Genomic DNA, 72,089 nt, shown 5'->3' with positions numbered 1-72,089 from the left:
ACATTCCACTGGTGACAATCCACAGCCTGATCAACTCTGTGCAAAGGAGATGTGTCGCGCTGCATGAGGCAAATGGTGGTCACACCAGATACTGGCTGGTTTTCAGATCCACGCTGGTTTTCAGATCCAGATCCAAGGTAAATGTATTCCCAGTCGTGAAATCCATAGATTAGGGTCTAACGAATTCATTTCAATTGACTTAATTCCTTATATGAACTGTACCTTAGTAAAATCTTTGAAATTGTTGCATGTTGAGTTTATATTTTGTTCAGTGTAGTTCTCTCCTTATTCATTCCCCGTGTGACCTGAACATAAAGTAGTTATCACACTACTCAACAGCACGGACGACAGTTGGTAACAGTTGGTGATGAACAGAAGACAATGAATGTAGCTAACATTATCCTGATCCTCACACATTGGGTTCTTGTGGAGAGAGGGAAAGAGAGGTAGAGAGAGTTTCAATGTTTTCTATTTCTTTATCAGCATTTTTGTGTCAGCTCTTAGATGGCAACCATGAACAGCAGAGAGAGGATCAGAGAGAGTGATAGAGCGAGAGAAAGAGAGAGATAGATAGATAGGTAGAGCGAGAAAGCGACACAAGGGCGTCATGCACCCCAAAAACGTTTTTTTGGGGATGGCTCGGGGGTGGTCTGGAGCCATCGGGAAGTTGGAGAATTTTGCATTTTTCAAACACCTGAAACAGCTTTTCCCTGCAATCTAGAGCCGTAGTCATTGTCATGACTGTCCTGTGAGGATCACAATGGATCAGATCAGCTTGGCAATGGCAATAACCACAGGGAACTGGGGTGTGTGTGTGTGGGGGGGGGGGGGGGGGGGGGGTTGACACCTATACACCCGGTCGTAAACTAAGCAGGAGAGGACTCTCTCTCTCTACCCTCCAGTGTTGGCTAAAGGAACGTCCCTTTGTCTCTAGAGACTTTTGCCCGCCCGAAACTCTAACATTTAACAAGTGGATAATGGAACAATAATTCTAACATAAAGAATGTGGGGAATGGTCAGTGGGGAGATGTAGAAAACTAATGTCATATCGTTTTTCATTTTGTGACGTCAATAAAAACTGTATGTACAAAGGAAAAGAAACCCCCTTTATCGGTCAAGTTTCCACCCATGGAGACCCGACAACCAACGTTGTACATAGGATATGAAAAATGCTGAAAGTATATTTGTTAAGATATGAATGTGATTTTAGGAGTCATAAGAGATAACTTCTAATCATATCCTTTGCATATTAAGTAGCCACACCCCGAGTGAGGTCAGAAGAGCGTGTCAGACGGACGGAGCCATCCCTTTTGGCCAGAGTCCATAAAAAGCCTTTGTAGCAAAATGAACATTAGACCAGAAAAGGGTGGAGCGGTCGCTACATATCTGAAATAGTTTGAACTTTGAACCTCAACACGAGGTGAAGAAAATGAACTCACCTACCAGACCAGGAAATCTCCAGTCTGCAGCTGCATGTGTAAAGTGGTTTGGAACTTTGACTGTCTACCCGAGGTGGAGAGAGAACTCCCCTCTCAGACAATCACTGGCACAGCTAAGTAACTGTTACATGATTAATTTAATCAGGTAACACTTAAACCTATTTAGTGGATGAAATTAATAACAGTCATCAGATTAATGAAAGTAAAATCACAACATCATAATGCTAAATTCTATGTAAAAAAAGAATTAAACATTTTCTGCATATCTAAAAATATATATATTTTTTAAGAAACTACAGACCTGGCTGTTCAGGCAAGATTAGTTATGCAGAGAAGCATCTCTGTTAAAAATCTGGGTAAAAGATTGAAATGAATGCGAGTACATTTAGTCAATGCCTGCTTTTCTAAAGTCTATCAACCTTGCCAGCAGGTATGCCAGCTAAGATAATTAGGCAAGCTAGCTGCTCTGACTTGATTATTAGCCTGAAACGGCTACTTGGTAGCTAGTTCTGAGGTTGGGAGAGAAACTTATCTGGGCTTGCTCTAGCCAACTTAATAAAATTGCTTGGTGAGTAGTAATGCAGAGAACCCCAAAAGATACTGGACAAATCTGAGAGGGCATGTGTCCCTGTGCCCCCTATTGGCAGGAAGCCTCTGCACACACAGGGCATGGATCCAGGCAGTGCGGCAGTGTCTGCCTCTCTGTGTATAATTATATTTCTACATTTCTCTCATTGTCCTATACCCTTATACAGTATAATGCACAGAATTTATTATATGTATTTTTGGACCTGGCTATTCAGGCCAGATTAGTTATTAACAGGGCTTAATTGCTTATTACTCTCCCTTACTCAGCATTGCATTATACTAAACCAAATACATTAGAAATAGGTAATTGCCTTTAGGGAACATTCAAACAAATCGGCTGCCTTGTTTTTATATGAAAAAAGGAGGCTGAGCAGAACTGGCTGTTGCTCATAAAAGCTTCTGATAATACCGTTGTTGTCCAGATACCACTGTTGATACTGTGTGTGTCCTAAAAGGCATCCTATTCCATATGTGGTGAACTACACTGCTCAAAAAAATAAAGGGAACACTTAAACAACACAATGTAACTCCAAGTCAATCACACTTCTGTGAAATCAAACTGTCCACTTAGGAAGCAACACTGATTGACAATAAATTTCACATGTTGTTGTGCAAATGGAATAGACAAAAGGTGGAAATTATAGGCAATTAGCAAGACACCCCCAATAAAGGAGTGATTCTGCAGGTGGTGACCACAGACCACTTCTCAGTTCCTATGCTTCCTGGCTTATGTTTTGGTCACTTTTGAATGCTGGCGGTGCTCTCACTCTAGTGGTAGCATGAGACGGAGTCTACAACCCACACAAGTGGCTCAGGTAGTGCAGCTCATCCAGGATGGCACATCAATGCGAGCTGTGGCAAGAAGGTTTGCTGTGTCTGTCAGCGTAGTGTCCAGAGCATGGAGGCGCTAACAGGAGACAGGCCAGTACATCAGGAGACGTGGAGGAGGCCGTAGAAGGGCAACAACCCAGCAGCAGGACCGCTACCTCCGCCTTTGAGCAGGAGGAGCACTGCCAGAGCCCCGCAAAATGACCTCCAGCAGGCCACAAATGTGCATGTGTCAGCATATGGTCTCACAAGGGCTCTGAGGATCTCATCTCGGTACCTAATGGCAGTCAGGCTACCTCTGGCGAGCACATGGAGGGCTGTGCGGCCCCACAAAGAAATGCCACCCCACACCATGACTGACCCACCGCCAAACCGGTCATGCTGGAGGATGTTGCAGGCAGCAGAACGTTCTCCACGGCGTCTCCAGACTCTGTCACGTCTGTCACATGTGCTCATGTGCTCAGTGTGAACCTGCTTTCATCTGTGAAGAGCACAGGGCGCCAGTGGCGAATTTGCCAATCTTGGTGTTCTCTGGCAAATGCCAAACGTCCTGCACGGTGTTGGGCTGTAAGCACAACCCCCACCTGTGGACGTCGGGCCCTCATACCACCCTCATGGAGTCTGTTTCTGACCGTTTGAGCAGACACATGCACATTTGTGGCCTGCTGGAGGTCATTTTGCGGGGCTCTGGCAGTGCTCCTCCTGCTCAAAGGCGGAGGTAGCGGTCCTGCTGCTGGGTTGTTGCCCTCCTACGGCCTCCTCCACGTCTCCTGATGTACTGGCCTGTCTCCTGGTAGCGCCTCCATGCTCTGGACACTACGCTGACAGACACAGCAAACCTTCTTGCCACAGCTCGCATTGATGTGCCATCCTGGATGAGCTGCACTACCTGAGCCACTTGTGTGGGTTGTAGACTCCGTCTCATGCTACCACTAGAGTGAGAGCACCGCCAGCATTCAAAAGTGACCAAAACATAAGCCAGGAAGCATAGGAACTGAGAAGTGGTCTGTGGTCACCACCTGCAGAATCACTCCTTTATTGGGGGTGTCTTGCTAATTGCCTATAATTTCCACCTTTTGTCTATTCCATTTGCACAACAGCATGTGAAATTTATTGTCAATCAGTGTTGCTTCCTAAGTGGACAGTTTGATTTCACAGAAGTGTGATTGACTTGGAGTTACATTGTGTTGTTTAAGTGTTCCCTTTATTTTTTTGAGCAGTGTACTTTTGACCAGGGCCCAAAAAGATTAGGGTGCCATTTGGAATGCAAACACTGAAGAAGCTCTTTGAAATGGGGCAGGACAACAGATTCCATCCATGCTCATACATGACCACATACAGTACATGTCTTTCCACATGACAACTTTTATGAGAACTATGTCTGAGTAAGAGATTAATAGAAGAATACATGAACACAATGAATGTAATATTATCCTGCATCTCACACAAATGCACATGTCTGTTTTTCCACATGAGACTACCTTTATGAGAACTACATTTTAACGGAAAACTGTGATTTATACAGTCATTTTGGTAAAGCATTCTCACTCATGAGCAACAAATATAGCCTCTCACATTTCTCACTTCCCAAACTTTTTTAACCACCATGCACCTACTAGTAGTCAAAAGGTTTTTGGCGCTCCAAAGATACAGTATGTTACTGTGTTCTGTCAGTTTGGATTACAGTACCATTTGAAATACAGCAATTGTTTCCCCACCCACAACATTTTCCCACAATGGAGTGAAAGCATGAGTGCATGGATTATACACTGAAGGTAGAAAACATTAGGAACACTTCCTAATATTGAGTTGCACCCCCTTTTGAGTTGCAAAAGAGGGTGCAACTCAGTATTAGGAAAGTGTTACAAATGTTTTGTACACTTAACCTTAAACGGTTGAGTATTTTGCCATGTCCTGGTCTGTTTTGCCCTGTAGTTGCTGCCAGTTTGGAAGCAGTTGTTAAGGCCTCTAGAAGTGCAATTGATACAAACACCAAATAAGAATTAATGTGCAAACACTTTACCTAGCAGCCAACCTGCTTGCACCAATTGTAACGACCTGGGTGTCGGGGGGTGTGAAATCAGACGCAGGAACAGCAGAGCTTCAATACGGTGATTCTTTAATGCCCAACCGGCAAACAAAATGTCCAACACGGACTTACTGGGTGTCATAAACACCTGTCTACAAACACGGGAGACAAACCCAGTACACAATACTACAAACCCCTTCCGAAATCCAACTACAGACGAACAATCCCGCACAAAGAAGCATACGGGCTGGCTGACTAATAAAGCCACCCTAATTGCCAATTTACCTCAACACAGGTGATACAAATAAACACATAGGGAGGGGGAGGAAAAAGAGTCAGTGGCAGCTAGTAGGCCGGTGACGACGACCGCCGAGCGCCACCCGAACGGGAAGGAGAGCCTGCCTCGGTTGAAGTCGTGACACCAATCCCTTATAATTACAGTCAAATGCCGTGACATACAAACCACTCCCTTAATGAATGTGCTTAATCCATTCTTTAATTTATTCATTAATTCTGATTACGGTAGCATTTACTTTTTTACAGAACAGTGCAGTAAATGTTATGGTATTGTACTGTGTGTCATTACACAGTATTTGAGTTGATACCCTATTTATAGTACAGTAGGTGTACTGTAATATGCAATACAGCATTTTTTTTCTGCTACCGAGCGGCTCCTGTAAGCTATGGTTCCTGTAAGCTATGGTCAAATTCACAGAAACCCCTTTACAGTGTACAGTATGTCTCAGTAAGAGTGAAATATTTCATCCATGCTCTTAACCACCACATATGTCTATTTTTTTCACAACATACCTGAGAACTATCTGATTGTCATGTATATGTCTTTCCACATGCCACAAACTTTATGAGAAAAATGTCTGAGTAACAGTTGGTGATGAACAGAAGACAATGCATGTAGCTAGCATTATCCTGATCCTCACACATTGGGTTCTTGTGGAGAGAGGGAAAGAGAGGTAGAGAGAGACCTGGGGTAGTGGTTCATCACAACGGCATTTTGTGTGCTGTCCGTTTTCAAGCTGCAATGAAAAGACACTGAAACATGAGCCAACACTGTGGAGAGGAGACAAAGATGACACTGACCTAACGGAAGAGAGAACTAAAGGAAAATAAATAAGAGACAGACAGAGGGAGAGAAAGAGAGAGAGAGCGAGGGGGAACAGAGGAGAAAAGAAGAGAGGAGAGAGATGCGTCATTCCCCCCTCCCATTTCCATAGTCTCAAGGACATGTACTTCTGTGTTAATTTCTGATGAAGGAGGATGTCTTCTTTGCAGAGATAACGCTAACACACGTACCGTAGTGGTGTCTACAAAAGCTGAAAAAGCCTTGTCTCTTTATGGGGGTGACAGGCTGGGATGGGCACACCACACACACACACACACACACACACACAGCCACAGCCACAGCCACACAGCCACACACACAAAATCCGCTCCCCCTCCGGCTGTGTGCCTGGTCCTCACAGGTAGCGTGGTGGGGTAGGCCTGACTAGATGTCTTATGAAGGCCTGGTTGTGTGCGTGTGTGTGTCTGCTCCTGCCTATGCCACTAGCGGTAATACGGGCAGACAGCAGCATATTTGCTGTGGATCATCAACTCTGACACAGCTGTTGATCTCACTGGAGGTAGCGAGGAGCAGAATGTGTACCTGCGAGGCAGACCTAGCCACACATCTATCCACAGAGACGGAGACAGGGAGAAGGGCAGGAGGAGAAAAGCTATGCATAGCCCTGCCAAAGAGAGCGGGAAGGAGAAGAGAAGGAGAGGAGAGGGAGGAAGAGTTGTCTGTAGCAGAACGCGTACCTGAGAGACAAAGCTATTCACAGCCCCGAAACACAGAGGGTGAAAGGGAGGATGTTTTACATTACCTTAGGCCTCCTCAGTCCCCTTCACAAACTCTCAAAAAACCAACACACACATGTACATACACAGAGCCCCTTTGAGCAGGAAGGCCACTCTCAACCGCCTAAAGAAACATATATACTCTGAGTGTACAAAACATTAGGAACACCTGCTCTTTCCAAGACATAGCCTGACCAGGTGAATTCAGGTAAAAGCTGTGATCCCTAATTGATGCCACTTGTTAAATCCACTTCAATCAGTGTAGATGAAGGGGAGGAGACAGGTTAAAAAATATATTTTAAAGCCTTGAGAAAATTGAGACATGGATTGTGTATGTGTGCCATTCAGAGGGTGAACAGGCAAGACAAAATAATTAAGTGCCTTTGAATGGGGTATGGTAGTAGGTGCCAGGCGCACTGGTTTGAGTGAAGAACTGCAATGCTGCTGGGTTTTTCATGCTCAACAGTTTCCCGTGAGTATCAAAAATGTTCCACCACCCAATGGACATCCAGCCAACTTTACACAACTGTTGGAAGCATTGGATTCAAAATAGGCCAGCATCCCTGTGGACCCATCCCTGTGAGTCAGGTCCTTGAGGAGCTACTTAGGCCATAATTAAAGATGCAACAAAAGCTCTGTCAATTGTTGATTCACTCGTCTTCCCGTGCACTTCACCTTACATTAGGCCACAAAGCTCAGTCTAGCATACTCTCAGCACAGGGCTGGTGTATATTCACATACATTACATACACTCTTATGAAACTACTGACATACTAGGTCTACATTACATACACTGTTATATCAACAAATGTATGAATTAGGTTTAGATCAACCCCAATTGTTTATATGATATGGCTTCTCTATGGAAAGGGCAATATGACCTACCAGTATGGTACTATTTTGGTGCCACTTTTAGTTTGTTTTGACTAACCAAAACAGTAACGATGTGCTAAAAAAAGCTAGAATGAAACCACTTTTAGTCATTCAGCTTTATGAGCAGAAAGTGGTCATCCATCTTAACGGTCTGTGAAGGACATAGAGAGACTGAGATAGGGAGCGATTGAATATGTCCGTAAACACACCAGCCAGCTCATCTGCGCATTCTCTGAGGACGCAGCTAGGGATGCCGTCTGGGCCAGCAGCCTTGCGAGGGTTAACACGTTTAAATGTCTTACTCACGTCAGCCACGGAGAAATAGAGGGGTGGCCTGCAGTCCTTGGTAGCGGGCTGTGTCGGTGGCACTGCATTTATTCTCAAAGTGGGCAAAGAAGGTGTTTAGTTTGTCTGGAAGCAAGACGTCAGTGTCCGTGATGTGGCTGGTTTTCCTTATGTAGTCCATAGTTGCCTTTAGACCCTGCCACATACGCCTCGTGTCTAAGCTGTTGAATTGTGACTCCACTATACCGACATTTCGCTTGTTTGATTGACTTGTGGAGGGACTAACTACACTGTTAATATTCAGCCATATTCCAAGTCATCTTTCCATGGTTGAATGCGGTGGTTCGCGCTTTCAGTTTTGTGCGAATGCCTCCATCTATCCACGGTTTCTGGTTAGGGTAGGTTTTAATAGTCACAGTGGGTACAACATCTCCAATGCACTTCCTCATAAACTCACTCAACCAAGTCAGCGTATAAATCTATGTTATTCTCTGAGGCTTCCCAGAACATTTCCCAGTCTGCGTGATCAAAACAATCTTGAAGCGTGGATTCCGATTGGTCAGACCAGTGTTGAATGGTCTTGTTGGGTACATTCTGTTTGAGTTTCTGCCTGTAGGACGACCGGAGCAAAATGGAGTCTCGGTCCAATTTGCCGAAGGGAGGGCGGGGGAGGGCCTTGTATGCATCGCAATTAGAGTAGCAGTGGTCCAGTAGCCTTGTTCTCAAATTAGCTTTGTTAAAATCCCCAGCTACAATAAATCCAGCCTCAGGATATTTATTTTCCAGTTTACATAGAGTCCAGCGAAGTTCCTTGAGGGCCATTCTCTTCGAGAATTCTCTTAGGAGATAATGTGGTCAGTATTTGATTGTAAGGAATTCTAGGTCAGGTGAACACAAGGACTTGTTATGATTACACCATGAGTCATTAATCATGAAGCATACACCTCTGCCCTTCTTCTTCTCAGAAAGATGTTTATTTCTGTCGGCACAACGCATGAAGAAACCCAGTGGCTTCAGTGGCCAACAACATATCCCGAGAGAGCCATGTTTCCATGAAACGGAGAATGTTATAATCTCTGATGTCTATCTGGAGGGCAACCCTTGCCCTAATTTCGTCCGCCTTGTTCTCTAGAGACTGGACATTGGCGAGTAATATACTCGTAAGCAGTGGCTGGTATGCACGCCTCCAAAGTCTGACCAGGAGGCCGCTCCATCTACCACTTCTGCGGCGACGTTGTTTTGGGTCGGACTCTGGGATTAGATCCAATATCCTGGGTGGTGGTCCGAACAAAGGATCCGCTTCGGGAAAGTCGTATTCCTGGTCGTAATGTTGGTAAGTTGATGTCGCTCTATTATCCAATAGTTCTTCCCGGCTGTATGTAATTAACACTTAAGATTTTCTGGGCTAACAATGTAGGAAATAATACATTAAAAACAATACTGCATAGTTTCCTAAGGACTCGAAGCGAGGCGACCATCTTTGTCAGCGCCATTTTGGTAATTTCCCCACATGACTTGAGTGAATGTGAGCGATACAGTACCTACCCTTGACTGTGGGGTATAATGCCATATTTGCATATTTCCCCACATGCCTTTCGAGTGAATGTGAGCGATACAGTACCAACCCTTGACTGTGTTTGTTGGTGACAGAGACATGATTGTTGCATTCAGTAAGTTGTTTCCAGAAGTCTTCACAAAAAGACTGCCTAAGTTGATATGTTTCTATTAAATGTAAACTGTTTATGACCACACGTATATTATACATTTCATAAGGAATTTAGTTATGGACTTGTTATACTCAGAAACTCTTAGATCATGTCAGACCTGGAAGACACAATACACTGGTTTGCCAAGCCATTAGTAATTATTGTCAGAATCCAGAGGGAGTCTGCACTCAGAATAACTGCTGTGGTGTAAGATTAAACAAACAAGACTACCTAAAGCATATTAATTGGAACAACCTTCTCAGTAAAGGGTGCAAGAAAGCCAAACCCTTACAGATTGGATTAGTTTAGAAAAATGAATATATCTTTGTACAGTATAAGATCAATTAGTCAATGTGCATGAGGATACATAGATATTACAACTCTACCTACAACAAAGCATGCTGGGGAATATAATAATAAGGCCCCTCCCGATGCCCTTTTTAATGGTAACTCAACACAGTTACATAATAATGCCACACGATTGAAAATATTTTTTTTTCAATCAAATGTCCTATTCAGTTGTGCTAAAATGTAGGTAAGGTGACATACATTCCTAACACTGATCTGAATAAAAGCCATGGAAAGTCACATCAATTTCTAATGACTAAATGCACTCCAAACATGACAATAGGAAAGTAAGCACTAGTGTTGAAAATCATAACACTTTGGAGATACAGGTGTTCTCCTGGTTGGAAACTGACTGGAAAAAGCTGATTCTCATATTTAATCTTGCAGCCTAAAAGCCCGTGTTTAAGATGAGACCACTTATTGACAGATCTAGATGCCTAATGTTTAAGTTTTAAACACTGATGTTTAAGTTATAAACGTGTCACATGTTTTATGGTTTTACAGTGTAGAAACCTCCTTGCTCCCACCCCCTCCCTCTAAGAATAGTAAGGATTCTATATTTACAGTTGGTAAGGAATCATGAGAGCATTATCTAACGTCTCAAATGGCACTTTATTCCCATGTAGTCCACTACTTTTGACTAGGGCGTGATTTGACTCTAAGGAATATTTTCCTTTCTTCTGCAGAAGAATGTCATAATAGGAAGGTACAGAAGTCCTAGAAATGTCACATTACCTTAAACTCATAGGTACACAGTACTGAGCCCCTGGTTGAAAGGGCAAAAGCTATAGAAACCTGAATGTGCTATAGACCTAGACTGTATCCCCCCAAAAATTCCTATTTAGTGCACTTTGACCAGAGGCCTATGGGGATTACAAACACTAGAGTTTTTGTCTTTTAGCCAAATATCCTAAAGATAAACACCCAAAGAGCATACAAGACAGGGTATGTCAGCATCTCAGACTGGGTGATTCACAAAACTCCTCTGAATGCCTATCTGGTTGAGAAACATCTCTATTTCAGAAATAATTGAAAGTGACTGTTCTTAAAACCTTCCAGACTCGTAGCGATAGTCAGTCAGTTGTTTGGTAGGAGAGGATAACCCCTAACCCTAATCCAAATCCTTACCCTAACCTTAACCATAACCCTAACCTTAACCCCAAAACCTAACCTTAACCCTAAACCTAGCTCCTAAACCTAAAACCAACCATAGCTCCTAATCCTAATTCTAACCCTAACACTAATTATAACTTTACCCTAAACACCCTAGAAATAGCACAGTGTTCTAGTACATCATTAAATATGTTGGAAAAACAGGTGCCAAAGTATATTTTTATCAAGCTGACAAGGAGAGTATTGTTTTGTGTCTTTTTGTCTGGATGTTCTTTATCTTTAAATCACATGTTCCATTCTTTTATGAAACACAGCTAGACCACTTGTGGTGGTAGGCTTTCATTCAGTCTCGGCACACGCACGTAGACACAGTGGTGGAAAAAGTACCCAATTGATTGTCCTACCTGAGAAAAATTTAAGATACCATCATAGAAAGGGCTGGGTTTTGATGAATAAATAAGGTGTAGGATTTTAGAGGCTTGACCCAATACTGGCCAATCAGAACATGCTCCATCGCTAAATATGTGATTGCTTCAAGATGTGTATGGTATTTTATATTGTATTGTCATCAACCCCAATTACACAGGAGGGCATGGATGTTCATTCTATCATTTGCAGATTGCTATTGTTAATTATTCAAAAGTAGACTATAAAATAGCCCTAGGTTATAATATGACTAGTTATGATACACATGTAGGCCTATCCAGTTTTTTACAGTATAAAGTTGCCTAATATTTGGCTTCAACATGGATAAATTATCATATAATGCATTCACATTTCGAAATGGCCATGCCAGAGCCATGGACATGCTCACAAAACATTAAATAAGATTAGCCTACCTTCACCGTTGATAGGGCCTGTAGCAAATTTGCCACATGAAGAATTGTTAAGGTAAACAAAGCAAATATCAATAGCCTCAGCACTACAGACAGGGATCTTTACATCCAAAGGAGGAAAATGGAAGATGTAAAATGATACATACATAAAAAAAAAAAAAGCTGTACTTATTTAACAACTTGATGTTTATTTTTTAAATGTCATTATTACCCCCTTTTTCAGGCTATCAAATTGGTAGTTACAGTCTCGTCTCATCGCTGCAACTCCCATACGGACTCAGGAGGGGTGAAGGTCGAGAGCCGTGCTTCCTCCGAAACACAACCCAGGAAAGCTGCTTCTTGACACAATGCCCACATAACCCGAAAGCCAGCCGCACCAGTGTGTTGGAGGAAGCACCGTACACCTGCCGAGCAACATGATTGATTGTGCATTGCATCCAGCCCGCCACAGGAGTCGCTAGTGTGTGATAGGACAAGAACATCCCTGCCGGCCAAACCCTCCCCTAACACGGACAAACCTGGGCCAATTGTGCGCCATCCCATGGGTCTCTCGGTCGCGGCCGGCTGCGACAGAGCTTAGCCTCGAACCAGGATCTCTAATGGCACAGCTAGCACTGCGATGCAGTGCTTTAGACCAGTGGTTCCCAAACTTTTTATAGTCCCCTACCCCTTCAAACATTCAACCTCCAGCTGCGTACCCCGTCTAGCACCAGGGCCAGCGTGCTCTCAAATGTTTTTTTTTGCCTTCATTGTAAGCTTGTCACACACATACTATACAATACATTTATTAAACATAAGGAGTGTGAGTTTTTGTCACAACCTGGCTTGTGGGAAGTGACAAAGAGCCTTTATAGGACCAGGGCACAAATAACAATATAATAGTAATCAATCATGTTGCTCTTTATTTAGCCATCTTACATATAAAACCTTATTTGTTCATCAAAAATTGTGAATAACTAATGAGAAGAGTATGGTTGAAAGGATGTACATAACTCTGCAATGTTGGGTTGTATTGGAGAATCTCAGTCTTAAATCATTTTCCACACACAGTCTGTGCCTGTATTTAGTTTTCATGCTAGTGAGGGCCGAGAATCCAATCTACATAGGTACGATTTTGCAAAGGGCATTAGTGTCTTAGCGTGATTTGCCAAGGCAAGAAACTCTGAGCGCGCCCTATCCAGAAATCTGGCAGTGGCTTGTGAATAAATTAAATCTTCACAGAACCGCTTGCTGCAATTTTGATGAGGCTCTCTTGTTCAGATATCGGTAAGTGGCCTGGAGGCAGGGCATGAAAGGGATAACGAATCCAGTTGCTGGTGTCGTCCGTTTCGGGAAAGTACCTCACTCAGGTGCTTCACTATATCACATTTGACATTGTCTGTAAGCTTGAGTTCATTTGCACACAAAATGATGGAAAGATCTGTGTGTTGTCCTTGTTAATACAGACAGAAAATAGCTCTAACTTCTTAATCATAGCCTCAATTTTGTCCCGCACATTGAATATAGAGTCATCAGGTGAGAAAAAACATGACCCAGATAGTCCAGTCTTGTGAGAAACTCGTCATCATGCAAGCAGTCAGACAAGTGAAAATGATGGTCAGTAAAGAAAACTTTAAACTCGTCTCTCAATTCAAAAAAATGTGTCAATACTTTGCCCCTTGATAACCAGCGCACTTCTGTATGTTGTAAAAGCGTTACATGGCCGCTGCCCATATCATTGCATAATGCAGAAAATACACGAGAGTTCAAGGGCCTTGCTTTATCAAAGTTAACCATTTTCACTGTAGTGTCCAAAACGTATTTTGAGCTGTCAGGCATTCCCTTGGCAGCAAGAGCCTCTCGGTGGATGCTGTAGCGTACCCAAGTGGCGTCGGGAGAAACTGCTTGCACGAGCGTTACCACTCTATCAGTTCAGATACCAACACATCTTGACCACCAAAGTCCATTTGATGTCACAAAGCTGTCCAGTACTTTAAAAATATCCTCTCATGTTGTCCTGGTTTCCAGTGGTTTGCAGAAGAGGATGTCTTCCTTAAATGACCCCCCATCAACCAAACGGACATAGTATACCAGGAGCTGTGCCAGGCTCGCCACGTCTCTTGACTCATCTAGCTGTAACGCATAGAATTCACTGGCTTGTATGCGGAGCAGTAATTGTTTCAAAACATCTCCTGCCATGTCACTGATGCATCGTGAAACAGTGTTTTTTGATGAAGGCATTGTCTGTATAGTGTTTTTGTCCTTTCCCCCAGCATTGTCCCGCGGTAGCAGGAAGAATGAAGTCCTCCACAATAGTATGGAGCTTGCCTGTCCTAGCCACTCGGTAGCTCACCATATAAGACGCTTCTAGCCCCTTCTTATTTAATGCTATCTGTTGCTTTTATACATGTATTACTACTCGAAAGTCATCTTTATTCTCACTCAAAAAACTCCTGTGGCTTATTTTTCAAATTGTCATATTTCATTTCTAAATGTCTGTGCAAGAGTGAAGGTTTCCCGTGAGAGAATAACGGTTAATGTGATTGGATGTTAATTATTTGATTAGGATACCTGTATTTCACATTTTGTTGTTATTTCACTGAACCCTTGATGGTTTAATTGTATTTTTTGGGAGTGAAATGAGGCTACTCAGGTGAGAAAAAAACCTCACCCAAATGTATAGCCCCGTTGGAAAATATAAATGGACTGTTTGAAAAATACCTGCCTTAGACCACTGTGCCACTCCTGGAGGCCCCACAACTTGATGTTTCTAAACAGGCTTTCCAGACAATGACATCTTTCATTCAATGGACATCGCACATAATGAGTCCAAACTTTTCACAGAAGCAGACCAAAGTTCTAATGCAAAGAGAAAGTGGGGAAGTCCAATCAACCTTATACTGCTCCTAAATATGTGTTATACACATTATGGAACCATCTTACAGATCACATTCCCACTTTTCCAGAAATAGCAGCCGGCTCCTAAATTGCATTGCACATTGTCAGCATAAAGCCAGAGTAGTGAAACATACTAATAAGTTTGGTTTTTAATCACATTAAACGAAAAACAAGATATCAGATTTTTTTAACAACAACAATATTTCTAAACAGGTTGGGGTCAGAAGCATTATATCATAACATCGCCAGGATAAAAAAGACAACGCTGCTGAACCAGACTTTATTGTAGCCTTGCTGCTCCCAAACTTTATATTTTAACAAAGCTAGCTTTGGTGATTTAAGATTTATATTAACTTTTTATGGCTGCAGGGGCAGTATTGAGTAGCTCTGATTAAAGGTGCCCATTTCAAACGGCCTCGTACTCAATTCTTGCTCGTACAATATGCATATTATTATTACTATTGGATAGAAAACACTCTCTAGTTTCTAAAACCGTTTGAATTATATCTGTGAGTCAAACAGAACTCATTTGGCACAAACTTCCTGACCAGGAAGTGGAAAGTCTGAAATCGAGGCTCTGTTCTTCTTCCTGCCTATACATGGGCATGATACGTAAGAGTCTACGTGCACTTCATAGACCTTCCCCTGGATGTCAAGAGGCTGTGAGAGAAGAAATTTAGTGTTTATCTTGGTCTGAATTGGAATACAAGCTCTTTGTATGACGTGTCCCTCATTTCCGGTACTCTTGGGAGCGCGAGGTGGACAGTGGGATTGCCTTCTGTTTAGCTGCCGTTATGGACGACTACTATCTCCGGCTCTGATTTTATTTGATACATGTGACCATATCATCGTAAAGTATGTTTTTTCAATATAGTTTAATCAGATTATTGAAATTTTTTCGGGAGTTTTGCCGTGTTCCGTTCTCTGACTTTGTTGGCGATGGAGAGATCCGTGCCACTTGGCTAGTGCGCATGCTAAATGAAGAGGGAAAGTTGCCGTTCTAAATCCAAACAACGACTGTTCTGGACAAAGGACACCTTGTCCAACATTCTGATGGAAGATCAGCAAAAGTAAGAAACATTTTATGATGCTATTTCATATATCTGTCGTAGATGTGAACTAGTCGTCGGCGACCAAGTGTTTCTGGCTATTGTGCTAAGCTAATATAACGCTACATTTTGTTTTCGCTGTAAAACACTTAATAAATCGGAAATATTGGCTGGAATCACAAGATGCCTGTCTTTCATTTGCTGTACACTATGTATTTTTCAGAAATGTTTTATGATGAGTAATTAGGTATTTGACGTTGGTGTCTGTAAGTTTTATGGCTGCTTTCGGTGCAATTTCTGATTGTAGCTGCAATGTAAACTATGATTTATACCTGAAATATGCACATTTTTCTAACAAAACATATGCTATACAATAAATATGTTATCAGACTGTCATCTGATGAAGTTGTTTCTTGGTTAGTGGCTATTTATATCTTTATTTGGTCGAATTTGTGATAGCTACTGATGGAGTAAAAAACTGGTGGAGTAAAAAAAGTGGTGTCTTTTGCTAACGTGGTTAGCTAATAGATTTACATATTGTGTCTTCCCTGTAAAACATTAAAAAAATCGGACATGTTGGCTGGATTCACAAGATGTGTACCTTTCATATGCTGTATTGGACTTGTTAATGTGTGAAAGTTAAATATTTAAAAAATATATATTTTGAATTTCGCGCCCTGCACTTGAGCTGGCTGTTGTCATAAGTGTACCGACGCCGGGCTGCAGCCATAAGAAGTTAAAGCAGTCTCACGAGCTAAACCCTTTATTGATAGGCTTAGTTACTTGGCGAATGCATTGGGATTGAAATTGACACCACCTGCAGTGAATAAATGAAGTGTTATTTAAATCACTGTAATCACATGGTGTTGTGGTTACTCGACTGTGTAAAGTTAATATCTGTTAACTCTGTCAGAGTGAAAAATACATGGGAGGGGCTTCATTACTATTATTACCCATCATGAGTTGTTGCATGTTGATTTTTAGAATAGTTTGTTTTCATATCTCTTTCTACAGTACATGCACATTGATTAATTGATGTTATAAACTGGGTAGTTCGATCCCTGAATGCTGATTGGCTGACAGCCGTGGTATATCAGACCGTATACCACGGGTATGACAAAACATTTATTTTTACTGCTCTAATTATATTGGTAATAGACAAGAACAGCTCAAGGACAGAGTTACATCAATTCCAAAAATAATTTAAAAAGGCACACACAGCCTAGATATCAATACCAATACATACACACAAACTATCTTGGTCAAATAGGGGAGAGGCGTTGTGCCGTGAGGTGTTGCTTTATCTGTTTTTTGAAACCAGGTTTGCTGTTTGCTGTTCATTCACGCAATAATGGCTCTATATAATACTGTACGATTGTTGAATTTGTTCTGGATTTGGGGACTGTGAAAAGACCCCTGGTGCCATGTCTGGTTGGGTAAGTGTGTGTGTGTCAGAGCTGTGTGTAAGTTGACTATGCAAACAATTTGTGACTTTCAACACATTAATGTTTCATATAAAAAGAAAAGTGATGCAGTCAGTCTTTCCTCAACTCTTAGCCAAGAGAGACAGGCATGCATAGTATTTATATCAGCACTCTGGTTACAATGAAGGGCAAGACATGCCCCTCTGTTCTGGGACAGCAGCAGCTTAAATATAACTTACTAGGTCTTTCCTTGCAGCACTTGCCAACACAACTGGACACTAATCAAGATAAGACAAAACTAGACGCTGCAGGATTTGCTTTTTGGAGTGTGGTGTCAAAAAAGCAGAGCATCTCTTTATTACGTACAGACCTCTCCCCATCTTTACAACAATTTAATCTATATGTTTGACCATGACAGTTTACAATCTAAGGTAACGCCAAGTAATTTAGTCTCCTCAACTTGTTCAACAGCCACACCACTCATTACCAGATTTAGCTGAGGTCTAGAAATTAGTGAATGATTTGTACCAAATACAATGCTCTTAGTGTAAGAGATGTTCAGGACCAGTTTATTACTGGCCACCCATTCCAAAACAGAATGCAATCTTTGATTAGGGTTTCAGTGACGTCATTAGCTGTGGTTGCTGATGCATATATATGGTTGAATCATCTGCATACATGGACACACATGCTTTGTTTAATGCCAGTGGCAGGTCATTGGTAAAAATAGAAAAGATTAGAGGGCCTAGAGAGCTGCCCTGCGGTACAACACCCTTTACATGTTTGACATTAGAGAAGCTTCTATTAAAGAAAACCCTTTGAGTTCTACTAGATAGATATCTCTGAATCCATGATATGGCAGAGGTTGAAAAGCCATAACATAATTTTTTATGGTTATGGTTAACAGGTTATGGTCAATAATATCAAAGGCTGCACTGAAATCTAACAGTACAGCTCCTACAGTCTGTGCAGTACATGTTGAGTGCCCTTCTCTATAAGCATGCTGAAAGTCTGTTGTTAGTTTGTTTACAGAGAAATAGCATTGTATTTGGTCTAACACAATTCTTTCCAACATTTTGATAAGAGCTAGCAGCAAGCTAATTGGTCTGCTGTTAAACCAGTAAAGGCTGCTTTACCACTCTTGGTTAGAGGAAACTCATTTGGCTTCCCTCCAGGCCTTAGGACAAATACTTTCCTCTAGGCTAAGATTAAAGATATGACAGATAGCAGTGGCTACAGAGTCAGCTACCATCGTCAGTAGCTTTCCATCTAAGTTGTCAATGCCAGGAGGTTTGTCATTATTGACCGATAACAATACTTGTTCCATCTCACCCACAATAACTTTACAAAATTCAAACCTTGCAATGCTTTTCTTTCATTATTTGTATTTTTATGCATAAATACGATGGCTCACTATTCGTTGTTGACATTTCCTGCCTAAGTTTGCCCACATTGCCAATAAAGTAATCATTCAAATAATTGGCAACATCAAATAGTTTTTTGTCTTCTACAAACCAATACCAAACTAATCAGGTGATTCTTTGATGAAGCAAAGTTTCAAAAGGCATTAATCATGTGCTTCTGATAAAGTGATACAGGCATCGACACGCTGCTTCGAATGTAAACTGCTTAGCGATTTCAGCTTACACCACAGAGCTCCGGTATCAAACATAACATCACTACTCTTTACTAAGACATAACTAAGGCCAGTGCTTGAAGTGGGCTTTCTACTGCTAGAATATTGGCTCAAATATATGAGTACAGTACTGTACAGGCACCTAAATAGCAACAGCAATAAATTATAATTTATTATTATTATTATTATTTTTTTTTTATCCCATTTTCTCCCCAATTTTCGTGGTATCCAATCGCTAGTAATTACTATCTTGTCTCATCGCTACAACTCCCGTACGGGCTCGGGAGAGACGAAGGTCGAAAGCCATGCGTCCTCCGAAGCACAACCCAACCAAGCCGCACTGCTTCTTAACACAGCGCGCCTCCAACCCGGAAGCCAGCCGCACCAATGTGTCGGAGGAAACACCGTGTACCTGTCCCCCTTGGTTAGCGCGCACTGCGCCCGGCCCGCCACAGGAGTCGCTGGAGCGCGATGAGACAAGGATATCCCTACCGGCCAAACCCTCCCTAACCCGGACGACGCTATGCCAATTGTGCGTCGCCCCACGGACCTCCCGGTCGCGGCCGGCTGCGACAGAGCCTGGGCGCGAACCCTGAGACTCTGGTGGCGCAGTTAGCACTGCGATGCAGTGCCCTAGACCACTACGCCACCCGGGAGGCCCAATTTATAACTTTTCCATCGTGTTTTACTAGTAGAGGCCAAGTATTTAAAAGCTGAATCCTCCTACAATGAAGAGTGTCAGTTCATAGCATAAAGCACACCCACTCTCTTAGAAACTATGCCCTAATTTATAACACAGCCATGTGTCTACTTAGAAACAACAAATGTTGTGTTTCTTTTAACACAATTACTTTGATGGGGAAATTAAACTATTAATGTGTACCTCTAGCATACAGTTAAACTGGTACAACACTTCCACTCACGGGTGACCAAAAAATAACAACCCTAAAGCCACACCTCCGCTAAGCAACCCCTCCAATATAATTTCCCAGTGTGCCTTTCCTTTTCGCGTGTATTGTAGAGTTACTACCCATGACTTTAATTGTTAGTGACAGAGATATAGTTGTTGAATCTTTTTACACTTAGTTAGGTTGCTATTAACAAGTGAGTTCTTATGTGCATGTTATTTTTAAAGTTTTAATTGATATGTATCTCAAAAGGTTTCATTTTAGTATTAAACAGTGGCCTGGAACTTACAATTTACAGTCCACATCAGGCCTGCAAATAGGTTGCAAAATTCCCAGAAATTCTGCTTGAAATATTTCAGATTTCCTGCTTATTCCTAGTGATGGGGAAGTGTAGTGTCCTGAAGTGTTGAGTATTTCCAGCCAATTTAGTCAAAAATAGGTTCATTACTCAAGGCTTTGATCAACACAGTGTACACTAGTGCCACCTGGTGGTCAAAATAATTTAGAACAGCATAATAGATGACCTGGAATACGCCATATCATGTGTGCAGTGTAGCGTTTTACCGTAACCAATACAAAACCAATCAGGTGGTTGTTCGACGAAATAAAGCTTTGGACGTCAAGGATCACATACTTCTGATAAAGCGACACAAGCATCTGCACACTGCACCAAAGTAAACTGCTTAGCGTAACATCACTACTTATTCGCTCCCATTTACACAAGGTTTGCAAATGAGATTTCCAGAAATACTCTGGAATTGTTGAATAGTTACTGACAATTTGTACCCTACCTGCAATTGAATTTATACTGGCTTGCAAAGTTTTATTCCTATTGGAATGCATCCAGTGTTAGTTGAGATTTTTATTCCCCTGCATCCAGCATTCAAGTTTATTACCAGGGTTATGAAGATGGTTTAAACTGGAACAACCATTTCAGTAACGGTTGCAAATTAACGAACTAACGGATTGGATTAGTTTAGATACATGTATGTTATTTATCTTTGTATAATATAACATTAATCAATCATGTACATGCAAAAACACCAACTGATAGTGTTAAAAAATGATATCTGTTTTTAATTTACCTGCAGTAGAGCATGCTGGGAAATATGATAACGCTTATAATACAAATTTGCCTGACTAGCCTAGCTTCTTCAAATGTTCCTGAGATACATGCTATTTTTATAAATCAGGGCTAAAATGTTGCCGTGTCCGCTCCGCATTAACCTCAATTGGACACCTCAGTTTCTTGTTTCATATTCCTCCTGCTGGCTGAGGCTCACTCCAGGCTGTCAGCTGTCACTTCACATTTCAGGATGTGAAGGCCAGGGTGTGGGGCCGCAGCATAGATGCATAAAGACTTTAGATCCGCAATGTGATTGGTCAATAATCTAACACGTCTAGGGTGTGTTGTATGGTTTTCAGCTTTTAACACATTAATTGTAGGAATTAACACAACATGTGTTGAAAATGTACACAAATCATGTTGTGCCAACACGGTGATGTGTTAAAAGTAACACAACATGTCATCATGCAGCACTGGGTGCCAGAAAGCTCACCACACAAAGTTCAGAATAGTTGCTAGTCGTTCTCACGACAAGCTCTCTGCAACAGCAATATTTCTCTGTCTCCCATTCCTCTCGCGCTTCAGGCAACTCCTCAAATTGGGCAGGAACTTCTTTCTTTCTTTGGGTTTTGGTTTAATTTTGTTCAGAGGGCTTTTTTCTGTCTTTAAACCACATTTTTGTGTTTAATGTAAATAATGAAGTCGGAGCAACAATGCTGACGTTCATGCATCCGTAATTTAGAGAAATGTCATGTTGCATGAGCATTGATTGTTTCTTTGCAACTGCTTCTTGCATCAATTACAATGAATGTTCTCCCACATGTGCTTCACAAGGACTTTCAGTGTTCGTTTGTGTGTGTGTGTGTGTATGTGTGTATATGTGTGTCATTGTTTCTGTGTTTCCTTCAACATAACTGCTTTTCCTGACAATCATCATTATCAGTATTTTATGTCTAGACCATTTATGTAAGCTTCTATGGTTTCACTTTTCTATCTCCGATTCTGCTGCATAGCGGGGCAGGATATTGCAGCAGCAGGGACAAGGACAGGGTCATGGAGATTAGGGACTATGGGGAGTGATGGGGGGTGAGGGGGGTTGGAGGGTAAATAGCAGTGCAGAGAGACATGTTTTCCCTGGTCTCCCTGACACAAATTCCTGAGGTTTTCTAAACTTCGCTGAGCTGCACTGTCTCTTCGATTCCCGTCAGTGCATCAGGGCCAACTAGCATCTGATCCCCAACGGAATACAGCATCAACCGGCCCGAGGGGAAGCCTTTTATCCCAAAAAGAACGCCACTCCATAGCTATGTGTCACAGGGAAGCAAGTGAACCTTCTGCAATGAGGTTAGAAAGCGGACGGGAAGTTTGAACCTGTCGGTGTGAAAGTCGACTGTTTCATCCTACGTGACACCCTATTACCTATATAGTGCCATATTTGTGGCCAGAGCTCTATTGGCCCTGGTCAAAAGTAATGAGCTACATAAGAATGGAGTGCCAACTGGAACGCATCTGAGTCTGGCGAGGTGGTGGTGGGGAAATGTGGAAAGGTCACGTTTGTAAAAATGTGTCATCTAAAGTAGAAAGACACAGCTAGCTAGCTCCAAGACAGAGCACATTGAACTACTGTAGTTGCAAAACACTATAACAGCTTATCGCGAAATAGACAGGGTTGGATAGGTTACTTTCTAAATGTAATTCGTTACAGTTAAAAGTTACCTGTCCAAAATTGTAATTAGTAACATAACTTTGGGATTACCCAAACTCAGTAGCGTAATCTGATTACATTCCGTTACTTTTAGATTACATTTCCCTTAAGAGGCATTAGAAAAAGACAAAAATGTATGTTACCAATTTAACAACATCTATTGCAGGACAAATCAATGTAAAAGGTTACATAGCTGGCCAAATATGGATATTACATTTTACTTTATGGGTTGGTTATGTAGGATTCTTCTAACCCATTGCGTTCTACTATATAAGATAATATGATTAAATTATATCTTTACATTAAAAACCAAAGTCTATCAGAATTCCAGTCATTACAATGAATGTTTACCCCTTGATCTTCAAGAATAGGACTTGGAAATATGGAAGTATAGACGAGCCAAATTGTTTTACCTGAGCATGACCCCAAAACTAAGGACTTATTAGCTCTGTTGTTTATGATGTTGTCCACTGGTTTCAAAAACAATGATTGATAGGCAGCTTGTAACGGCTTTCGTCAGTGGAAGAAGGAGAGGACCAAAGCGCAGCGTGGTAAGTGTCCATAATGTTTAATTAAAGACAATAAACTGAACACTTCCAAATACAAAACAACAAACGTGAAAACCGAAACAGTCCTATCTGGTGCAGACACACAAAGACTGAAGACAACCACCCACAAAACCCAACACAAAACAGGCTACCTAAATATGGTTCCCAATCAGAGACAACACAAAACACCTGCCTCTGATTGAGAACCATATCAGGCCAAACACAGAAATAGGAAAAACATAGAAATACAAAACTAGACTGCCAACCCCAACTCACGCCCTGACCATACTAAATAAAGACAAAACAAAGGAAATAAAGGTCAGAACGTGACACAGCTTAAACATCTTAAATTCAACCATTATTGGCTTCAAATACAAATTTAAATTTGTGAACAGCCAACCGCAATCCGTAAGGTGCAAATAGCTAAACGAGAGAGCAGTAGTGTAATTCACATCAATACGCTATGTAGATATCAATAATAAGTGATATCCGTATCGCCGTAGACTACACCGCTGTTGTCATCCTTACCTCCAAGCATTTATTCAAATTGGATAACCTTTGGATGCCGACAGCAGTCACGCCGTTGGAAGAAATAGCTTGGACTGTAGCCAACAAAAGCCTATTCCTGTGCTTTTCCCGCGATCCATCAAACACATTTGGTGTGTCATCATAGTGATCTCTAACTTATGGTCAGACTCGTTCAGGTGGAACAAACTTAAACATTGTGTTATTCACCCACCCATCCTCCCTGACTGATATCCCTCCTATTGTTTCTGTCTTAAGTAGCCTACTGTCTTTATCTTGTATTATACTACACAATACTTTTTCATGTGCCTGTCACAAATGTCCAATAAGTAATTTGTATCTGTTTTCCAATAACCTGTGATAGTGGGTTGGAATGTCATAAATCTTGCTGTCTTAATTATATAAAACATTGATTACATCCCAAATGGCACTCTATTCCCTATATAGTGTACTACTTCTGACCAAGGTTCCAACTTTTCCATATATAGTGCACCACTTTTGACCAGAGCCCTACAGGCCCTCATCCAAAGTAATACATACTATAGGGAATAGGGTGCTAATTGGGAAGCAGACATAGTTCACTCTAATTGACCGAGTGCCTAATTCCTGCTCTCTTACAATTATACAAAACATCCTGTATTTTGTCATTATGGCTCTGGTCAAAAGTAGTGTATATAGTACACTGTAAAAAAAAAAAAGATAGTTGTTTTTATGGGAGTTTGACCCTAATTCATTTATGACCTAGACATAAGACATAGACATAATTGTTGATTTCATTCATTTTCACTCCTGTGGCCTTCACCAAGTGACTTCCTAGGCGAATGTTATCATTCAAAGTATACTTTTTATGACAAAACATATTTTTGTTTTGTCATAAAAGTTTTACCCAAATAAAATGGCCTGAAACTCATGGTTTACAGGCAACATCAGGCCTGCAATTAGGGTTGCATAATATTTTACTTTCCCAGATACCATGTTTGAAGGATTCAAAGTTTTCTTATTCCCTCCCATTTCCAGGAATTTCCCAAAAATGATTTTGTAACCCATCTGCAAATCAGATTATGCTGGTTTTCAATGTGATGTGTAATTCCTATTTGAATTGAGCCAGTTAGAATATCCAGCAGTTTTTCACCCGCATCCTGCAAAATTTTTCACCCGCAAAAATGACTGTCAGGATTAGGCATATTGTTTAAGTAGACTACCTAAACCATTAAAACTGGAACAATTATTTTAGTAACGTGTGCAATAGATCTAACTAGCTGATTGGATTTGTTTTATAGAAACATGTATGTTATTTATCTTTGTGTGGCATAATAATAATCAATCAATGTACATGCGAAAACAGATACTCAAAACAATCCTACAAAAAAATCTGTAGAGAATGCAGGGAAATATTTTGTATTTTTACTGTATGAAAGACTCTTACTGTAATATTTTCAAACCTATGTTTAACAGTAACTTACAGGTAACTGGCTGCCAGTAAATTAAGAACTAAAAAGTCAAATTCAGCATAAGTCATTCAGGGGTGTCCACATTTTGTGAAGGTGGGGGAGGTGGAGATTTGTTTGAATTCAGGGTAAGTGATATTACAATTCTCCTACTTTCCACAAGGGGTCTGTGTTTTGCATGTAGCTCCTATTTTGTATGTGCTTGGGTTACTTTTAACAATGGAAAATAATGAACTTGTGTGCTGTGCCTTTCTGATTGTACAGTGCCTTGCAAAAGTATTCATCCCACGAAGCACCATTAAATTGATTATTAGAAAATGGAAAGAATATGGCACGACAACAAACCTTACAGGAGAGGGCCGCCCACCAAAACTCATCGACTAGGCAAGGAGGGCATTAATCAGAGGCAACAAAGAGACTAAAGGCAACACTGAAGGAGCTACAAAGCTCCACAGCGAATATTGGAGTATCTGTCCATAGGACCACTTTAAGCCGTACACTCCACAGAGCTGGGCTTTATGGAAGAGTGGCCAGAAAAAGCATTGCTTAAAGAAAAAAATTATGGTGTTCGCTAAAAGGCATGTTGGAGGCTCCCCAAACATATGGAAGAAGGTACTCTGGTTAGATGAGACTAAAATTTAGCTTTTTGGCCATAAAGGAAAACACTATGTCTGGCGCAAACCCAACACCTTTCATCGCCCCGAGAACACCATCCCCACAGTGAAGCATGATGGTGGCAGCATCATGCTGTGGGACGTTTTTCATTGGCAGGGACTGGGAAACTGCTCAGAATTGAAGGAATGATGGATGGTGCCAAATACAGGGAAATTCTTGAGGGAAACCTGTTTCAGTCTTTCAGAGATTTGAGACTGGGACGGAGGTTCACCTTCCAGCAGGACAATGACCCTAAGCATACTGCTAAAGCAACACTCTAGTGGTTTAAGGGAAAACATTTAAATGTCTTGGAATGGCGTAGTCAAAGCCCAGACCTCCATCCAATTGAGAATCTGCGGTATAACTTAAAGATTGCTGTACACCAGCGGAACCCATCAAACTTGAAGGAGCAGGAGCAGATTTGCCTTGAGGAATGGGCAAAAATCCCAGTGGCTAGATGTGCCAAGCTTATAGAGACATACCCCAAGAGTTTTGCAGCTGTAATTGCAGCAAAAGGTGGTTCTACATAGTCTTGACTTTGGGGGGGGGTGAATAGATATGCACGTTCAAGTTCTGTTTTTTGTCTTATTTCTTGTTTATTTCACAATAAAAAAATATTGTGGATCTTCAAAGGGGTAGGCATGTTGTCTAAATCAAATGAAACAAACCCCCCAAACATCCATTTTAATTCCAGGTTGTAAGGCAACAAAATAGGAAAAATGCCAAGGGGGTGCATACTTCCGCAAGCCAATGTATATGGCTAGGGTGCCATTTGTGACACAACCAGGTAGTATTTATATCTGGGACATTGGAAATGACCATGCTGTACACAACTCTACTCCAATTTCATAGATAGACACATAAATCTGCTGTGCTAGGAGTCACCACTTCCTCTCATAATTTCCCTTTGTTTTTATCTACAGTATAAGTGGAGGAAGACATGAAAAGCTTTATCTGAGCACCTCAAAGACATGAGGAATCACTTTGTAGTCTACTTTTTGTAGTCTGTGCCACTTTTAATCTTGGGAAGAAAAAAAAGTGTCTCCTCTCCTTTCTTTCGTCTCTCATCTCAGTCAGACGACATGGAGGATTTGCTCTCTCTCTACCTCTTACATTTTTTCTGATATCTTTCTCTCTTTCAGTTCTACCGCTTCATGACCAGTTTATTAATGTAACTACCAGGTGACGGGAACAAGTTGTTGCTTCCTCCCTTTTGGCCAATCGACAACTCTTAACCGTTTGAAGGGGTGGATGTTATCCTGGAAGCTTTACAACACACCATGTCTCTATTGCATTATGCATATCACACCAGACCTATGTCCAGATTAGCAGAACAACCAGAACACAACTGAATCCAATTTCTATGCTGTATCTATGACAATTGTGGTGGACCCCCTCTGGGGGCTTTCCTCCTCCACCCCTAGAAGACTGAAAAGACAAAAGAGTCCTTCTCTTCGATAAGACCATACGTTCAATTTGTTCTGTCAATTACGATCTCCCGGCCTGCCAGTGTGATGGAAAGCGCTGCTCAATGAGGTGGAATGTCACCCTGTCAAACCCCGCCCCTCTCCCCCGATCGCACCCCGCCCTGACAAAGCGGGAACGAGAGGGACCGAGAAGGGCCGAGACCCCCTGTCTTTTCTGGGGGCTCAGTCAAGCTTTGTCTGACAGATTGGCTGAAGCACTAACCAGTCAGGTCTTCAGAGAAGAAAAGAGGTCGGGGACACAGGGGAAAGAAGAATGGGCTGGCAAATGAGAAAGAGACATATTGAAAGGGACAAGAGAGGAGAAGAAGGAGGGAAGGAGAAAAAACATATTGAACTTGATGGAGAGAGTAACCTTTTGTCCATATGTGCTCTGGAGGACGACAACAGCCGTCATCTGTGTTTTATGTACCATACAACAGACTGAATTACTCTGTCAGGAAGATGAGAGACTGGAAAGGCTTGGAGAGGAAAAAAGAGCTTACTGTTCTCAGAGAAAATATGTCAAGAGAGAAGGAAAGAAATATGACTTGCAGTGCAAGAAGGGGAATATGGGTTATGTTTGGAGTACTGTAGTTATATCACTTTTACAATATCAAAATAGCTTGGAACAGTTGATAAAAAATAGCCACTGGTCACATAATGATAGTCTACTAATGAAATATTAATGACAAAGCATTTTATTTGGTATAGGACATTTCACAAACCCAGAGTGCTTGCAAAATGTAATGAAACAAAACCGACACCATGTCACACTGCCTTCCTCTAATATATTTTAATTTACTATCTAAGCATGGTTGAATAATTCCTGCAATGTTCTCTCTCCTAGTTTATTTAGTGGAAAGAATTAAAGAAGAAAAATCATGCACAAAGATTTGATCCCAAATGGCATCCTATTCCCTGTATAGTGCTTTACTTTTGATACACTGTGTAGGGAATAGGATGCCATTTGGGACCTTGTCAAAAACACTCAACTTTACCATATTAATTTCATGATTGCCTTAAATGAAACATTGATTTTTCCTCCTGCTCCTCCTCCTTTACGGATGATCATTTTTCTATTCTAAACAGGGATCAGATTTTCCGTGACCATGTTTAATGCCGGCTATGTGCTTGTGTGTATTGGCATGCATCTAATTTTCCACAGTCTTTACGCAAATGTGGTAAACAAATTGCTTTGTCTCTGGTTGGGCATTGCAGTGATATATAATGTCGTTTTAAGTTTGAACTTTAATGTTATAAATCCCTGTACAGATCCATCCGTCCGTGTACGACATGCTCTCATTAAAATGCATAAGGGTGGAATAGAAGAAAAAAAAATGTCCCCTTCCTTTCCTCTATCTCCCTCTTTCTCTGTTTTCCACTTCACCACTCAATGAAATGAGGAAATGAGTACACACCCTTCTCTCGCGCACTCCCCCCGCCACACACACAAAGCACTTTATTCACTTGCAAATCCAGAAAGATGAAATTAGTGGCATTTATGGCACAAGAACCCGCCCCTCACCCTGCTCCTCTCCCTCTCTCTCTCTCTCACTCCTCTCTCTCTCCTCCCCTCCTCCCTTTCTCTGCTCTTTGCAGAATTCCTGTCCCCTGCTTCAGGTTGCAGATTGTTGGATTACGATGGATCAAGAGGGCTGACCCCTGATTGTGCACAGCAGAAAATGGTCCTTTAGTCTGATTGGCTCCTGGGGGGATGACACTGTGGAGATGGAACGAGAGAGAGAGTGGAAAGTAAAAGGGAGAGAGGAAGAAGAGTGCGTAGAGAGCAAGACAGAGAGAGAGCGAGAGAGAGAGAGAGGGGGAGACTTTTTTTTTTAACTTTTCAAAGAATGACAGCCAGTATAGTTGAGAGGGAGCATGGACCCAAGGTGACTCTATAGGGAACTGACGCACTGCAGGCAGTTACTTCCACAACTTTTACAAGGGGAATTTAGTGAGCTTTGAGAGAAAAGAAGAAGAGACAGATAAGAGAAGAAGAGCAAAAACTGTCTGAAAAGGACAGAGAAAAAAGAAATAAGGAAAAATAGAAGGTAAGGTGTGGAATTTTAATTGATTCTGACTCCATGCTAGAATGCTTTTCGACATGATCATCAATGAGAGATTTAAATCAAACGCTTGACTGGGTGTTACAGTCCTTGTCTTGGACGTTTTTCTTTTGACTGAATATTTTGAATATTCAGAAACGGAAAGAGAAACCTGTGAAAAATGTGACTGGCAGAGATGATGCCAGTGTGGGAAAACTACCTAACTGAAGCTGTAACCTGTTTTTCAGTATAGAGAATTGGTCTGTAAGAATACTTGTCTTGTACAGCACGATATTTGGCTGTCAAGAGACAACCAGAGTATTACGAGTGAGTATTGGTCTGTGAGAATGCTTGTGGCAAAGTACAAACTTGTATAACTTCAATATGAATCGGAGTTCAAACTGTATAGGCTCATTCTGTACACGTCTAGCCTTGTCGGCAGTTCAAACACACTGTATTATTAGGTCTGCTTTTAGGGACTTTAGTTTAGCATTCAAACCTCACTCCTCACTCACAGTGAAGGCTTACATTTTTCAACATGACAAGGAGGTCTTTTTTTTAAACTCTTCTCCAAAACCATTAAGCTGTCTCCTGTCTTGTAAATTGAAGCTGGGTAATACGCCAGTGGATTGACAGCTGTGCTCAGACACAGCTAGAGGCACAAAGGATATTGTGATTATTATCTGTGTAAAAGTGGGGACTATTAATGCTCATTCATGGACCTGAGTGACGCACATCATGCTGATGTGTTGCTGTGTTTTCTCTATAATAACTAACAACTGCTTCCCAGGGATCCTGGTTGATCCCAGGCTATGTCCTAAATGGCACCCTTTTCCCTACGGTTAGAAGTAGTGCACTATGCAAGGAACTGGATGCCTTTGAGACGCAACCCAGCTAGGGTTCTGGTTAATTTGTGGTGAAATGACACTGATTGCAAACTTTCCCGATGACACTCATGCTCCATGACATCATTTCCATGCACCAGTGATCGGGATGAATGCCAGTTTGTATGATTTAATTTCTCCATAAATGACAAGGTTTCCACCCCACTCTGAATGAATGGACATGCATGGAAAGAGAGAGAGAGATGGAGAGAGCGAGAGAAAGAATGAGACAGGGAGCCCCAGAGACGGAAAGAGAGAGTGCAATAACAAATGAAATAATGTTTATATTGTTGTAGAAAAGCATAGGACAAAGCAGAAAGGAGTGACACGTTCAACGAATGCCCTTCGTATGGCACTGAGGGTGCTAGTCCACTGATGCAGCAGACTGACAAAGCCACACAACTGGGTTCAGAGTACGGAGATCCTATAATTGAAGAGGCTCACGTGTTGCCCCCAGAACACATAGAGATTGGAAGTAGAGGGATTATGTTAATTCATTTGGTTGACTATCTGTTTTCATCAACCAACCATGTTTATGCCTTGTGTTTTTTTCAGTCTAACATGGGTGGGAATCTGGTCTCCCATACCAGGATTTTACCTTTCAATCCTGCTGCCCTAAAGAACCCACATACATTCATCCTTCTCTGGGGACAAAGATATGAAGAGCCCCGATAGTGTCTACTTCCTCAACTTTCTTCACCATGCTAAATCAATTGTGGTTAACAAATTAGCCATGACGTATCTTCCTGTGGTTCCCCACAAGGGGTTTTACGATGCTAGGAGCCCAAAACTGGCCTTCTTTCACGGTGACTCCCTCTTTAACTGGTGAACGGAGGATACGGACATGCCCACTGTGAAATCAAGCCTTATTAATGAATTGGAGGACCTGGATCTACATGGTATATAGGACAGGACTGTCGCGCCACACACAAAGTTGGGAGAAAGTATAAACATTTTCTCTTCAATAGGTATTATGTTACGTATAGGTTGTACCATGAAATTAATGCCTTTTGCCTACCTTTGATATAATAGACTGTTATATTAAATGAAGTGCACTTTAATATACACTGAGTATACACCACCCCCTTCTTGGCACAAACTGGGGTTTTGCATGTCAGCAATCACATTTTCAAGATATATAACTATCAAAATACAGAAATATTTTGCATTTTGATGCTGCGTTTTGCATTTCTGTGTTTTGAAAGATACATATCTTCAAAATGTGATTGCTGACATGCAAAACATTTTGGGACTATATCAACAATGGACTAAAGAAAGAAATACCAAAATATCGTTTTTGGGTGGAATTGTCCTTTAAATAAAATACAAATAAAAACATTTACGACAACTTAAACCAGGTAGAAAGCGTGTAAAAATTATAATGAAATTATTTGTAAATTATGTAATCTCAGATGTCATTTAATCACAGTATTTTCAATATAGAGCTATTAGCAGCAGAATTTTGGTTGATTTTGTGGTCTCAAACCAGTGAGTTTATTAACATTCTTCATCAAGAATATGGGAAAATGGTATTATTGATTTATGAAAGTGGTGGGAATGTTGTTCCCTTGTCATATGATTGCTACATTTACCATGAAAAAGCATTCAAAATAGTTTTGCAAATATTGGGTCCCGACTGAGACAACCTGGTTCAATTTGGATCCCTATGCAAATCCATATAAGAACCACTGCTATAGACCACATGGAAAATTCAAAAAATCTGATTTCTAATATGAATAAAGACCTGCTGTGCCAAAATTCTGCATTTTGACGTGTACCTCTGTGCACCCTCTATGACTTCTAGGAAGATTTTAACCCACTTAAACCCAATATTTCTCCAAGTTTTCACCATCGTTGTAAGGCCCTAATTATTGTGTTGCTTTGAGTAATGTCTGCAGATTATTTATTTCATTGATTGATTGATTTACATTTGTCCCTCATTTTAAGGTCAACCCTGTTATGTGAACTGAACTATTGTTTTAATAAGGTGGAACTATTCATTTTAAAATATATATTTAAAAAAAATTGAACATCTTATAGTCAAACCCTAGTATAAAAGGTGGTGAGCTTTTTGGTCATTTTCTGGTGTTTTGTAGTGGAAAACTGAGCTGGTCGAGGATAACACATAAATTTCATAATTTTTTGTGAAGCTAACATTCAATTGCCCCTCCCTGTTGCACTCAACAAGCTTCCATTCCCCCTGTCACAAGGGGATACATGGCTGATTTAAGATGCATTTGTCAACCCTGTTACGGTCAACACTTCAAACTTAATAGGCACTTACTATAGTAATGTTTTTATTTTACCTCATAAGATTCGAAAACATGTTGAACAAGTTGAACATGTGCTCTTTATGACAATGTTAAAATGAGATGAAATAAACCGTTTTTTTTCACCAAGTTACACTACTCAAAAGGCAAGCAATTGGTAGAATGACCCCATCTCTTCAGGTAAAATGCAGGTGCAGGTAAAATGTTTTAAAAAAGCAGGTGCAGGTAAAATGTTTAATGAAAACAACAAACATGAAACAAGACAGCGTAACAGAAGTGAGGTAACATGAACACATTCATACAAAATGGAGCCAACAGAGATGGTCGCCTCGCTTCGAGTTCTGAGGAAACTATGCAGTATTTCGTTTTTTTATGTATAATTTCTTACACTGTTACCCCAGGAAAACTTAAGTCTTATTACATACAGCCGGTAAGAACTATTGGATATAAGAGCAACATCTACTTACCAACATTACGACCAGGAATACGACTTTCCCGAAGCGAATCCTCTGTTTGGACCACCACCCAGGACAATGGATCTAATCCCAGTAGCCGACCCAAAATAACAGCGCCGCAGAAGGGGCAGACGGAGCGGCCACCTGGTCAGGCTCCGTAGACGTGCACATCGTATACTACTCGCCAATGTCCAGTCCCTTCACAACAAGGTAGACGATATTCAAGCAAGAGTTTCCTTCCAGAGAGACATCAGAGATTGCAACATTCTCTGTTTCACAGAAACATGGCTCTCTCGGGATATGTTGTCAGAATTGGTTCAGCCACCGGGCTTCTCCAAGCATCGCGCCAAAGAAAATAAACACCTCTCTGGGAAGAGGAAGGGCGGGGTGTAGTATGCTTTATGATTAACGACTCATGGTGTAATCATAACAACATACAGGATCTCAAGTCCTTCTGCTCACCCAACCTTGAATTCCTTACAATCAAAGGCCGGCCATTTTACCTACCAAGAGAATTCTCGGCAGTTATATTCACAGTTGTGTACATTCCCTCTCAAGCAAACACCAAGACGGCCCTCAAGGAACTTCACTGGACTCTATGTAAACTGGAAAATATATATCCGGAGGCTGCATTTATTGTAGCTGGGGATTTTAACAAAGAAATTTGAGAACAAGGCTACCTAAATTATATCAACATATTTATTGCACGACGCGCAGGGGTAACACTCTCGACCACTGCTACTCTAACTTCCGCAAAGCATACAAAGCCCTCCCCCGCCCTCCCTCCCTTCGGGAAATCCGACCACGACGCCATCTTGCTCGTACCGTCTTATAGGCAGAAACTCAAACAGGATGTACCAGTGACGAGAACTATTCAACGCTGGTCTGACCAATCGTAAGCCATGCTTCAAGACTGTTTTGATCACGCGGACTGGAATATGTTCTGGTCAGCCTCAGAGAGCAACATCGGCCAATACGCTGACTCGGTAAGTGAGTTTATAAAGAAGTGCATTGGAGATGTTGCACCCACTGTGACTATTAAAACCTACCCAAACCAGAAACTGTGGATGGGTGACGGCATTCGCGTAAAACTGAAAGCGCGATCCACCCCATTTTACCATGGAAAGAGGTCTGGAAATATGGCTGAATAAAAACAGTGTAGTTATTCCCTCCGCAAGGCAATCAAACAAGCGAAAGGCCGGTACAGGGACAAGGTGGATTCGCAATTCATCGGCTCAGACACGAGATGTATGTGGCAGGGTCTACAGGAAATCACGGACTACAAAAATAAAAACAGCCACATCACGGACACCGACGTCACGCTTCCAGACAAACTAAACACCTTCTTTGCCCACTTTGAGGATAATACAGTTCCATGGCCGACGTGAGTAAAACATTTTAACTTGTCAACCCTCGCAAGGCTGCTGGCCCAGACGGCATCCCTAGCCGCGTTCTCAGAGCATGCGCAGACCAGCTGGATGGTGTGTTTACGGACATATTAAATCGCTCCCTATCCCAGTCTGTTGTCCCCACATGCTTCAAGATGGCTACCATTGTTCCTGTACCCAGAAGGCAAAGAAAAAAACTGAAATAAATTACTACCGCCCCATAGCACTCACTTCTGTCATCATGAAGTGCTTTGAGAGACTAGTCAAGGATCATATCACCTCCACCTTACTTGCCACCCTAGACCCAATTCAGTTTGCATACCGCCCCAACAGGTCCACATATGACGCAATCACCATCACACTGCACACTGCCCAACCCCATCTGGACAAAAATAATATCTGTAAGAATGCTGTTCATTGACTACTGCTCAGCATTGAACACCATAGTACCCTCCAAGCTCATCATAAAGCTGGAGGCCCTGGGTCTCAACCCCGTCCTGTGTAATTGGGTCCTGGACTTTCTGACTGGCCTCCCCCAGGTGGTGAAGGTAGGAAACAATATCTTCACTTCGCTGACCCTGAACACTGGGGCCCCACAAGGGTGTGTGCTCAGCCCTCTCCTGTACTCCCTGTTCACCCACAACTTTATGGCCATGCATGCCTTCAAATCAATCATCAAGTTTGCAGATGACCCAACAGTAGTGGGCTTGTACACTAACAACGACGAGACAGCCTACAGGGAGGAGGTAAGGGCACTCGGAGTGTGGTGTCTGACTCAACATCAACGAAACAAAGGAGATGATATTGGGCTTTAGGAAACAGCAGAGGGAGCACCCCCCTATCCACATAGAAGGGACAGTAGTGGAGAAGGTGGAACGTTTTAAGTTCCTCGGCGTACACATCACAGACAAACTGAAATGGTCCATCCACACAGACAGTGTGGTGAAGAAGGCGCAACAGTGCCTCTTCAACCTCAGGAGGCTGAAGAAACGTGGCTTGTCGCCCAAAACCCTGACAACATTTTACAGATGCACAGTCGAGAGCATGCTGTTGGGATGTATCACAGCCTGGTACGGCAACTGCACCGCCCTCAACCGCAAGGCGATCTGCACAACGCATCACCGGGGGCAAACTACCTGACCTCCATGACACCTACAGCACCCGATGTCACAGGAAGAAAAAGATCATCAAGGACAACAACCACCTGAGCCACTGCCTGTTCACACCGCTAGAATTCCAGAAGGTGAGGTCAGTACAGGTGCATCAAAGTTGGGTCTGAGAAATTGAAAAACAGCTTCTATCTCAAGGCCATCAGATTTCTAAACATGAATCACTAACTCAGAGAGGCTGCTGCCTACATTGAGACCCAATCACTGGACTCTTTAATAAATTGATCACTAGTCACTTTAAACAATGCCACTTTAAATAATGCCACTTTAATAATGTTTACAAAATCTTACATTACTCATATCACATGTATATACATTATTTTATACCATCTATTGCACCTTGCCTATGCAGCTCAGCCATCGCTCATCCATGTACTTATATGTACATATTCTCATTCACCCCTTTAGATTTGTGTGTATCCGGTAGTTGTTGGGGAATTGTTAGATTACTTGTCAGATATTACTGCACTGTCGGAACTAGAAGCACAAGTATTTCACTACACTCACATTAACATCTGCTAACCATGTGTATGTGACCAATAAAATGTGATGTGATTTGATGCAGTACCAACTGAGGAATGAACAAAAGGAAGGGACTTATTACGGGGAGGTAATGAGGTCCAGGTGTGAATCCTAACAATGAGTCCCAGGTGCGCGTAAGGATGAGTGCAAGGACCGGTGATTAGTATTCTGGCGATGTCTTATGCCGGAGGGTAGGAGCAGGAGTAGACATGATGGTACACCCCCCACCCCTCTGACGCGCGGCTCCTCGTAATGATGAGTGCCAGGACTGGTGGTTAGTATTCCGGCGACGTCGCACGTCGTAGGGGAGGAGCAGAATTAGACGTGACAACCACACTGTCGCGCCACACATGAAGTTACACTGTATCTGTGTGACAGTTCTGTTGTTGACCACACTGTTGTTACCACACACGAAGTTCGGAGAAAGTGTGAATTTATCTCTTCAAAATGTGCGTTGTTGATGTGTTGAAAAGTTGTTGATGGTTCAAAAGCAGAGTGTATACGTCTGTTTTGGACAAGTACACCCCTGCTCTCGAGAGGGATGTGCTCTATCGATAGGACGTAGGCCACAATCATACAAGATCGACTTGTGAAATTGTATAAATCCTTTTCGTATGATCTGCAGCAGAGCACTTAAGACAGGCTGCATTCACAGAGTCTGAGGGACTGAAGTCAGAGGGTTTTTGATTGTTAGTTGGGATTCCACCTGTGAAAGCCTTGTTTTAACTGGGGTGAATGTCTGTAGTTGGCCGAAGGGAAAAAAGAAAAGTGGTGGTCAGCTACGAACATCTTTTAAAGGTATTTTGTCACCAAATAGTAGTTCATGGTCATGCTGATGTAACAGTTTAGCTTCCGTCCCTCTCCTCACCCCAACCTGGGCTCGAACCAGGGACACTCTGCACACATCAACAACAGTCACCCACGAAGCATTGTTACCCATCGCGCCACAAAAGACGCAGCCCGAACAAGTACTTCAGGTCTCAGAGCGAGTGACATCACCAATTGAAACGCTATTAGCGCGCACCACCGCTAACTAGCTAGCCATTTCACATCGGTTACACTGACAAGCTAAGCCTGCATCCCAAATGGCACACTATTCCTTACAAAGTGTAATACTTTTGACCAGGGTAGCGCACTATATAGGGAATAAGGTGTAATGCTGACAGACTGACTGAGATTTTGATGACTCGACAATACGGTCCTTCAATTGCCAACACCAGCTGCTACTGCTGTTGATTGTGACAGCCCCTCCCCTCCTTGATTTACACACTTAAAAACGTACACACACACAGACCGTGCAACAGGATTCTACATCTCTCAGTTCTCCTTGAAAGTTAGTGGCTTTTACCATTTCCGTATAATATGTAATTGTGGTGGGGGAAAAACCCTCTCTCTTCTTTTGTTTGGTAAAGCTTTCTCATCTGATGCCTCCTCGACCCTCCCCCCTCCATCCATCCGTTCCTCCCTTCATTCCTCTGCTCAGGACAGGGAGCAACTTGTGTGGCAGGTCGTAAAGGCAGGAGCAGCAAGAACAGCTGCTTTTTCTTTTTTCTTTAATAAGTGAAAAGCCATCAGATTAGTCTGAGGGAGATGTGTGGAGTGTTTAGCCAGCACAATTATGTAGCATGTCACCTCATTAGACACAACAAAATAGAGGCCGAATGTAACGGGTGCAAGTCCTGACCTTTGACGGAGAAGGGGGCTGGGGAGGTGAAGGGGTGTGTGGAAGGTTTAGCGAGGTGCTAATTTGACTTCATAATGAACAACAGGGCCACTTGAATGGAAATAATGGAGACAGAATACAGACAGAATAGAGCAGAGACCAAGAGGGGCCCATGGAGGTCAGGGCTCACACAGCCTGTCAGGCTCTCGTGGGGCTTTGAGTCCCAGGTTGGGTGTGTCCCAAATGGCACCCCATTCCATATAAATTACATTACTTTGACCAGGGCCCATAGTGAATAGTGTGACATTTGGGACAGATCCCCTGAGTTGGAGGGCCAGGGGGGCTAGGAGCCAGATACCCCCTCCTGTCAGGGCCTTTATAGCAAAAGCACCCTGCCCATTACCCTTCCCTAGCCACCAGTCTTTTTGTGACTCTTCAATAATGATTAACTGTGTTTTGAGATTCAGAGAGTGTCCACTATGGCACAATGAGCTCTCTCTCTTACACAATATAATAGAGCTCAACAAAGTCTCTCTTTCTCTATTCTCTCTTTGTCGCCCCCTACTTTCCATTTCTCTCTCCACGCCCCTGCTGGCATTCTTTTCTTCCACTTTTCTCTTTTCTCTTTCCCCCCTTTTCACTATAGATCTATCAGTTTTTCCCCCTGCAGCTTGTTAATTAAAGAGCGGGAATAGATTGTGGTGGAGGCAAACAGATGTGACCAGCTCACTGATAAAAGGAAAGAAAATCAAGCGAGTGTCATAAAGGCACAGTTTGAGTAGAAAAAATACATTGATTAAATGTAAAACATTACTTGAAATCAATACAAAACTTTTTTTTTTTTTTTTTACTACAGCACCATAAAGTAACAATTGGCCTTGTTTTTTCGGATTATTGTGGGCTGTCCGAGTGCAAAAAAATGTAAGTTATAAAAATAAGTTATCAAGTCTATTCCAAATGGTGGAAACAAAACATCTTGCAGAACTCTACACACCCTCAGTGGAAAGCAGCACTAGTTGTTTGTTGTCCTGTTAGGCAGCAGCGTGTAGCTTGTAGTTACAGGAGGTTGGTGGCACCTTAACAGATGAGGAACAGTGCAAATCTCAACTCTTCTACAACAGCCAGGGAAAGAGAGGTAGAGAGGAAAGAAAGGAAGAGAGGACAGGGAAGAGGGGAGAGGAAGAAGGGGAGATTGGGAGAGAGGGGAGAGGGAGAGAGAGATGCCGGGAGAAACAGCACCGCCTCCTCTACACTCTCAGAAAAAAGGGTTCCAAAAGAGTTACATTTACATTTACATTTAAGTCATTTAGCAGACGCTCTTATCCAGAGCGACTTACAAATTGGTGCATTCACCTTATGATATCCAGTGGAACAACCACTTTACAATAGTGCATCTAACTCTTTTAAGGGGGAGGGGGGGGTTAGAAGGATTACTTTATCCTATCCTAGGTATTCCTTAAAGAGGTGGGGTTTCAGGTGTCTCCGGAAGGTGGTGATTGACTCCGCTGACCTGGCGTCGTGAGGGAGTTTGTTCCACCATTGGGGTGCCAGAGCAGCGAACAGTTTTGACTGGGCTGAGCGGGAACTGTACTTCCTCAGAGGTAGGGAGGCGAGCAGGCCAGAGGTGGATGAACGCAGTGCCCTTGTTTGGGTGTAGGGCCTGATCAGAGCCTGAAGGTACGGAGGTGCCGTTCCCCTCACAGCTCCGTAGGCAAGCACCATGGTCTTGTAGCGGATGCGAGCTTCAACTGGAAGCCAGTGGAGAGAGCGGAGGAGCGGGGTGACGTGAGAGAACTTGGGAAGGTTGAACACCAGACGGGCTGCGGCGTTCTGGATGAGTTGTAGGGGTTTAATAGCACAGGCAGGGAGCCCAGCCAACAGCGAGTTGCAGTAATCCAGACGGGAGATGACAAGTGCCTGGATTAGGACCTGCGCCGCTTCCTGTGTGAGGCAGGGTCGTACTCTGCGAATGTTGTAGAGCATGAACCTACAGGAACGGGTCACCGCCTTGATGTGAGTTGAGAACGACAGGGTGTTGTCCAGGATCACGCCAAGGTTCTTAGCACTCTGGGAGGAGGACACAATGGAGTTGTCAACCGTGATGGCGAGATCATGGAACGGGCAGTCCTTCCCCGGGAGGAAGAGCAGCTCCGTCTTGCCGAGGTTCAGCTTGAGGTGGTGATCCGTCATCCACACTGATATGTCTGCCAGACATGCAGAGATGCGATTCGCCACCTGGTTATCAGAGGGGGGAAAGGAGAAGATTAATTGTGTGTCGTCTGCATAGCAATGATAGGAGAGACCATGTGAGGATATGACAGAGCCAAGTGACTTGGTGTATAGCGAGAATAGGAGAGGGCCTAGAACAGAGCCCTGGGGGACACCAGTGGTGAGAGCACGTGGTGCGGAGACAGATTCTCGCCACGCCACCTGGTAGGAGCGACCTGTCAGGTAGGACGCAATCCAAGCGTGGGCCGCGCCGGAGATGCCCAGCTCGGAGAGGGTGGAGAGGAGGATCTGATGGTTCACAGTATCAAAGGCAGCCGATAGGTCTAGAAGGATGAGAGCAGAGGAGAGAGAGTTAGCTTTAGCAGTGCGGAGCGCCTCCGTGACACAGAGAAGAGCAGTCTCAGTTGAATGACTAGTCTTGAAACCTGACTGATTTGGATCAAGAAGGTCATTCTGAGAGAGATAGCAGGAGAGCTGGCCAAGGACGGCACGTTCAAGAGTTTTGGAGAGAAAAGAAAGAAGGGATACTGGTCTGTAGTTGTTGACATCGGAGGGATCGAGTGTAGGTTTTTTCAGAAGGGGTGCAACTCTCGCTCTCTTGAAGACGGAAGGGATGTAGCCAGCGGTCAAGGATGAGTTGATGAGCGAGGTGAGGTAAGGGAGAAGGTCTCCGGAAATGGTCTGGAGAAGAGAGGAGGGGATAGGGTCAAGCGGGCAGGTTGTTGGGCGGCCGGCCGTCACAAGACGCGAGATTTCATCTGGAGAGAGAGGGGAGAAAGAGGTCAAAGCACAGGGTAGGGCAGTGTGAGCAGAACCAGCGGTGTCGTTTGACTTAGCAAACGAGGATCGGATGTCGTCGACCTTTTTTTCAAAATGGTTGACGAAGTCATCTGCAGAGAGGGAGGAGGGGGGAGGAGGGGGAGGAGGATTCAGGAGGGAGGAGAAGGTGGCAAAGAGCTTCCTAGGGTTAGAGGCAGATGCTTGGAATTTAGAGTGGTAGAAAGTGGCTTTAGCAGCAGAGACAGAAGAGGAGAATGTAGAGAGGAGGGAGTGAAAGGATGCCAGGTCCGCAGGGAGGCGAGTTTTCCTCCATTTCCGCTCGGCTGCCCGGAGCCCTGTTCTGTGAGCTCGCAGTGAGTCGTCGAGCCACGGAGCAGGAGGGGAGGACCGAGCCGGCCTGGAGGATAGGGGACATAGAGAGTCAAAGGATGCAGAAAGGGAGGAGAGGAGGGTTGAGGAGGCAGAATCAGGAGATAGGTTGGAGAAGGTTTGAGCAGAGGGAAGAGATGATAGGATGGAAGAGGAGAGAGTAGCGGGGGAGAGAGAGCGAAGGTTGGGACGGCGCGATACTATCCGAGTAGGGGCAGTGTGGGAAGTGTTGGATGAGAGCGAGAGGGAAAAGGATACAAGGTAGTGGTCGGAGACTTGGAGGGGAGTTGCAGTGAGATTAGTGGAAGAACAGCATCTAGTAAAGATGAGGTCAAGCGTATTGCCTGCCTTGTGAGTAGGGGGGGAAGGTGAGAGGGTGAGGTCAAAAGAGGAGAGGAGTGGAAAGAAGGAGGCAGAGAGGAATGAGTCAAAGGTAGACGTGGGGAGGTTAAAGTCACCCAGAACTGTGAGAGGTGAGCCATCCTCAGGAAAGGAACTTATCAGGGCGTCAAGCTCATCGATGAACTCTCCAAGGGAACCTGGAGGGCGATAAATGATAAGGATGTTAAGCTTGAAAGGGCTGGTAACTGTGACAGCATGGAATTCAAAGGAGGCGATAGACAGATGGGTCAGGGGAGAAAGAGAGAATGTCCACTTGGGAGAGATGAGGATCCCAGTGCCACCACCCCGCTGACCAGAAGCTCTCGGGGTGTGCGAGAACACGTGGGCAGACGAGGAGAGAGCAGTAGGAGTAGCAGTGTTATCAGTGGTAATCCATGTTTCCGTCAGTGCCAAGAAGTCGAGGGACTGGAGGGACGCATAGGCTGAGATGAACTCTGCCTTGTTGGCCGCAGATCGGCAGTTCCAGAGGCTGCCGGAGACCTGGAACTCCACGTGGGTCGTGCGCGCTGGGACCACCAGGTTAGAGTAGCGGCGGCCACGCGGTGTGAAGCGTTTGTATGGTCTGTGCAGAGAGGAGAGAAGAGGGATAGACAGACACATAGTTGACAGGCTACAGAAGAGGCTACGCTAATGCAAAGGAGATTAGAATGACAAGTGGACTACACGTCTCGAATGTTCAGAAAGTTAAGCTTACGTTGCAAAAAAAAAAAAATAACATCTTATTGACTAAAATGATATAGTACTGCTGGCTGGTGAAGTAGGCTGGCTAGCAGTGGCTGCGTTGTTGACTTTGTTTGAAAGTGTAGCTGGCTAGGTAACCTCTAACTGGCTAGGTAACCTCGACAATTTCTCTAAATTTCTCTAAACTACACAATTATCTTGGATACAAGGACAGCAAAGACAACTATGTAGCTAGCTAACACTACGCTAATCAAGTCGTTCCGTTGTAATGTAAGTTTCTACAGTGCTGCTATTCGGTAGAAGTTGGCTAGCTAGCAGTGTTAGCTAGCAGTGTTGACTAGGTAGGAGAACGGCAGCGCGGCGGACGAAAATAGCTGGCTAGCTAACCGATAATTACTCAAAACTACACAATTATCTTAGATACAAAGATAGCAAAGACAACTATGTAGCTAGCTAACACTACACTAATCAAGTCGTTCCGTTGTAATGTAATCGTTTCTACAGTGCTGCTATTCGGTGGCTAGCTGGCTAGCTAGCAGTGTTGACTACGTTACGTTACGTTAGGACGAAAATAGCTGGCTAGCGAACCTCAATAACTACACAATTATCTTTGATACAAAGACGGCTATGTAGCTAGCTAAGTAGCTAGCTAAGATCAAACAAATCAAAGATAGCAAAGACAACTGTGTAGCTAGCTAACACTACACTAATCAAGTCGTTCCGTTGTAATGCAATCGTTTCTACAGTGCTGCTATTCGGTGGCTAGCTGGCTAGCTAGCAGTGTTGACTACGTTACGTTACGTTAGGACGAAAATAGCTGGCTAGCGAACCTCAATAACTACACAATTATCTTTGATACAAAGACGGCTATGTAGCTAGCTAAGATCAAACAAATCAAACCGTTGTACTGTAATGAAAATGAAAATGAAATGGTAATACTACCTGTGGAGCGAAGCGGAATGCGGAATGCGACTACTCGCTCCAACCCGGAAGTTGCAATCGTTATTTGGCTGTCCCCATAGGATAGCTGTTTTTGGTTTCAGATAGAAACGTGTTGGGTTCCATGTAGAACCCTCTGTGGAAAGGGTTATCTGATAGGGACAGCTGAAGAACCATTTTAGGTTCTAGATAGCACCTTTTTTTCTGAGAGAGGGAAAGAGGGGAGAGGGGAGAGAAAGAGAGTGAGGGAAGCAGATACACACTGAGAGACTGTTAGCAAAGAGAGAAATGAGAGAAGTTACCGCTGTTCCTATAGAAACGGAAAAGAGAAGGTGAACCACCAACACAGAAAGAAAGCAAAGAGAAAGATGGGGGGAGGGGGTTGAGGAAAAGAGTTTTGAAGATGGTTTCTGTTGCCTAAGCACAACAGTAAATAGGAGAGTGGGAAAGGGAGAAAGAGCACAGGGGCTTAGGGCTCAAGAAGCTATCATGCGTGGCTCCTCTCAGACTAACCCTCAGCCCCAAGAGGAGTAACCTCTCCCCCATCTCTCTCCCATCATTACCCCGTATCTCCCCTCTTCTCTCCCCTCTCCTCCTCTACATGTATTTAGAATGCAGTGTGAGGCCCCACTCATTGAGTTAACGCAGCTATCTATTTCTACCACACACAAACACATGGACACTCACGCATGCATGTACACACAAACACACACACACACAAAAACAGACACACAGACGGTTCATTATCATCCAACAAAGGACAGAAGAGAGAAGCAGATTCATCTGTGGTTCTACACAATAGACTGGGATCAGTGTCTTCTCTCCATCCTTCCATCCTTTAATCCATCCATACTTTCCTCAATAGTTTCAGTGAAGGAAAGAAAGAAATAAGGAAACAGAGAAGGAGCTTATAGGCCAAGGGCGATAGTGTCAGTGTCCAATAATGACATCTACATTTGGAGGATTTGAAACTCATCTTTCTCTCTTTTCTTTTCTTTTTTCACTTTCCACAAAGCAGGAAAAGGAGAAAGTAGCCATTTGAAGACCTTCCCAAGACACAAGAAACAAAGGCCTGTCATCTGCGGGTCATCGTATCATCGTTGAGTATCCATCATGGGAGATCGACATCACCACCATCCTGGGGGTGGTAGGCCTGTCTACACCCTCCTACTCAGCATAGGTCTGGCCTTGCTGGCCCTGTTGTCTGAGGCCCAGGGCCGTATGGATAGAGCCAAGACAGAAGAGGAGAGTGGAGCAGGGCTGCTGAGGAGGGTGAAGAGAGGCTGGGTATGGAACCAGTTCTTTGTGCTGGAGGAGTACACTGGACTGGAGCCGCTGTACATAGGAAAGGCAAGTCCACACACAAACACAAACACACACACACACACACACACACAAAGAGAATATGTGTGAACTGCATGTCACTTTCGATTAAAGCATTTGCTAAATGTGCACCGTCATTATTATTGAACTGTTCGATGACAGCTCTCAACTTTTCAATCAATATCGTCGCTGTCGGCTGAACGTGACTTCTGACGACCACAGGGTCTATCATCATTGATCAAATGTTCAAGCCACTTTAACACCTGAGTGTTCAAAGTATCCTCTTTTGCCAATGATGTTTGTCTGCATCCCAAATGTCATCCTATTACCTATAAAGTGCACTACTTTTGGCTAAGGCCCATAGGGCTGTGGTCAAAAGTGGCGCACTATGTAGGGAATAGGGTGCCATTTTGGATATAACCTCTGCAGTACGTTCCCCACTGTGTTTGTATGGAGAGTTAGTGTGGATGAGTATCTGGGGCAGTTTTCCTTCACTCATTCCTTATCGTCTGCCCCTGACAAAGCAGAGGAGACCTTCTCAGTGTGAAAGGTGTATAGCCAGGGGTTAAGTGTAGATGGTGGAACTGTCCATTTTCTTTCTTCTTTTTTTCAAAGGAAAAAAACACCACCATGTAAAGTGAAGTAGTGAAATGTCACTGATTCAGTGAAGTCAGAATGATATTCAGTCTGTCCCAAATTGCACCCTATTCCACATAGTGCACTACTTTTGACCAGGGCCAATAGGGGTAAAGCAGGGTGCTTATTGAGAATCTACACTAACCGGGTGTGTGTGTGTCATCTCTTGACCTGGGTTCAAATACTATTTATGATATTTCAATTATGGGTTTGAAAATATACTTGTATTATAAAATGCTGAAATTCAAAGTGTATCTTTAAATACAAATAAATACTACCATGCATTTGAACCCAGGTCTGTTTGGTATTTGAAATAATATAGCCTATTTCAAAATAAGTATTTGAATATTTATAGGACATTTCCTTTTTATAGGACATTATTTGATAATACACAGTAAATAAGTATTTAAATAACAAATAATCAAAGACACATGTATTTGAACCCAGCTCTGGTCACCTTACCAAACACACATACAGGATGATTGTAAGCATCGTCATGACAACAAAGGTAGCTACAAGAGTTTACCCTTATGGAAAAACTAAGCGTGAGGTCAGTTGTTCACATGTGAAACTATATGTTGACATGTATTACATTTGGAGTTCACATGTTAACACCACCTTTCACATGTGAGGAGAATAACATGTGAATTGCAGAATTTTAATCTGATCCTAGAAGAAAGTCTTTGTCCTCAGGCCTGGAGGGAAGCCAAAGTAATTCCGCTACCCAAGAGTGGTAAAGCGACCTTTACTGGTTCTAACAGCAGACCTATAAGCTTGCTGCCAGCTCTTAGCAAACTGTTGGGAAAAATTCTGTTTGACCAAATACAATGCTATTTCTCTTTAAACAAATTAACAACAGACTTTCAGCATGCTTATAGAGATGGGCACTCAACATGTACTGCACTGACACAAATGACTGATGATTGGTTGGAAGAAATTGATAATAAGAAGATTGTGGGAGCTGTACTGTTAGATTTCAGTGCAGCCTTTGATATTATTGACCATAACCTGTTGTTGAAAAAACATATGTGTTATGGCTTTTCAACCTCTGCCTTATCATGGATTCAGAGATATCTATCTAATAGAACTCAAAGGGTTCTTTATTGGAAGCTTCTCTAATGTCAAACATATAAAGTTTGGTGTACCGCAGGGCAGCTCTCTAGGCCCTCTACTCTTTTCTATTTTTACCAATGACCTGCCACTGGCATTAAACAAAGCATGTGTGTCCATGTATGCTGATGATTCAAGCATATATAAGCAACAGCAAGTCACTGAAACCTTTAACAAAGAGTTGCATTCTGTTTTGGAATTGGTGGCCAGTAATAAACTGGTCCTGAACATCTCTAAAACTAAGAGCATTGTATTTGGTACAAATCATTCCTTAAAATCTAGACCTCAGCTGAATCTGGTAATGAATGGTGTGGCTGTTGAACAATCAAATTGAGGAGACTAAATTACTTGGCATTACCTTAGATTGTAAACTGTCATGGTCAAAACATATATATTCAATGGTTGTAAAGATGGGGAGAGGTCTGGCCGTAATAAAGAGATGCTCTGCTTTTTTGACACCACACTCCAAAAAGCAAGTTCTGTAGGCTCTAGTTTTGTCTAATCTTGATAATTGTCCAGTCGTGTGGTCCAGTGCTGCAAGGAAAGACCTAGTTAAACTGCAGCTGGCCCTGAACAGAGCGGCACATTCTGCTCTTCATTGTAATCAGAGTGCTGATATAAATACTATGCATTCCATTCTCTCTTTGCTAAGAGTTGAGGAGAGACTGACTGCATCACTTCTTCTTTTATAAGAAACATTAATGTGTTGAAAATCCCAAATTGTTTGCATAGTCAACTTACACACAGCTCTGACACACACACCTATCCCACCAGACATGCCACTTTTCACAGTCCCCAAATCCAGAACAAATTAAAGAAAGCATACAGTTTTATATAGAGCCCTTATATAGAGCCCTTATTGCTCAAATAAACAGCAAATTCTGATCCTAATAAAATAGCAAATACCAAAATTACATTTTCACAAGTGAAAATCTAACTCATGTATGGACTTGTATTTTTACAATTAATAAATATTCACATGTGCATTTCGAATTTGCAGTTTTACATGTGAAACACGTTCAAATGTTGGTGTATAGTTTCATGGTATAACATGTTGAATTTTTGTATCCCCATATTATAACATTAAGTTCACATAAGATCACATGATGACATGAGATGACGGGAGACGTGATCACATGCCAAATGTATGTGTTTTTTTCCCCATAAGGGTAGTGTAAAACATAATATTAAGTTTGTGATATTTCAGCAGCCAGAGGTAAAAGGATTAACGTTTTATCTTGAAAAGAAAGTGTTATTATAATGTTAGCGGGCGGTAGCTGTGTGTGCGGTGTGCATGCTGAGCTGTGTATGCGTCTGTGTGTGTACAGATTGGGGTTGTGATTGCACCAAGCATCAATAGGCTCAACAGGCTGGTATTTGCACTAAGAGACCAACAATGGTCTTTGGCAATCTATTCCCTATGTAGTGCACTACTTTTGACCAAAGCCCTATGGCTCCATTTGGGATATGTCTGTAGCTCCCATAAGCACCACTGATCAGGAGGGGTGGACATGATTACTGTTCTTCTTCTGATGACCAACCAACCGTGACTAAAGCTGTAATATTGTTCTATCTCAGATAGCACCCTATTCCCTATATAGTGCACTACTTTTGAACAGGGCCCATATGCACCCTATGCATTTGGGACGCAGACTGTGTAATCAGAAGACTATTGTGGGTCAAATAGCAGCGTGGTGAGCCTGTTGATGCTTGGTGCATTTGGGACGTACACTATACCATTCGTCTCATGAGAGAGCCCCAGACAAACAGCATTATAATGACCATGTATACAGTGGTCCTTGACCTCTAATGGACCAGACCTGGGTCGAATTCAGTATCTGAAATACTTTCAGGTACTGTACTTGACCTGTACTTGATTTAGTTTGCCTGCTACTATAACGCCACTAATCAAATAGTCCCAATAAATGTAAACGCCATGCTAAATCAAGCCCAAACACCTAAATTACTATAAAGTATGGTCTACCACAGGGGTGGGCAATTCCAGTCCTTGGGGTCCTGATTGGTGTCACAGTTTTGCCCCAGCCCCAGCTAACACACCTGACTCCAATAATCACCTAATCATGATCTTCAGTTCAGAATGCAATTTGATTAATTAGCTGTGTTTTCTAGGATGGAGAAAAAGTGTGCCACCAATAACATACAATTCCATATAGAACGTGAGCATTGTGCATTCAATGGCAGAATTGTGGATTTGATTCTTGCTAGGGCCAACCATAATGTAAAATGTATGCACACATGACTGTAAGTCGCTTTGGATAAAAGCGTCTGCTTAATGGCATATACAGTATTACTATTTTAGTATTATTATTATTATATTATAGGATATCTGGCTCCTAAGCTGTCTTGACTCCTAACCTCTGACCTGTGACCCCCACAGCTCCACTCAGACATGGACCTAGGGGACGGCTCCATCAAGTACATCCTGTCAGGCGACGGTGCGGGCACCACCTTCACCATTGACGACAGTACAGGCGACATCCATGCTATCAAGAGGCTGGACCGTGAGGTGAAGGCCCAGTACCTTCTGCGAGCCCAGGCCTGGAACAGACAGACAGACCGACCCCTGGAGCCTCAGTCTGAGTTTATCGTCAAAATCCAGGATATCAATGATAATGAACCTAAGTTCCTGGAAGGGCCCTACCAGGCCACCATACCTGAGATGTCAACCATCGGTGAGTCAAGGGAGATTGTGGTGGTCAGAGACAAAGTCCCGATTCCCCATTATTCTCCAAAAGTGTGCACTTGCACTCTGTCTCGCATCGATTTTAAAATAGTAGAAAACTCCCTCAAGCCAATGATTACACCCATTTAAAAAAAATCCATGACAGGAAGTGTGCAAGTGCACACTTTGGAAGAACTGTGGATAATTGGGACGTAGCCATAGTGTGCATCCAAAATGGCACCCGATTCCCTACATAGTGCACAACTTTTGACCAGGGCCATTTCAGACCAAGCTGGAGAGTGTGTAGTGTAGCTGGACATTGTGCTGCTGCTTCTGAACATTCCATTCATTCAGTTAGCAAACTCTGTTTAACATTCTCTCTATAAAGGTTGTTGTGGTTATTCACAGCTGTGTATTTATGATGGTAAGGAGATGAGGATGTTTCAGTCTGTGAACATAATAGGCAAGTTATTGATGGCTCTGCAATATCTTCATTATGCCATCAAAATGATGTCTCTGCTTACACACTGCACTAGTGGGATACAATATTTATAAATCCACCAGTGAGTGCAGGTACAGACACAGTTGCCTTTATAGCCTATACCATTCACCAACATTGAAGCAGTTTTATGTAGATGGACAGGCCATTTTTTAAACAGGCCTTGTTGAAATAACCATACAAATGGAATGAGTCATTCCAATTGTGTGGAAATAACATTGCTCACCATGTCACTCTCTTCTTCTCCTCCCTTCCTTTCCTAGGCACTGAGGTGATTCGGATGACAGCCACAGATGCAGATGACCCTACGTATGGTAACAGTGCCAGGGTGGTCTACAGCATGCTACAGGGACAGCCATACTTCTCTGTAGAGCCTAAGACTGGTATGTGAGCACAGGGGACGCTTGAAAAAATAAATAATCGGACCTGCATTAACGATAGCAATTACAACATTTGTGTTTTAGTTATGTTAGTAGATTGCCATGTTTTGGCAAAGAGCTGAGGCACTTACGTTTGCTCCTCCCAGAAGTACACACAAACAAACATACAGGCTGAGCGTAAAACAGATTTAAAATCTATCAACTTGGTTAAGAATACCCTCTTGTGGCTGCCAATGGTAACAACTGGCAAATCAATGAATATACCTGTGCATCCCAAATGGCACCCTATTTCCTCCATAGTGCACTTAGGGCTCTTGTCCAAGACACATCCCTAATCTGCCTGGCAACTGCACTGCTGACCCTCCCAATCACACTGTTTCTAATTGTGACCTCCCTTTCCTCTCTCTCCCCCCCCCCTCCCATGTTTCTCTCTGTCCCCCAGGCGTGGTGCGTGTGTCTCTGGCGGGCATGGACCGTGAGGTCAGGGAGAACTACTCCGTCATCATCCAGGCCAAGGACATGGGAGGCCAGCTAGGGGGTCTGGCCGGAACCACAGTGGTCAACATCACCCTCAGTGACGTCAATGATAACCCACCCATGTTTGATCAGAGTAAGATCCAGAGACGCCTCTCCTCATGTGCCGTATTTGTTTATTTTAATTCCCTTCAATTTATGCTCAAGACTGTTGACTTCCTTGTCTTCATTCTTGTTAACCCTCTCCTTCCCTCTTACATTTTAGTCATTTAGCAGATGCTCTTATCCAGAGCGACTTACAGTAGTGAGTGCATACATTTTAATTAATTTTTCGTACTCTCCTCTTGCTCTTTCTCTCCTGAACTCTCATCTTCCTCTTATGTCCTCATCTTCCTCTCCTTTCCTCTTCTCTTGCTCTTTCTCTCCAGCCCTCTCCTCCACTTCATCCACAGTGTATCTCCTCGCTTGTCCATCTCCTTCAGATTCTGCTCGCTCTCTCCTCCCCCATCATAATTTTCTTTGGCCACCAGTCAGTTACTTTTTATGTCATCATCATCCATCCATCCATCCAGTCCCCCAGCCTCTCGCTGATCTCCTTCTCTCCACCCACCCCTCTCCTCTCTTTCTCCCTCGCCCTCAATTTATTAAGGGCTTTATTGGCATGGGAAACATGTTAACATTGACGAAGCAAGTGAAGTAGATAATAAACAAAAGTGTTAACAATAAATTAACAATAAAAATTATCAGTCAACATGACACTCACGAATGTTCCAAAAGAATAAAGACATTTCAAATGTCATATTGTGTGCAAATAGTTAAAGTACAAAAGGGAAGATAAATAAACATAGACATGGGTTGTATTTACAATGTTCTTCACTGGTTGCCCTTTTCTTGTGGCAAAAGGTCACAAATCTTGCTGCTGTGATGGCACACTGTGGTATTTCACCCAATAGATATGTGAGATTATCGAAATTGTGTTTGTTTTTTAAATTCTTTGTGAGTGTGTATTCTGAGGGAAATATGTGTCTCTAATGTGGTCGAACATTTGGCAGGAGGTTAGGAAGTCCACCTCATTTTGTGGGCAGTGTGCACATAGCCTGTCTTCTCTTGAGAGCCAGGTCTGCCTACGGCGGCCTTTCTCAATAGCAAGGCTATGCTCACTGAGTCTGTACATCGTCAAAGCTTTTCTTAAGTTTGGGTCAGTCACAGTGGTCAGGTATTCTGCCACTGTGTACTCTGTTTATGGCTAAATCGAATTCTAGTTTGCTCAGTTTTTTTGTTAATTCTTTCCAATGTGTCAAGTAAGTTTCTCTCTCGTTACCCGGCAACCAGTCCTATTCCGGACACATGCTGTCTCTTTGATTGGCCCCATTCCTGCTCTCCTCATTAACATCCTCATCAGGTCATCTGTCTATCCCTCTCTCAATCTCTTTCTCTCTCTTATCTGGCTATCCTCGGCCGCAAGACATCCCCTAGCTGTCTGCCTGACTGGTGGTCTCGTCTCCTCCTCGGAACCCCACCGCCACCCCTTATTTCTCTCTCTCTTCCCTCTCGTCCCCCTTCCCTCTCTTCTCTCCAATTAGTGCCATCACTTAAGTGAGACTTTAATACATTGTGAGATGCTATGGGGGCACTTGTCTGACAACCATAATGTGTGACCTCTTCAGTTTGGACAGTAAGGAGCATCTCAAATTGGGAACCGCTTTCACCCGTTTTTGAAAAGAGGTTAAATTGTTGAAATAAAATTCTCGTTGACCCATATGACAATACACCCCAATTTACGAACCGGCTCTCAGTGTGAACCAATTTGTGCGCCATAGTCTGTGCTCTAGGTTCATGGGTTTGTCCTCTTAATGTCTTGGTGTAATTTAAGAGGTTTGGTGCCCTCTAGAGGAAGAATGGCCAACCACGTTCTAAAACTGCTTTATTGACTAAAAAGGGATTTCTCACTGTCTACCTTTTGCTGACATAGTACCCAACCTGACACACAACAATAGATATTCACCAACAAAAATCCCTCAAATGCACAGTTGTTATTGATATTCACCCAGAGCTCAGGGCTAAAAACATTAGAACATCAACCAGCAAACATCATGGGTATAAATGAAACAACCCGTGTTTTGTTATGGAAATTTAAGGCCACACAGCTCTGTGGTTGAATTGGACACCACCTCAAAATAAAACATCTGTTTTTCTAATTACTACATTTATGTGGAATGTGAATACATTTCTAAATATGGGGAGGATAGAAGACATAAGAGCTGACCAAATATCCGTTGAAATGATTTGAACCTGGATTAACCTGTCGTTCTCTCTCTCTCACCCTTCCTCCCTTCTTCACCTTCTCAGAGCTGTACCAGATGAGTGTTCCAGAGTCGGCTCCGGTGTCGTCTGTTGTGGGTCGTATTCGGGCGAAGGACCGTGACATTGGCATCAATGCAGAGATGAGGTACAGCATAATCGACGGAGACGGGAGGGACACCTTCGACATCAACACAGACCCAACCAACCTGTTTGGCATCATCACCATCAAAAAGGTACAGAGGGTAGACATCAATGAAAGGTAACATCAATAAAAGCACGTGCGCACGCGCACACACACAGACACATAGGGTAGACATCAATGAAAGGTCATGACAAGCTTTCAGGGCCACTGACAGGAGTCGACACAGCAGTTATGAGTCACATTGACCTCAATTTAGTCCAGGGAACAAGTTTAGAATCATTATTTGATTGATAAACAGCTGATTTTCTCTTAAGATTCTTTCTCAACATACCTGTAAACCTCTGCTTGTTTAGTGAAGGTATCTTGGGGCCTGATTCAGACTTGAGATAGACTTAAGTCTACATCTTTACTTGAGTATTTATATGATTGACACCTACCTATGATACACCATATCTACTAACGCTGTCAGCATGTCTCTCTCTCATCTAGCCTCTGAACTTTGAGACCAAGGCGAGCTACACTCTGAAGATAGAAGGAGCCAACACGCACCTTGACCACCGTTTTCCGGATAAGGGCCCGTTCAGCCATGTCACCATCGTTCACGTCAGCGTAGAGGATGTGGACGAGCCCCCAGAGTTTAGCTCGCCTGCCTACTACATAGAGGTCCCTGAGGACACAGAGATCAGCACAGTGTTAATGACGGTCTCCGCTAGAGACCCCGATGCTGCCAACACCTCCATCAGGTGAGGATGGGGTTAAAACCACAACAAAATAACACCCAATATGTTCTAATTAACCAACGCTGTCCATGTAATGCAATCGTGTGGCCAAAAGGGGGCAGTATGATACCAGATGGGGGCAGTATGATATTGGAGTCTACAAGGCTATGTTCAAAAGCCATTGAGCTGATGTGACAGCTCTGAGTGATAGAGACAGTAGGCTATGTGATTTTAGTTAATTGAATGAGGATGGTGGTAATGATGATGACCTGTTGAGGACCCTAATCAGTCAAAGCTTACTGCCATTGTGTGGTTTTAGGGGACTTTCCCATTATTTTCAATGATGCAGAGTGCGTGTGTTTACCTCACTCTCAGAGCAGATGTTGGGTTGGAGGGGAGCTGTGCAACCCAAATGTTACCCTATTCCCTGTACACTGCATTACTTTTGAGCAGAGCCTTATGGGCCCAAATAGGGAGCCATTTGAGACACAGCAGCCTCACTCTCCAGACCGTACCTCTAATGAATTAAACGTTCAGCATGCTGCACAGGCCCTATGGACGCTTCGGAGCATTATTTTAGATCTCTAAATGGTTAAATATATGTGATTATTTAAAAAAATCTGTGTTTGCTTTATTTACTGTCATCCTAAATTAAGATATTTCATTATTTTGCCATATCTAATTAATGTATAGTACACAACTTTCCATGATGTGGACAGTACAGTATGTGTTACTACATTACCAAGATCACATTTTGACCCCATTGAAATGGTGGGAATTACGCATACTTTTTATTTCACATTGGTGATGTTAGTGTAAAAGTTCAAAGTCAACACGTTGACATAAGAACAATTGCTTAAAATAGATCATTTATCTTGAGTTTTGTACCGTTGATTTTGTCAAACACATATCTTTTTTTATTTTTATCTATCATATCAGCTATCATAATTCTTGGCGGTCTCTCTAGAAAAGTCACTGGCCATACACCAATACAACGGATTTGAAAGTCAAACTATCACTTCAAAGTACTTTTTCCTATCATGGCTAAATACCAGGAAGTTTGAGAAGACAGGCTGGATGGGCGGGGAGCTTATATTCAAGTGCTCGCCTTGACTGACAGCTCTTTGAAACACCTGTGTCATGAAAGTTGGATGCAGAGAGCAGTGTTGCAATCAAATCAACAGTAACATTTCTAGTGTTGATTACGTTGTTAAATTAACTCTGAGTGTTAAATTAAGTCATTGGTATAAAATAACTATTATAACCAGTAAACCAAAACGACAACCATTATAACCAGTAAACCAAAACGACACCCATCATTATCATATTTCCCAGCATAATCTATTGCAGTTTGATTTTCAGAATTGGTTGTTTTAATATCTATGTTGCTGCATGTTGATTGATTAATTCATATTATGCTTATGTAAATAACATACATTTTTCTAAGCTAATTCAATCTGTTATATGGACTTATTGCACCCCTTACTGAAATAGTTGTGCCAGTTTATATGCTTATGGTAGACTCATACCTTAGTCTTCCCAACCTGGCAGTCATTTTGAATGCAGGTTGTGGGTGAATGACAATTCCAAATTGTGGATAGCCCCACTCTGGCTGGATTCCAATAGGAATTACACATCATTTTGTGACTTGCAGTCTTTATTTTGCCTGAGAACCATGAGATTCAGGCCACTTTATTATGGTAAAACTAGGCCCTCAAAATAAGGCCTTATGTGTTCTATTGTGTTGTATTGTTGAAGGTTAAAATGATAACATATTCACTTAGGATCTCACTTGGCGAAAGGCATGGGACTGAACATAGATGAATGCAACAACCATATCTTTGTCACTGACAAACACAGTCATGGGTTGTAAACTCTACAATTCACATGACAAGCAAGGCACTCTTGGAAATATGCAAATAAGGCTTTACACTAAGCAGCGTGTTAATTTAACACTGAAAAGTGTGGACCTGTACAGAAACTGGACCCGTTTTGAATGTAACACTTTCACTGTTGATTTAACACTGGAGAGTTTGCTTCAAAAGGTATTAGTGAATGCCGTAACAGTGAGTTAGTGTAACATTTTAATGCCACTGGTGTTGGAAATTATCGGTGTTAAAAGGGTAACACTTTGAAAAGGGTAAATTCAACACTTTCTGGTGATCCTCATAAACACTTCAAAAGTGTGTAATTGAACACCCACAATGTGCCTCTACTAGTTCTCATCTAACCAACCTCTGAATCAGAGCGGTGCGGGGGGCTGCCTTAATCGACATCCACGTCTTCGGTGCCCGGGGAACAGAGGGTTAACTGCCTTGCTCAGGGGCAGAACGACAGATTTTTAGAGAGGGAGAGAGAGGTCTCTATGCACAGAAAACATGTGGTCTTTCAGGTCTTTCCAATGTAGAAAACCTGGATAGTCTTTGGACCCATAAAGTGACTCAGATAGAGGTGGCTGGTGAGAGGAGCTATAGGAGGACATACACATTTTTATGGCCTTTAATGGAATTAATAGAATGGCATAACAGCCATTACAATGAGCCCGTCCTCCTATAGCTCCTTCCACCAGCGTCCTCTGGTCTCAGAGTAGGATCAGACCCCCCTGTCCTTGTAACGTTATTAATTTTTATATAAAAGGCTAAACTGATCTTAGATCAGCACTCCTTCTTTGAGAAACTATGAATATGGGCTTAAACTGTGTCCTGAAGTAGTGCTCCCCTCTCTATTCAGCTGGCTTCTTCTGAGTTTCTGTCTGTCTACTATTGTTGCGTGGAGTTCTCTGAGGAGCGCTTTTGGAAAGCGATGTTGTGGCAGGAGATGAGTCAGGCTGTGCAGCACAGCCAATCCCAGTGCAGGCACACACCCACCCCAGCTCTGTACTGCAGGACTGTGTGTCTCTAGCTTCATTTGGCAGAGGGCAGAGATATCTCTGATTAGACCTTATCACAACTGGGACGGTTTGAGGGAGTATGTCATACCTCCAACCTTTGCCACAACACCTTATCACGCTAACACGTACGTGTATTAATCTGCACTCGTGTATGCACACACACACACACACACACACACACACACACACACACACACACACACACACACACACACACACACACACACACACACACTAAGCTCAGCATGAGATAAAGATATGTACATAAATACCAGATGAGTGTTACTCAACATTGGTTATCCTTGTTTCCCTCCGTCACCAGGTATTCCATAGAGAGGAACACTGACCTGGGGAAATACTTCTACATTGACATCACTTCCGGGGCATTGATGACAGTGCTTCCTTTGGACAGAGAGGAGTTCTCCTGGCATAACATCACCGTCCTGGCCATGGAGATGAGTAAGTCCTAAGAAAGTGCACTGCATAGTGAATATGGCGCCATTTGGGATGAGGCCACATACACATACAGTACATACACACATCTGGTTTGTTTTGAATGACATCACCATATTACATTGTGTGATCATTTAAAATCAGACCTGTACACCGCTGGTATTCAGAACCCAGGAGAGTCACCTTCTGTCATCTTGTTTTGTTTGTGTTTGTTTGGAACGCACACTAACGAGGGGAGCTACTTTTAATTAATGACTTAATTGAATAAACCAGAATGTTGTATCTTTCCCACTATGGCGTCTGTGAGTGCACAGGACATCTCTATTTTGAATGAGTCAATTTTCTTTTCCTACTACTTCTATGAGTTGGTAAACAAACTGAAGTTGTGCATGCTGCCACCTGGAGTGTGTTATTTGAACAAGTATAAAGCCAAGGTTACTGCCATCTGCAGTTCTGGAATGTTTTCTCACAAGGATAATTCATTGGCTGATCCCTCATGACCTGGATGGAATTATGTGATCCTTCCTTAAAACTTCTTATGGCTGCAGTCCCGGTAACGGGACCGATATGACAACAGCCAGTCTAAGTGCAGGGCGCCAAATTCAAAAACCAGAAATCTCATAATTAAAATTCCTCAGACATTCATGTGTCATATCATTTTAAAGGTAATCTTGTTGTTAATCCCACCAAAGTGTCTGATTTCGAATAGGCTTTTCAGCGAAAGCACTACAAACGATTGTTAGGTCACCACAAAACCACAATAAGCATAGCCATTTATCCCAGCTAAAGATAGCTTCACAAAAACCAGAATAGAGATAAAATTAATCACTAACCTTCGATTATTTTCATCAGATGACACTCATAGGACTTCATGTTACACAATACATGCGTGTTTTGTTTGATTAAATTCATATTTATATCAAAAAATCTGAGTTTACATTGAGACTAGATTGACTAAATGCAAATTATCATGTGACTGCATAGCCCATCGTTTCAACATAAATACTCATCATAAATATAGATGATAATACAAGTTATAGACATTGAATTATAGATATACCTCTCCTTAATGCAACCGCTATGTCAGATTTCAAAAAAACTTTACGGAAATATAAACCATGCAATAATCTGAGACGGCGCTCAGGTGATTAGCCAAATTAGCCACCATGTTGGACTCAACAGAAACCAGAAAATACAAGATAAATGTTTCCTTACCTTTGAGGAATTCATCAGAATGTAGTCCTATGAATCCCAGGTCCACAATAAATGCTTGATTTGTTCGTTCATGTCCGTTATTTATGTCAAATTAGCTACTTTCGAATTGTTTACCAAAGTCTCAAAGCGCGACCACTATAACGTGACGAAATGTCCAAACATTCCGTTACAGTCAGTAGAAACATGGCAAACGATGTACTGAATCAATCTTTAGAATGTAGTTAACATACATCTTGAATAACGTTCCAACCAGAGAACTATAACGACTTCAATTGAGAGATGGAACACACCTGCCTCTCACTTGAACGTGCGTGGGGAATGCATGGTCACCTCATGGGACCTGATACTAAATTCTGTCTAATTCGACCCCCCTTCACATTAGAGTCATCAGACTAGGCTCTGTTGATTGCTGACATCTAGTGGAACCCCAAGGCAGTGCAACATCAATAATAGCTCAATTGGATTTCTTTAGGGACTGGTGAATACACACAGGCTCAGATTTCTGACTTCCTGTTTGGATTTCAACTCAGGATTTTTCCTGCCAATATGAGTTCTGTTAATCTCACAGACATAATTCAAACAGTTTTAGAAACTCTAGAGTGTTTTCTATCCAATACTAATAATAATATGCAAATATTAGGAACTATGACTGAGGAGCAGGCCGTTTGATATGGGCACCTTTCATCCAAGCTACTCAATACTGCCCCTTCAGCCATAAGAAGTTAACCCATAGGAAGTCCCACCCAGTTGACTACTTAAAAGTGGTGAAAGTCCTCAATAGCGCTGCCCATGCTAAAACTGGCTTTTGGGCACCATAATTCTCTATACATCTCTATGATAGAGACAATGAGAGAACAATGGGTGATGGAGAAAGAAAATGAGTGAGGGGAGACAAAATTAGAGAGAAGAGGAATGGGAATGAGTGCCTTCTGAGTCTAAAGCAAGCGTGCTGGGAGGGCTGCGTTGTAACTGGTAAGGCCACAGGGTGAGATGGAGAGAGAGATCATTTTTACTGGGGTCTACACACACACACAAACACACCGAGAGGCAGCACAGAACCATTTACCCTCAGCCAGACAGTGCCAAAGTCAAGCTATTGAGTGATTGATCGTTTGATGAAACCTGAGAAAGTAGTTACTGCCTGCTAATTGTATTTCTATTGCCAATTTCAAAGCTGATTAAGGCATGCAAATGGCCATTGGTATAATGGAGAATAACTGAATTGTAATCTTATTCTGAGCGACCTAATGCACCCCAGGCCCAGTGTACTGTAAGTGGAGGCACGATAAAGAAAGAGGAAAGAAGGCAGAGTTGACTGCTCAGCAGGATTTGCTGCAGTGTTCATTTTGTAGTCTAGTCTTAGTCTTTTTGACTAAAATATCATGAAATCATATTTTTGTCATTCGAACAATGTTTTAGTCTCTTGTCAAAATGAAGAAAAGAAACATGTGCCATTTTAGTCACCTAAATGCCCTTTGACATTTGTATTGCCTCATTAACCTATAGTAAACATAAATCCCTGCCATTTGCACTAATATACAGAGACTTGTCCTACCAACATATATCATAACATCCTATTCTCTTCCCAACAGCAGAAATATGACAAACATATATAAGAATTGTAGTATATATATATATATGTGTATACATTTTTATTTAACCTTTATTTAACTAGGCAAGTCAGTTAAGAACAAATTCTTAATTACAATGACGGCCTACCCCGGACGACACTGGGTCAATTGTGCGCCGCCATATGGGACTCCCAATCACGGCCGAATGTGATACAGCCTGGATTCGAACCAGGGACTCTAGTAACACCTCTTGCACTGAAATGCAGTGCCTTAGACTGCTGTGCCACTCGGGAGCGTAGAATACACTATTTATATATATAGATGATTGTGGACACCCCTTCAAATTAGTGGATTCGGCTATTTTCAGCTACACCCGTTGCTGACAGGTGTGTAAAATTGAGCACACAGTCCTGTAAGTTTCATAGACAAACATTGGCAGTAGAATTACCTTAATGAAGAGCTCAGTGACTTTCAACAGTTCAACAGCAGTTCGTCAGATTTCTGCCCTGCTAGAGCTGCCTCAGTGTATGTGCTGTTATTGTGAAGTGGAAACGTCTAGGCGCAAGTACGACTGAGCCGCAAAGTGGAAGGCCACACAAGCTCACAGAACGGGACTGCCTTGTGCTGAAGTGCGTAACGTGTAAAAAATGGTCTGTCCTCGGTTGCTACACTCACTACCAAGTTCCAAACTGCTTCTGGAAGCAACTTCAGGACAATAACTGTTCGTCGGGAGCTTCATGAAATGGGTTTGCCTGTCTGACAGCACACAAGGCTAAGATCACCATGCGCAATGCCAAGTGTCGGCTGGAGTGGTGTAAAGCCCACCGCCATTGGACTCTGGAGTAGTGGAAACGTGTTCTCTGGAGTGATGAATCAAGCTTCACCATCTGGCAGGCCAACAGACGAATCTAGGTTTGGTGGATGCCAGGAGAACGCTACCTGCCCGAATGCATAGTGCCAACTGTAAAGTTTGGCTGGAGGAGGAATAATGGTCTGGGGCTGTTTTTCATGGTTCGGGCTAGGCACCCTTAGGGCTAGGTGTCCCGTCAGCGGGACACCGGTCGACAATTTCCGGTGAAATTGGAGGGCGCGCAATTCAAATAAATAATCGTAAAAACTATGGATATTAAACATCTAGGTACATACAAGTGTCTTATATTGGTTAAAAGCTTACATTTTTATTAATCTAAGTGCATTGTCTGATTTACAATAGGCTTTACAGCGAAAGCATGCCATGCGATTGATTGAGGATGGCACCAGCACAGGCTTCATAAAATCACAAATAGCGATTAAATAATCACTTACTTTTTGAAAATCTTCCTCTGATTTGCAATCCAAAGGGTCCCAGCTACAACATGCATGGTCGTTTTGTTAGATAAAATCCTTCTTTATATCCCAAAAAAGTCTGTTTAGTTGGCGCAATTGACTTATGTTGGTCTATGGTGGCCTGAATTGGTTCCCAATCAGAGGCAGCTGTTTATCGTTGTCTCTGATTGGGGATCCTATTTAGGTTGCCATTTTCCATTTTGGTTTCGTGGGTTCTTGTCTATGTGTAGTTGCCTGTCAGCACTCGTTTTATATAGCTTCACGTTTGTTTTTGTTACTTTGTTAGTTTGTTCAGTGTTCGTTCTTCATTAAAAGAAGAATGTATGCATATCACGCTGCGCCTTGGTCTCATCAATACGACGAACGTGACAGAAGAACCCACCAAAAAAGGACCAAGCAGCGTGAAAAGGAGGAACAGCGCTTTGTGGAGAATTGGACCTGGGAAGAAATACTGGATGGAGCAGGACCCTGGATGCAGCCGGGGGAGTATTCGCCTTTCTAAGGAGGAGATAGGGGCAGCGAAGGCGGAACAGCAATACTACGAAGAGAAGTACCGAGGGGACAGGACTCTGCCATGGAGGCAGGTAGAAACAGCGCAGGAAGAACGGCGACGATATGAGGGGACACGGCTAGCACGGAAGCCCGAGAGGCAGCCCCAAGACATTTTTTGGGGGGGAGCCAACTCCTCGTGCTTACCGTGGGGAGTGTGTAACTGGTCAGGTACCGTGTTATGCAGAGATGCGCACGGTGTCTCCAGTTCGCATTCTTAGCCCGGTGCGCCCTATTCCAGCTCCTCGCATTTGCGGGGCTAGAATGGGCATCCAGCCAGGACGTATTGAGCCAGCTCTACGTTCTGGATCTCCATGCGTCTCCACGGCCCAGTGTATCCTGTGCCTCCTTCCCGCACTCGCCCAGAGGTGCGTGGCCCTAGCCCGGTACCACCAGTTCCGGCACCACGCACCAGGCCTCCAGTGCGTCTCCACAGTCCAGTACGGCCTGTGCCTCTTCCCCGCACTCGTCCTGAGGTGCGTGTCCTCAGCCCGGTACCACCAGTTCCGGCACCACGCATCAGGCTTCCAGTGCGCTTCCATAGTCCAAAGCTTCCGACAACAGTACCCAGTCCAGAGCTTCCGGCGACAGTACCCAGTCCAGAGCTTCCGGCGACAGTACCCAGTCCAGAGCTTCCGGCGACAGTACCCAGTCCAGAGCTTCCGGCGACAGTACCCAGTCCAGAGCTTCCGGCGACGTTACCCAGTCCAGAGCTTCCGGCGACGTTACCCAGTCCAGAGCTTCCGGCGACGTTACCCAGTCCAGAGCTTCCGGCGACGTTACCCAGTCCAGAGCTTCCGGCGACGTTACCCAGTCCAGAGCTTCCGGCGACGTTACCCAGTCCAGAGCTTCCGGCGACGTTACCCAGTCCAGAGCCTCCGGCGACGGGCCATAGTCCGGAACCTCCAACGACGGGCCACAGTCCGGAACCTTCAACGGCGGGTCACATTCTGAAGCCTCCAGCGACGGTCCCCAGTCCGGAGACTCCAGCGACGGTCCCCAGCACGGGGTCTCCAGCGACGGTCCCCAGCACGGGGTCTCCAGCGACGGTCCCCAGCACGGGGTCTCCAGCGACGGTCCCCAGCACGGGGTCTCCAGCGACGGTCCCCGGCCCGGGGTCTCCGGCATTGACCCACAGTTCAGCTTTACAAAGGCGGAGGGAGCAGAGCCAGAGCCACCACTGAGGGTAGAGGCCCACCCGGACCCCCCCTATAAGTTCAGTTTTGCGGTCTATGTAGGCTGTGTGTAGGCTGTGTAGGTAGCTGATGTAGGCTGTGTGTACTGGGTGTGGCGCTTCCTTCCCACTGCTGAACAGAACTTGCTAATTTTAATTGTGCTTATCACTGAAAACCTATCAATCTCTCCAAAAACTCTTGTCCAGTCCACTTAGTAGTCAATTTTTCATCAACTGAAATTGTTATATTTTTTTGTTTAGTTGTAGTTTTTTTTCTGGGTCTATTTACTGTAGTCAGTTACAGGCTCGTCAATTCCCACTGAAAACAGGTGTTTGACAAATATTTTTGTCACTCTTTTTTTGTTGATGAAATTAACACTGATTCACTGTGGAGTGAGTAATGAATCCCCGTTGCACTTAATATATCTGTGTACAGTTACTTAAAAACAATTCCAAAAAGCCAGCACATGCTGGGAAAAGGTTTTTTGTTTTCTTAACTTTAAAACGTTTAGTTGATGTGACTTCTTATTTAGTTGAGTCAGTACCACATACACATTTTAAGTAATAATGACACTTCATTGACTTTGAGTTCAACTTACAGGAAGTATTTGAGCAAAAAACGGGCTTTACAGTGTACAGTAATGTTTACGTATGTCTTATACAGTAATGTGTGTGTGTGTGCGTGCGTGTGTGTGAGTGCATGCATGTCTTATACAGTATTGTGTGTGTGTGCATGCATGTCTTATACAGTATTGTGTGTGCGTGTTATATTCCAGATAACCCCAGGATGATCGGGAGTGTGTCTGTAGCCGTGAAGATTCTGGACGTGAATGATAACCCTCCGTTGCTGACACAGTACTTTGAAGCCTTTGTCTGTGAGAGGGCCAACGCTGGACAGGTACAGAGGCACACACACACTTTCATAGATACACACACACACACACATACAGTGGGGCAAAAAGTATTTAGTCAGCCACCAATTGTGCAAGTTCTCCAACTTAAAAAGATGAGAGAGGCCTGTAATTTTCATCATAGGTACACTTCAACTATGACAGACAAAATGAGAAAAAAAATCCAGAAAATCACAGTGTAGGATTTTTAATGAATTTATTTGCAAATTATGGTGGAAAATAAGTATTTGGTCACCTACAAACAAGCAAGATTTCTGGCTCTCACAGACCTGTAACTTCTTCTTTAAGAGGCTCCTCTGTCCTCCACTCGTTACCTGTATTAATGGCACCTGTTTGAACTTGTTATCAGTATAAAAGACACCTGTCCACAACCTCAAACAGTCACACTCCAAACTCCACTATGGCCAAGACCAGAGCTGTCAAAGGACACCAGAAACAAAATTGTAGACCTGCACCAGGCTGGGAAGACTGAATCTGCAATAGGTAAGCAGCTTGGTTTGAAGAAATCAACTGTGGAAGCAATTATTAGGATATGGAAGACATACAAGACCACTGATAATCTCCCTCGATCTGGGGCTCCACGCAAGATCTCACCCCGTGGGGTCAAAATGATCACAAGAACGGTGAGCAAAAATCCCAGAACCACACGGGGGGACCTAGTGAATGACCTGCAGAGAGCTGGGACCAAAGTAACAAAGCCTACCATCAGTAACACACTACGCCGCCAGGGACTCAAATCCTGCAGTGCCAGACGTGTCGCCCTGCTTAAAAAAAATGTTCTTCTAATTTTTTCTGTCATAGTTGAAGTGTACCTATGATGAAAATTACAGGCCTGTCATCTTTTTAAGTGGGAGAACTTGCACAATTGGTGGCTGACTAAATACTTTTTTGCCCCACTGTAAATACACAGGAAGGACCTGGACAGAGGCAGACCACTAACCATTATTTGCAGACCTGTAATATTATCATATGAAGAATAACTAAAATGATGACATACTGCAGCAAAATATGTGCAAAATATGTGCATAATTTGAATTTCTGTGCTATGTCAGTTTCACTCACAACCTGTCTCAGGGTTACTGACCTGACTGTCTCTCTCGCCCCTCCCCTGGCTGTTGTCTGATTGTCCGGTGACCTCAGCTGATTCAGACAGTGACGGCAGTAGACGCAGATGATCCTCTGGGAGGTCATCACTTCTACTACAGCCTGGCCCTAGAGGCAGCTAACAACCCCAACTTCACCCTTAGAGACAACCAAGGTAAATAAATATTTTTTTTATACAGCAGTAAACCCACATGACTTCCTGGACACAGATTTTTGCACGATGTATCACCTTTTTGTGTGGGTATTATTTGTTGTCAACTGCTAAGCCAATTCAGCAATATTTGTCTAACTCAGTCTTTTGCGGCTATAATTACAGCTACCTTGTTGTATGTGTGGCAGATCTCTCTGCTTTATATAACAGGGGGTTCTCAAAGTGGGATCTGCAGACTAGATAAAAAACATATATATACAGTACCAGTCAAAAGTTTGGACACACCTACTCATTCAAGGATTTTTCTTTATTATTTTACTATTTTCTACATTGCAGAATAATAGTGAAGACATCAAAACCATGAAATAACAAATGGAATTATGTAGTAACCAAAAAGTGTTAAACATATCAAAATATATTATATATATTTTGTATTCTTCAAAGTACCCACCCTTTGCCTTGATGACAGCTTTGCACACTCTTGGCATTCTCTCAACCAGCTTCACCTGGAATGCTTTCCCAACAGTCTTGAAGGAGTTCCCACATATGCTGAGCAATTGTTGGCTGTTTTTCCTTCACTCTGGGGTCCAACTCATCTCAAACCATCTTAATTGGGTTGAGGTCGGGGGATTGTGGAGGCCAGGTCATCTAATGCAGCATTCCATCACTCTCCTTCTTGGTCAAATAACCCTTACACAGCCTGGAGGTGTGTTGGGCCATTGTCCTGTTGAAAAACAGATCACAGTCCCACTAAGCTCAAACCAGATGGGATGGTGTATCGCTGCAGAATGCTGTCGTAGCCATGCTGGTCAAGCATGCCTTGAATTCTAAATAAATCACAGACAGTGTCAAGAGCAAAGCACCATCACACCACCTCCTCCATGCTTCACGGTGGAACCACAAATGCGGAGATCATCCGTTCACCTACTCTGCGTCTCACAAAGACACGGTGGTTGGAACCAAAAATCTCAAATGTGGACTCATCAGACCAAAGAACAGATTTCCACCGGTCTAATGTCCATTGCTTGTGTTTCTTGGCCCAAGCAAGTCTCTTCTTATTATTGGTGTCCTTTAGTAGTGGTTTCTTTGCAGCAATTTGACCATGAAGGTCTGATTCACGCAGTCTCCTCTGAACAGTTGATGTTGAGATAGCATTTATTTGGGCTGCAATATGAGGTGCAGTTAACTCTAATGAACTTATCCTCTGCAGCAGAGTTAACTCTGAGTGTTCATTTCCTGTGGCGGTCTTCATGAGAGCCAGTTTCATCATAGCGCTTGATGGTTTTTGTGACTGCACTTGTCAAGAACTTTGAAAGTTTCTTCATTTTCCAGATTAACTGACTTTCATATCTTAAAGTAATGATGGACTGTCATTTCTCCAGCCTTATTTGAGCTGTTCTTGCCATAATATGGACTTGGTCTTTTACCAAATAGGGCAATCTTCTGTATACCACCCCTCTCTTGTCACAATACAACTGATTGGCTCAAATGCATTAAGAAGTAAAGAAATTTGACAAGTTAACTTTTAACCTCTCTGGGATATGTGGGATTTCCAATGACTGGTGACATCCAGTGGAAGCGGTAGGAACTGCAAACAGGTTGATTAGAAATCTAGTATCCCAATGAAAACTCATTGAACAGACAGTGACCAAAAAAATAAAATCTGAATGGTTAGTCCTCGGGGTTTTGCCTGCTACATAAGTTCTGTTATACTCACATACATGATTCAAACAGTTTTAGAAACTAAAGTGTTTTCTATCCAAATCTATTAATAATATGCATATATTATATTCTGGGGATGAGTAGAAGGAAGTTGAAATTGGGCATGCTATTTATCCAAAAGTGAAAATGCTGCCCCCTATCCTAGAGAAGTTAACAAGGCACATCTATTAATTGAAATGCATTCCAGGTAAATACCTCATGAAGCTGGTTGAGAGAATGCCAAGAGTGTGCAAAGCTGTCATCAAGGCAACTTTGAAGAATCTCAAATATATTTTTCATACACTTTTTTGGTTACTACATGATTCCATTTGTGTTTTTTCATAGTGTTGATGTCTTCACAATTATTATACAATGTAGAAAATAGTAAAAATAAAGAAAAACCCTGAAATTAGTAGGTTTATCCAAACGTTTGACTGGTACTGTATATATACTTTGTTATTGTTTCAATTAAGGACTATAGCGTTAAACAGAGTTTTCTCTCTGCCCCATGACAAAATGTGTAGACTTCCAGGAAATTTGCTTCAAAACCTCAAAATGTTCTCTCCGATGCCAAGAGGTCGGTCTTTAAAATGTTCCTTCCCAGGGTCCGAGACTTGCACTGCAAAAACATAGTAAAACTCTGTGTATGCTATGTTTATCTCACTCGAGTTATAACGGGGTCCCTGATTAATATGCTTTCACAGAAGGGATCCCCGGTTTGGAACCCCGGTTATGCAGTGGCTATTCACAGCTCTTGACTTTTCCCACATTTTGTTGTATTAAAAATTGATTAAACTGAGATTTCTTTGTCACTGGCCTACACACAATACCACATAATGGCATTCATGTTGTTTTTTTTACAAATTAATAAAAAATGAAAAGCTGAAATGTCTTAATAATTATTCAACCCCTTTGTTATTACAAGCCTAAAATATGCTTAATAAGTCACATAAAAAGTTGCATGGACTCACACTGTGTGCAATAATGGTATAGCAACTGCTCGGCCCCCGACCGCAAGGCACTACAGAGGGTAGTGCGTACTGCCCAGTACATTACTGAGGCCAAGCTTCCTTCCATCCAGGACTTATTTACCAGGCTGTGTCAGAGGAAGCCCTAAAAATTGCCAAAGACTGGGAGATGAATTCACCTTTCAGCTGAACAATAACCTAAAACAGAAGGCCAAATCTACACGAGTTGCTTTACCAAGAAGACAGTGCATGTTTCTGAGTGACCGAGTTATAGTTTTGACTTAAATCTACTTGAAAATCTATGGTAAGACCTGAAAATGATTGTCTGGCAATGATTAACAACACATTTGACAGAGTTTGAAGAATTTTGAAATGAATAATGGGCAAATATTGCACAAACCAGTTTTGGAAAACTCTTAGAGACTTACCCAGAAAGACTCACAGCTGTAATCACTGTCAAAGTTGCTTCTAAAAAGTATTTACATATGTAAATGAGAGAGTTCTGTATTTTATTTTCAATAAATTTGCAACAATTTCTAAAAACATGTTTTCACTTCGTCATTATGTGGTATTGTGTGTAGATGAGTGAGAAAAAAACATATTTAATGCATTTTGAATTCAGACACAACAAAATGTGGAATAAGTCAAGGGGTATGAATTTTTGAAGACACTTAACCAGGCCTCGCTTTCTCTGTCCTATTGCAGACAACACCTGGATATTAATAATGATGTATCATATGACATACTGTATCAAACCAGGCTTCTCTCTCTGTCCCTGATTTAGACAACACAGCATGGATCCTGACGCGTCGTGGGGGCTGGTCTCAGCAGGATCAGTCAGTCTACTACCTTCCTATCTTCATCTCAGATGGAGAGCAGCCGGTCCAGACCAGCACCAGCACCCTGACCATCCGTGTGTGTAGCTGCGATGTGGAGGGCAACGTTATGTCCTGTAATGCTGAGGCCTACCACCTCCCGGCTAGTCTGAGCAGAGGGGCGCTCATCGCCATACTGGCATGTATCTTCGTCCTGCTCGGTAAGTCATGATCTGGTTCTTGTTTTTCTTCTATGGAATGATTTTCTACACTGTTGATCTGCTTTAATCTTAATTCATAAGCTACTGTAGATTCATATTGTATTTATATACAGAACATCAGATTCCAATTTAGACAAACCCTCTTTTACCGTATCTATGCTTCTTCTTTTGAATGTCTTAGTCTGGTAAATCAAGTCACTAAATTCACTAAAGCAACCATTAATAATCTCCCATAGTTCCAGTTTCTGTTGTATTTGACCATGTCTCTTTTCTCTCCTCTAGTGATGGTCCTGCTCATGTTGTCCCTCCAGAGCCACCGTAAGAAGCCCTACCTGCACGATGAGGAAGACAACGTCCACGAGAACATTGTCCGCTACGATGACGAGGGGGGCGGAGAAGAGGACACCGAGGCCTTCGACATCGCTGCAATGTGGAACCCCCGCGAGGCCCACCTAGTGGGGAAGCAACGTCAGGACATGCTGCCTGAGATTGAGAGCCTGTCGCGTTACGTTCCCTTAGCATCAGTAGGCGGGCCGGGTAGCGGTTGTGGTGGTGGAGACAGCAACGTCCAGGGGTATGTGCTAGCCAAGCTCCTGGAGACGGATCTGAACCCCTGCGCCCCGCCTTACGACTCCCTGCAGACGTACGCCTACGAGGGGGAGGGATCGGTGGCCGAGTCCCTGAGCTCGCTGCAGTCTGGGTGCTCCAATACTGATCATGAGTATGACTATCTCAATGACTGGGGGCCCAGATTTAAGAAACTGGCAGAGATGTATGGGGTTCTAGAGACGAACAACCCTCCCATGTGGTAGAGGGGAGGAAGGAACGAGAGACTCCCCCCTACATACACACAGCTTAGAGAAAGAGAAGAAACAGAGACATAGAGAGACAATGACTGAAACGGTGACAAACGGAGAGGCTGAAACAAAGAGATATAGAGACACAGGACTAGAGAGAGAGAGAAACTGAGAGTTTGAAAGCTGTGCTCGCCATATAACTGTAGCACTTGCGATTGCACAGCTAAGCATCGCCTGTTCTCCACAGCCTTGGAGCCGTGTAGCTTCCTAGCTATCATCACAATCCCTCCCCATACATAGGAAGAGGCTTAGAGGAGCCTGGACTGACTGACTGACAGACAGCTAGCACAACGAGACCCTCAAAGCAAAGGGCTTCAAAGCACATGTTAGGTAACTCCCGTGGCCGACCCAGGCCCTAGCCACAGGCGCCAGCAGCTCTTTGGTCCAAAGCGTCCGATTCCCCTCAGAAGAACACAAGATAGGGGAGCGAAGGGCAAATGTGGAACTCAGAATACATTACCTGCCGATACACATGTATGCAGGAGACAAACAAACTCTGAAACGCTGACTTATTTTGGCAGTTTGTTTTGACGATTTAAAAAAGCTTTAGTTTTTTTTATTCTAAGCCACTATGTGACAATATTTTTTTTAAAGGTAAATGATTTGATGAAAAGTTTTATCCTTATTGTTGCAGAGATTTTGATTTGAGAACTGCTATTTATTCCTGGTAGCTCCATTATGTGGCCGTATCTTATTAATTAATACTTTTTTTAATATGCTGTCCTTATATTTAGTATAACTTATTTTTGGGGAACCAAACAAACACTGGACTTGTGTTGGATGTTATCCCAAGGTTGTGGGATCGGCATAAAATATGATAAAATATGTTCAAGCGTTGTCATGTAACATAAATGTTTCAATGGCGTCTAATTGCATTTCTGTTGTGTGTGTTTCTCAGTGTCTTGTTTCAGACAGAGTAAGGGAGATGTAAACTCAGTAATCCTGTTTGGATTTTAAAGTTAATTTGTTTAATGTGTCAATCCATATTTGGTTAGTATGAACACTTTGTTGTTTTGCTGCTGGTTAGGAGCATGATCATGCATTCAACAGGACATTATGTGTGTCCCAAATGGTACCATATTTCCTACATGGGCCCTGGTCAAAAATGGTGCACTATTTCTTATATTTAACTAGGCAAGTCAGTTAAGAACAAATTCTCATTTACAATGACGGCCCTTGCCAAACCCTCCCCTAACCTGGATGACGCTAGGCCAATTGTGTGCCACCCTATGGGACTCCTGATCACGAACGGTTGTGATACAGCCCGGGATTGAACCCGGGTCTGTAGTGATGCCTCTAGCACTGCTATGCAGTGCCTTAGACCGCTGCGCCACACGGGAGGCCCACTATATAAGACATCGGGTTCCATTTGGGATGCAGGAACAATCTTTAAGCTCTTGTTTTGAGATATACTGTCCATGACACCACAGCAGGACTGGGGGACATTACAGTAACTTATTTGATGATGCTAAATTACCATCAACTTCTCAGTCAACATCACAAACATACCTGGATGAACACAAACAGGAGATTTATGAAATAACCATTTCATCAGGGTATCAGCCATGAACAGGGGTGCGAATGGGGGGGAGGGGTCTGAGACCATGGTTCATCTGTCCTTTTGGAGAAACCAAACTGTCCACCGCATCATCTAGGCCTACTCCTCCACATTTTGTGGCTTAATCTCAACCCTCACATTCCGACCAGTGGACTTTGATAACTTTGATAATCTGCTTCGTTATGTGCCAAATGTAAAGAAGAAGTAAAAAAAACACTTCAGAACGCCAAAAAGAAAAAACGAGTGAAATTATATTTTGATAATTTCTGATTGGGTGGAATCTACTTGAAATATGTGTGGTGTCAGTTACGCTACAGTATGTGGTATTTGAATGTAAATGTGTTTTGTATACTTGGTAATAAAATACAAAAATAAAACCTGTTGTCGACATTCGCAGAGATCGCTTCATGGTAAACACTGCAGATGCTGGCTGAAGTGAAAATGACCTTTTAAATGTTAAGCGCTGTGTACTTGATTGATTCCCGGGTTTTGAGTGCTAAATGAAGGTGTTTTGGCATTCATTTGAGGAGCTTGCTGAAAGCAAGAGCAACTTTAGATATCCGACATACTTATTAGTCTCCTTCCTCTGCCACCTGTAGACCCAAACTGTAAAAGCTACCAACATCAAAATAACTTTAAAACATGCAGGCTGACTGACTTCAGGTTGATTGAAAAAAAAGGTTTTGATACTACTAAGCCTTTTCAAACTACAACCACTTTTGCATCAAACCCAATGCATTTTAATGTCTATAGAAAAATTCTGGTCACTACTAGTCTTCCACCATTTAAGATTTAAAGATTTTTTAGATTCTTCCACCGAAGTCGGTTCCTCTCCTTGTTCGGGCGACGTTCGGCGTCACCGGTCTTCTAGCCATCGTCGATCCACTTTTCATTTTCCATTTGTTTTCCTACACACCTGGTTTTCATTTCCCTCATTAATTGTTGTGTATTTAACCCTCTGTTCCCCCCCATGTCTTTGTGTGGAGTTGTTTGTTGTAAGTGCTTGTGCAAATGTTGACTGGTAAGCGACGGGTTTTGTACCCATGTTTTGTTTTTCTTTATGCCGTTGGTTTTGCAATTAAACTCCTCCGGCTATTACCTAGTTCTGCTCTCCTGCGTATGACTTCCCTGCCACCAGTTACGCACCCCTTACAGATAGAAACACTATTCAAACTTTACAACGTGCAGTCTGATCTGGAATAGGTTGTTTGTCAAAAGAGAGTATCAACAATGTGTACTTTTATAAATTTAACTTCAAAGGCAAAATGTGGGTTAGCCACTCCTCTTGATCCATTTCAGCTACAACAACCAACTCAACGTTGACATGTGCAGACTGACTCTACTTAGATTG

General features: G+C 42.8%; 1 protein-coding gene across 1 annotated transcript; it reads left to right on the top strand.

Annotated features, from left to right (window-relative positions):
• The first annotated feature begins 44,117 nt into the window (after positions 1-44,117).
• Positions 44,118-69,135, top strand: LOC120027653 (cadherin-20-like). The gene is made up of 11 exons (XM_038972648.1): positions 44,118-44,354; positions 48,472-48,766; positions 49,519-49,638; positions 50,078-50,245; positions 52,459-52,646; positions 53,045-53,298; positions 56,487-56,623; positions 63,229-63,350; positions 64,504-64,621; positions 68,072-68,323; positions 68,606-69,135. The coding sequence occupies exons 1-11, from the start codon at positions 44,118-44,120 to the stop codon at positions 69,133-69,135; spliced, it is 2,421 nt and encodes an 806-aa protein (XP_038828576.1).
• The last annotated feature ends 2,954 nt before the right edge of the window (positions 69,136-72,089 follow it).

Source organism: Salvelinus namaycush, chromosome 33 (assembly GCF_016432855.1).
Source record: "Salvelinus namaycush isolate Seneca chromosome 33, SaNama_1.0, whole genome shotgun sequence".
NCBI classification, from domain to species: Eukaryota; Metazoa; Chordata; class Actinopteri; order Salmoniformes; family Salmonidae; genus Salvelinus; species Salvelinus namaycush.
The sequence above is the reverse complement of the archived record's forward strand: the minus strand, read 5'-3'. Positions and strand labels throughout refer to the sequence as shown.

What these genes read in the sequence shown, in the direction of transcription:
- LOC120027653 (XM_038972648.1), top strand. Translation starts at nt 44,118, where the DNA reads ATGGGAGATCGACATCACCACCATCCTGGGGGTGGTAGGCCTGTCTAC. An exon ending in CTCTGTAGAGCCTAAGACTG is followed by an intron (nt 49,639 to 50,077) that starts GTATGTGAGCAC and finishes TCTGTCCCCCAG; the next exon opens with GCGTGGTGCGTGTGTCTCTG. An exon ending in CCCACCCATGTTTGATCAGA is followed by an intron (nt 50,246 to 52,458) that starts GTAAGATCCAGA and finishes TCACCTTCTCAG; the next exon opens with AGCTGTACCAGATGAGTGTT.